Below are 65,326 nucleotides of genomic sequence, written 5' to 3'. Positions count from 1 at the left end.
TTGTGAGAAATGAAGAGGTCATGGTGGTTGTTAATTTATTACAAACAGAGCGTGCATTCAATAGGGCACATTTAAGTTGTTTGGTGTGTGGTGGGAGGATGTGATATTTATGAGGTTAGCACAAGGAACGATTTGAATGATTGGTCGGTCCTAGTAAACCGGGAATGCCCACATCGTATGCCAAATCGTTGTATGTGTATGCACCTTTAGTCCTGTACCTGACTGAATATAACCACTGCTAAATACTTACTCTTGATGAATGAGGAAGAAAATTACTCCATCACACTTTACATTTTAACATAAGTAGTATCATTTAATTTAGAAGGGTATGGGTAATTTGCCATTTACATGTGCTAAAAGTGATTTTGAAAAGCTGGTAGTCATTTATTTTTCTTCTACTGGTACCGTACTTAAGAATTTGACTTTAAGAGTAGCTGTCTTCACATGGCAAGCCAATGTGTCAGAAACAAAACATAAATTGCACTATTCATAGCCTCTAGACGTAACACAGTAGGTGTTCTCATTAACACATGGTGTTACTTCTTCTTACTGAGTGGAGAGTGAACTGCCATATGTTCGGTGTGGCTTCATGGTGCAGTGTCCTATTGATGTCCTCATAAGTGTTACATTTGTGTGATTCAAGGAAGACAAAATAATACAACTTCATTGAATATATCTGAAAGGTGCACTGAGAGTAAGTATGATTTCCTCTGTAAAAATTGTTGTGATATGCTTTCTCTACTATACTTAACAGTTAAAATTACTTTGCTCCAGCAATTTTAGGAAGCTGACAGATAAGGAGATAAAGCTGGGCACAAGACATATTCAGCACATTTATAAACACCAAAGAGGAAGAATTAATTTGCAAAGATGACACTAATTAAAAATAGATTATCTATAATAACCAGGTGCACAGGAATGCTCACAATATGCGACACCTCTGACTTGTGGCCTCAAGAAATGTGACAGTGATGTATCGGCAATCCAAGGCATCCGAGTGTCACATTTTTTACAGCGAATGAGTGACTGCAACTGGAAGACAAGTTTGCTGCTGTACTTTAAAGAGCTTGTTGGGGAGCCTTTAGTTACAGTTTACAAACATAGACTTTTTTCTTTCAAATATTTATTGATTTTAACTATTTAAATGTAAGAAACTTTTTTTTGTACATTCCATATGGACAGAAGTGGTGTCGTTTTTATTTACTAATTAAATGCATTAATTCCTTTTTTATGTACAATTACTGGAAAAGAAAAACCCAAAACATAATATTTGTGTAGAAATATCACTTTTATTTTTGTTGGGGCGTGTTCCAAAGCTGACATCTAAAACGGATGTAGGAACATAATATACTATTAGTCAGGTGAATTTGAACTGTCGTTGGATTTTTGGGGAGAGTAGGAAAACTCAGCGATACCTGTGGCTGTCCCTGTTTTCATTCACATAAGCGCTTTCCACGGGGACTAAGAAATTGCTCACGTTACCACATTTATCTTTGATAGTTAATTTCAAAGTTAGATGCCATTTGCAATTGTAGATTATGCATTATATATTTTATATATTCAGCTCCATTTCCAAATCTGCCAGTAAATGTTAGTTATCACTCTACTACTAATCTTTAATGGGCTCTTGTCTGAGCTACTGTCTCGACAAGTGACGCTTGATAAATTGCCCCCCCCCCATAAATAGAGGATACATACAGATGACCGTTGCCCAGAATAACGATGTCAGCATCCCAAAGTGTGAATTCCAACAGGAGTCATGTAAGTATACTAAACTTCACCTTGCCCCCCTCCCCCCCCCCAGAACCCTTTCTCCTAGCAGCCTAACCCTCCCCCGTATTGCCTAAGCCAAACACCAACACCCCGCCACTTGAACCTTACCGCCCCACTGAGTGCCTTCAACTGTCCCTGGTCTAACGCTAACCCGAGCAGGTTACTCACTGTTCACTTTCCTGGCAGTCGGATTCCAGAGCCAGTCTCCCGGCACGAGTCTGGATTCCGGCGATGGTATAATGAATGCCAGCATCAACACTACTGGGATGCTGAATGCATCCAAAAAATACTTGCCACGATAATAGGATGTAACAGGAAATAATAGTTACTGTAAAAAATAGCACGTAAAAAACAAATCAGTTCCGAGAGATTATTATCTGAAAAAAAAAAAAAAATGGTACACCCATGCCACACTATAAGAAGCACTGGAGATTGTTAGATTGGTCTGTGTATACCTTCATTTAGCCGATGTACACCTTTCAAAAAAGGCGTTGGCGATTGCTCAGTTTTTGCTTTATTTTAGCAGATTTACATATTTTAAGAAGCATTGGAAATTGCTGTATTACTAAGTGAATGCTTTCATTTAGCAGTTATAAGCATAATTGGTTCTACCAGATCAATATGTTCTGGAGTCTTGTAAATGTTGAGTGTGACTGGGAATTTAAAGCTGTGCTAATATCAAATGCAAAATACACCTTTTTTTACAATTAAAATTCAAATTTCATGGTCAATCCCCAAGAAGTGGCAGCTATCCTGACAAGATAGCACATTACCTAGGAAAATTAGACATAATTCAGCATGGATCGCTTATGCCAGCGGTGGCCAACCAGTGGCTTTTGAGCCGCATACGGCTCTTTCCTTGTTGGGTTGTGGCTCCGTTACTACAGCCTGCCTCCTCTAACAGGCGCTCAGCTGTTCAGAGGAGGCTTCACTATCTGTGATGAGCATGATTCACTCTGCTCCATGCGTAACATGATATCATGATGTGGCAGAGCTCAAGGTGTCAACTTGGAGGATGAGATCGTGAATGCAGGCTCAAGGTGAGAACTGTGTGGTGGCGGTGGTGACCTGCCTACAGAGCTGGGGCAGGCTGGAATGACACATGAAGTAGCTGTAGTGTATATGTGATGCTGGCTTTTTCAATGTATTGTGGGAGTTATTCCAGCCATAATCAGTGCTGGGTGATTTAGCAGAGCCCTACGATCAGATAGCCACCGCACAAAGATAAATCCTGCCCTGTGCAAGCCAGCCAATGGCTTGCAGTTAGACTGGAATCTAACTGCAAATCCATTCACAATTCACTTACCATCTAATGATTTTCCCAGTGTGTGCAGTCGGGTATGGGTCATTGAAATAACACCTGAAATAAGTCGACATGGCTAAGGGTTGGAAGGTCAATACTAGCATTAGGTTCACACTCAAAAGGTCGTCATGAGTTTGTCACATTTTTGACGTGAATGTCGACATAGTCGGTATGGACACAGTTTAAGTGTACCACATCCCCATGCATGACTCACCATTATTCTCCCACCATACCATAGGGAATGGCAGGGTAATGGTACCACCTGCTGGCACATGTCAGCTAAAAAAAAAAAACTCATGTCAACCATTTGACTGTCGACCTTGCCATTGTCGACCTATTTCAGGTGTCAACCTAAGCTCTGCCAACCTAGTGACCGTTTTCCATGCAGTCTGTGTGTAACCCAGAACTTACTCTGCCAATGCGATAGAATGAGGTTGATTGAGGCCAGAGCGGACATTAAGAAAATGGCACGGTGACACCATCAAATGTTAATCAACTTGTGAATGGCCACTGATCAGAAAAGACAATGTATTTTTTCACTGAATGGCTATGATCCATATGCATGCATAGTTTCTTGAGAACCGCCCACTGTGTGAATTCACACAGCAGTAATCAGGTCTGAATAACCCCCTTAATGTCGTTCCTAGATTTCAAAAAATATTTTATGTGGATCTCGCTTCTAAAATGTATTTTATGCGGATCTGGATCTTTCAGTGTATTTTTGTTGATCTGGCATGTCTCAGTGTATTATATGTGATGGCACCTGCATGAAAATGAGGCACGGCCTTGTATCAGCTAAGCCATGCCCCATTTTTGCAGCCACACATCAAATTGGCTCTTTAGCTTGACTACAGATATTTTTAGGCTCTTTGCCTCAGACCAGTTGGCCATGCCTAGCTTATGTGCTCTTCTGCACAGTTTCCAGATTGTCGGGAAGCTGTGCATGCGCAGGACCCGCAGAATGGGTCTTGCAATCGTAATTCAAAAATGTGATAGCTTCTAGCTGACAAGCAGATGGGTTTTGGGGAGAGGAACCCCGCCCCCATTTCCTGGGCATGGCAGGGCCAAGGACTGTCACATACGCAGTTTCTTTGGCCTCACAATGTCCCCTGCAACTGTAATGGGGCCTGCAAACGTGTTTTTTTTTTACTATATTCTAAGCTATTCGACTAGATCACTGTGGCCCTTATTCTGGTTGGTGCGGCCGGAGCCGCACACGGTGCTCCGGCCGCACAAACCAAGCCCCGCCCACGAGACGGATCGCCACGGCCGTCCGTACACGGACGGCTGGCGATCCGCATAAAAATGGTGGAGGCGTACGCCTCCACCATGGTGGGAGCTGCCCCCTGCATTCGATGGTCGTCGACCATCGAAGGCAGGTCCGCACGCCGCAGCAGCTCCCGCAAGCTGAGACCACACGGACAATCGTCCGTGTGGTAGCTTGTATGGGGGCTGAGAGCTGACATCCGGCGACGTCAGCTTTCCGCCCCCATGAGTTGCGTCATGCCCTCATTACCATGCATACGCCCCGCGTTTGCATGGGAACGCCCATGAAACGCGGGGCGTACACATAGGGAAATGAGGGTATGAAGCCCCTCACGCCCCTATACGCCCCCTTTGCGGCGGACGAAATCCGTCTGCGGCGAAGGGGGCTGCACATGCGCAGATTGACCTCTGCGCATGTGCAGAATAAAAACATCGGCGGTACGGCCGCACGCGGGCCGTACCGTCCGAATTAGAATAAGGGCCTGTGTGTAGGGACCAAGGTGATGCGCGTCACTATGACCTGACTAGATTTGTACTGCATGCAGTATAAATCTAGTCATCACCCACATTCTCTCTATTGAGAACAGGGGCAGTGACAGATCGCTCAGCACACATCGCTGGAGTAGTGCTGTGTGCTGAGCTTAAAAAGATCACTCAGCACACTACTACCATCGCCCCTTGTGTAAGCCACATTTGTCTGAGGGGATGATTCAGAGTCTGTCATGCCCCTTTCAGACCTTACTAAAAAAAACTGTATTTTGCCGATTTTTAACCGTTTTGAAACTGTAATGTGTGCGGTCTGAAAGGTGCAAAGTTATTTTACCGTTTCCAAAAAAACGGTTTTTGGAAACGGTAAAAAAGCAGGGCCCTACCCATTTCAGACCCTTTTTTTGTGTCAAAATGGGATTCCTCCCCCCCCAGGCAGCGCAGGGAGGGGAATAAACGCACTGGGGGCAGGGGGTCCCTACAGTTTATGTTATATCAGTGGCATGGTCCCTGCAGCTACTAGTTCCCATACACTGCAGGGACCCCACCACTGATATAACATACACTGTAGGGACCCCCTGTGCTGCGCTGCCCAGGTAGGATCCCCCCCCCCGGGGCAGAGACGGAGTGCTGCCTGTCCTGCGGTGAGTGTTGCTGTTCCTGTCCTGCTCCCAGGCTCAAATTCAGTCCTGCTCCCACTGTTACCGGTCCAGGCTGGGGGGGGGGTGTGTGTGTGTGGATTTGGCGCGAGACGCTGCCCACAAAACTGATACATTTATTGGGGGGGGGGGGGCGTTGCGCACGCGTGAGGCTGCCCAGCATTGTTGTACATGGTTGCCATGACGGGCTGGGTAGTGGCGTGGACCAGGATGTTGGGACCGGAGTCCGGCTGTCACTGCTGCCGCCACGCACTCGCTGGGTGTCACTCCTTCTCCCTCTATAGTGCACTCCTCTCCTCCGTTGGCCAGTGCAGGACGGTGCACGAGTCCCCGCCCCCCCCCCCCCCCAATAAATTAATCAGCTTTGTGGGAGGACCCCCCTGGAGCCTGGACCGGCCACAGTGCACAGGAGCCGTTTTTCACGACCGCAAACCTGCTTTAGACCAGGTATTTAGATGAGGTCTTACCCGTTTTAAAAAACGTTTTAAATACCTGGTCTAAAGCAGGTTTTGCGGTCTGAAAGCAGCATCAGTTTATCAATAGACCGTGCCTGCATATGGTATGATGTGCACATGCATGAGGTCCACTGCATCAAAGCCACCGTAACATGCAGACAGGCCTGTCGAGAGGGAGGGACGCTGATCTCCCCATGGCCATCGTCGCAGCGAGTAAGTCTAGCACACGGGGGGTGGGGATATGATCCATTTGATGGTGAGTAAGTTTAAATGGATTTCCCCTTCTTTGCACATGCTGAATTGGGCCCATTGTTTGACATTTTTTATACTGGAGCTTTGGTGTAATAAAGTAAACCTAATGTTTATAGTGTTCATTCTAGCACACATCATCTTTCAAAAACTGTGCAGTTCCTCCTCCCTACCTGGGGTGTCGCTCTCTGCCATGATGCTTCTAGCACAGGTCTGGTCTGCATCTCAGTGCTGAAATACAGACCACATTGTCCAAGAAGCACCACAGCAGAGAGCGACACCCCATGCACAGCAGAGGAACTGCACGGATTTTGGAAAATGTGGGTGCTAGAGTGAACACTAATTTAGCAGGTAAACTGCACATCCTGAAACCTGACGAGTTGCAAGTATTAAATTAATTGTATTCACTTCCTTAACTTTTGTGTGTAATTTTGCAATATTTGTGTTCAATGCAATAAAGCCAGCTTGATCATTACTTTGAGAGGCTTGTGTCCAGACTTTCCATATAAACAGCACCAGTCCTGTCTGATGATCTATTCCGACACCTGTGAAACAATTTATATGTGGTAAATATTTCAATCACGAGTTCCCATAGTCTTGTACATAATACCCTATTTTATATTGAGCTGTGTCCAATCACACCCGCCTTCAGTTTTATTGGGGTTCAAAATAGAGGAATAGAAAACTTAAACCTCTATAAACTTCTGCCCCCATGAAATAGTGGTAAAGATAAATATATAGCTAAAGGGGTACAGCTGCTGTCATGGGAGAAGCTGACACATGGCAGCAAGTGGCTCCTTGAGGTATTATTAATAGACATTCCATGGAAGTGCCTGCCAAGCAGACTCAGTCTGATTCCTAAATATGGAAGACTATGTGAAGTTAAGAAGGAGAAAGCAAACTCCCAAAAACTACAGTGTATACTACGTTGCCCCAAATATACTGTTCATACCCACTCCTCCCAATTATATCATCATCACACAGTAAAGGAAATGGTGAAACATAAGCAGCCCATACACGCTGCTATGAGGGCGTGCTTTCCGTGCTGTACTAGCACAGATCACATTGCATTGCATTGCATGTTCATCCGTTGTGCATGCAATTTGATGCAATTTGATGAAACCTAAGTACAAAAAGTATGTGCAAGCACATACTTTTTGTACTTAGTTTTCATCAAATTGCATCAAATTGCATGCACAACGGATGAACATGCAATGCAATGCAATGTGATCTGTGCTAGTACAGCACGCCCACAAAGCAGCGTGTATGGGCAGCTATACATTAAATTCAGGTGCCACCATACATATGTATACACAGATGAGTTCTCATACACATTGTTTTTCCTACATTTAGTATTTTATTTCAATTATAATCCTGTACAAAAGGGGCCCTTTTCTTATTTCATATTTGCAGCTATATCAAGGATTAGCTGCAAATATTAAGGGCCTCTGGAATGTATGATGGAGGGACCACAGCAGGATTCTACAATACCTGCTGCAATCCCTACTGTCCTGTCCGCAGCCTATATAGGTTTCTATGTGGGTTACGATACTGCCCAAACTACCAATATCCAAAACAAGAAGCATTCCAGAGATCGGGTCCCATCTCACTATTCTGAAATGGCGGTAGCACATTGTAGCCTATGTAACTACAACTCTGGCCGGGCAGCCCTGCGGTGATCACACCTTCAGAACACTTTGCAAGGATGGGCTCTGTCCCTGCCTGTGCTGTAGGACCTAACCACCAATAGGATCACATTTTGCACTGTGATCGTGGGCAGTAAGAACCTGCCCAGATTGCATTGTATATGCAATCCAAAATAAATGGATCCCAGAGGGGCAGATGTATTAAGCCTTAAAAAAGAAAGAAAAAAAAAGCAATAAATGCGAGAGTGATAAACGTCCAGCCAATCAGCCCCTGTCATGTTATAGGCTGTGTTTGAGAAATGACAGTTAAGGGCTTATTACTCTCGCGTTTGTCTCTTCTTTAATGCTTAATACATCTGCCCCAAAGTTTCATAGTATACTGGGCACTTAACAGGGCCAGACTGGCCATCTGGCAAAATGCCAGAAGGGCCGATGGCCATATAGGCTGATTTGTCCATACAGGGCCAACTAGCAGCAACACCTCCCGATTGGTGCACAGAGAGAACCACTGGACTCATGGCAATCGGGTCCAGGAAAGATGGGGGCATAACATACGGCCATGCCTCTTACTCCTGCATGCCAGAAATGCAGTAATTGGCATGCGCTTCAGGGCTCGAGTGCACAAATGCCAGGGCTGATTCAGAGGCCCAGTCCTTCCCTGGTACTTAAGATGATTTTGTTGGTAGTTGCTATAAAGATGCAGATGGAGTCCAATACATAGCAACAAGCATGGATTTGCTCGCTTATATCAGACCTCCATCTTTTGACTTTCGTTACACAGCTTATCACCTCAGCTGGGGGGCGCCAAATCACTGCTTTGCACCGGGTAACAAAAATCCTAGTGTCAGCACTGCCTAAAAGTCACAAGGCATGCGGCACGCCACTGCGCCAGGATCCTGTGCCTAATGTGGCCTGTGTAGTCACAGCGCGGGTGACACGGGAATACGGGCAGCTCCTACACCGTGCCCTCCCGATATCGCTGCCAATATCCTGGATGGCGCAACCGATACAGCGGCAGCAGCAGTGCGTCACCAGTGTCAGTGCCGCGGGCAGGACACAGGGAAACATGTTGCGCAACTGAAACTCATCTGCTGAGACAGCGGGAGGAGGGAGGGTGCGGTGTGACCACTACACAGCCAGGTACCGTCCTGACACAGGCACTCCCTCTGCTCATCATTGTCACCAATCCGACATCCATCACAGGCGGCCACCGCCGTAGTACAGCGAGCGGCGTCCTCTGCTTGCACAGCCCCGGCATGTCCCGCCGGCTCCATCAGCTCCTGGCCGTGGATACCGGAAACGGAAGTTTGGGAAAAGCTCGCTTTCCACGGGGAGTAAGTACGCAGGGCTCGCGGCGGGTGTCATGCCCAAGTCTCTGACTACCGATCTGCGCAGGGCCGGTGTATAGGGGAGATTAGCGTCAGCCGCAGCCCAGAGCGGCGTACGGGGTTGCGGCGCGCACTCTATTAGTGTAGATGCGCATATCATATGTCAGAACAGGAGCGCTGATTGCTCATCTTCGAACTTTTACTAACTCCTTCGATTTATGTTTTCGCTCAGTATATCAGTACCGAGTACAGCGGCCTCATCTCCCGGCCTAGTATATAAAAAATGTATGTAACAGAGGAAAGCAGTGGGAGGGCTCTAACACGGGACAAGTCCATAAACTAGTGGTTCCCAAACTTTTGAATCACAGCACCCTAGGTATCAGAATTTTATTTTCTCCCAAAGCCCAAACATTTCCTTTTGGGAAATGTCATTCCAAGGGACAGGATTTGCGTCTGTTTGTTTGCATATTTTATGATTGGCAGCAACCAGCACTGTTTTTTCTTACTACATTAGCCATAAATTATAACCTATTATAACCTATAACCAGGTTGGCCCAGGACTGGCGCTGGTATGAAATGGTCCAGGTCCAAAATCCTGGGACCAATGTCTTGGGATTCCAACCCTGGCTAGCAGGGTTGCACCCTGGATACAGGGCAGTGTGAAAGGTACTTACCCGGCTGTCCTGGCCGCAGTGCTAGAAGCCAGCACCGCACGCTGTACACAGCTGGGTAAGCCGCCGGTCTCTGCCTCCCTGTAGATGGATGTGCTTGTGTTGCTGCTGCCGCTGATACTAGTGCTGGAGCGCCCCTCCCCACTTGCCCTTATGGTGACCCCATCAGCCTGCTGCATTGCGGAATAGAGGGGGGATCGGAGGAGGCAGCCCAGGGGCCAGATGCATTAAGCTTCAAAAGTGATAAAATGGAGAGTGATAAACAGCCAGCCAATCAGCTCCTACCTGCCATGTCACAGATTGTGTTTGAAAAATGTCAGGCCGGAGTTGATTGGCTGGCTTTTTATCACTCCCATTTTATCACTTTTGAAGCTTAGTACATCTGGCCCAAGGTCTGGCGGGGAGTGCTGTCCTCGAACAGCAGCTATGAATGTCCAGGGGATGTAGTACATCTTCAGCAGTCACAGTGCAGGGACTCCGGCTTCTGGTCACAGCACCCACTACCCCCCCTCACACCAAAAATGCACGGACTAGACTGGTGTGAAACGGGTCAACCCAGGAATGTCACTGCATGATCCCAGGTCTGTATTCACAGGTAAGTCCCTGCATTTTATGGCGTGAAAGGGGTATAATTTTAATTGTTCCTGGACCACCAACCAGTGGGTCCCCTACAAGTGTCATGGGTGCCACATAAAGTTTGGAAACCTCTGCCATATGCAGCACTGTCGCTATGTAGGGTTGTCAACATCTTATACGTCACCATTATTATTTCTAGTCATACAAACTTTACTGCACGTAGGGATGTGTGACCAATGTAATGAAATGTACTCCACAAATGTTGACTATCTTTTTTTTTCTTGAGACTGATCTTCCCTATTAGTAGCATTAATCATCATTTATACACTACGCTGACTGACTACATCCACAGTACTGAGATGACAGGCTTCTGGATTAGTGAGACCTATGCAAGTACACCTTCTCTCTTCATGTGCTGGCAACGGGATTATTAATCCAGAGGAATGCTGTATTGTCACTGCACTCTGCATGTGCCCAGTACTCGCCAGGGTGAAGCAACACCGCCCCTTCCCACAAACTTTTCTTAACAAGGAGGTAATAGGTAATAACAGCAGCGTGAAATTTATCCAGTGACCGTTTTATATGTAAATCTGGAAACCTATATGATATATGGGCCAATATTGTGACCCAAAATAGAAACCATTGTATAGTGTGTGCCCTCCAATTCGTCATCTGTAAAGTCACCTCGTAGCATCGGACACGCAGCATATCAGATTGGATGATACATCGTATAGCAACATTACCCCTGCAATGATATATTGTGTTACTCTATGATGGACCTCAGTATTACCTCCCAACTGTCCTGATTTCTAAGAGACAGTCCACTTTTTGGTGACTGTCCCGGCCACAGGCCACAGTATCCCACAGGTGGTCAGAGACACAGTCACCACCACTCCTCTGCTATATACTATACTATACTATATACTAGAGACATAAGTCCTGATGAATGGTTGCCATGTGCATGGCATCCATTTAGTGCAGGGAGGAGTCTCAGAACAGCTATGCAGCTGCGGGAGTAGGCTTGCCTCCATTGTGACCTGAACATGGGGGATAACATGACCATGTGCCCAAAAGTCATACTTTACGGGGCAAGGCCTGTTGGGAGACGTGTTGGGAGGTTTTATTAGTGTATACATGGTCACAGTATATTATCGGACCATCACTAGATCAATGCAACCCCTTTTTCCCGGGGAATGTCCTACAACTAGTGTTTGTGGAAATTGGCCTTTTTATACAAAATGGGCCTGATTCTAGTTGACTGTAAGCTGCGAAGATCGCAGTTTACAGAGTCCCAAGTGAATAACCACGCCCCTGCCGCAGTGTCCACTCCCATGCATGTGAGGGAATGTGTTATGAAAACAGATCCCCTCGCATGTGCACGCAGCAGGAGAAATCATTCGATGGTCGTCGACTATCGTATGATTTCTCCTGGGCTTGCAAATATAAGTCAGACGAGACTGACATATTTGCAGGCACCGGGATGAGGACAGGGCGGATGGCTGACGTCATGTGACACACTTTGCCCTGTGCATTTGCATGGAAAAGCCCAGCATTATCATGGAAACGCTGGGTGTTCCCATGTCCATCATCACCCTTGTCCAACAGTGTAAATCGCCAAGGCTGTTTGCAGTTGGGGTTAGCACATGCACACACCCCGACCATTGGTGCGAATGAACCAGAATCGGTCCCAATGTTTGTTAGTTTGGAGTCCTCATTTACCATAACATTACTTATTTCACAAATAACTGGCGTTTTTACCCAGCAGTGTGACCAAAATGAACCCTTTGAGTGCCAACATCTCTGAGATACGTTCAAAATATCTGCTGAAAATACCAGCATCACTCACATTTGTTGTATAAATCATGTTATGTAAATAAAAAAATATATTAATATTTATGTTGTATAGGAAATATATATATCAATATAATGAATGATAAAGTTTGCTTGGCAAATTTCACAACTATCTCAAAGGGTTTAAAATGAAGAATGAGTGTTTAGAAATGAGATTGTATAGGGAGCTGTTTATTGCAACCTATTTAGAATATCAGTAGCTCATAGATAAGAGGCACATGCTTAAAGGTGCCCACACACTAGAAAGATCTGCGATCATAAGATGTGCGCATAAATTAGCCTTGAAATCTTTTGTCCGATCTGGACAAAAGATTTCAGGCAAGTGCACATCTTTACCAAAGATTTTTCTTAAGATCCCGTGTGCGTTCCTATGAATCTTTTGTTAAATCTTCTGATCTTTTGTGCAGCACGTAAGATCAGAAGATTTAGCAAAAGATCCACGGGAGCGAGCATCGGCCGATTTTTGACCGATTATCGGTAAATATCGGCCGATTTATCGAAAATCGGCCAATCGGCCCAAAAATCGTTCTAGTGTGTGGGCACCTTTAGAAAGACTGGTCTCCATGTCTATCATTTTTATCTTTTTTATCTTGCCAATTAGAATTTCTGTGTTTTTGCTGCAATACTTGCTATATTGGTAGCAAGTCAGAGTTAATGGATTGCTCTGTAATCCCTCCCTAATGCTGGGTATACACCTACAGATGTATCTGCCCAATCTATCTGGTGGGAACAAAAACCTGGGAATGTATGGGAGCAAAATGACAATCAAAAATTTGCTCCCAAGTAGCCAATGGATAGTCAGACAAATTTGTAAAATCAATCTGATAGACAAAAACAACTGCTTGGAAATTTTTTATATTTCCACTATTTGGGAGCAAATGTTAATTGTCATTTGCTCAAATACATTTCCACATTTTTGTTCCCACCAGACAGATTGGACAGATACATATTTAGAGGAATACCCAGCTTAATTCCCTTTGTCTTCCTTCTCTAAAGGTGCCCACACACTAGAAAGATCTGCGATCATAAGATGTGCGCATAAATTAGCCTTGAAATCTTTTGTCCGATCTGGACAAAAGATTTCAGGCAAGTGCACATCTTTACCAAAGATTTTTCTTAAGATCCCGTGTGCGTTCCTATGGATCTTTTGTTAAATCTTCTGATCTTTTGTGCAGCACGTAAGATCAGAAGATTTAGCAAAAGATCCACGGGAGCGAGCATCGGCCGATTTTCGACCGATTATCGGTAAATATCGACCGATATATCGGCCGATTTATCGAAAATCGGCCCAAAAATCGTTCTAGTGTGTGGGCACCTTAACCCTCTCCTCTTTTTAATAAAAAAAAAAAATCGGTACTTATATATGTTAGTTGAGCTATTTGCTTAGTGGGTTATTCTGCGTAAGGAAATTGCATTGCATCGCATGTGCACTTTTATGCGTGCAATGCGATATTACTAATTAATGTCATTCTTATACCGGCATATTTTTCCCCGCTATTATCGCATCGCATTGTTCAGCACACATTTTTAAAACCTGTAATGTGATGCGATGCAATATTACTAAATAATGTATTCCCTCCTATTGTAGGTACCCCCCCCCCCTATTATCCATGCGACCCCATAGTAACCCACCCAGTATCCACCCCATAGCATTGCAAGTGCAGCGTTGGCCCACTATCGACGTCAACCCAAAGCGTGGCGAGTGGTGGCGGAACGCGTCCTCCCAACCTTTTCATACCCCCACTATCCACGTCAGTGTGGAGTTGATTTTATATCGTGTGGCGAGCGGCCGCGGAAAACATGTAAAGTAATCCTTGTCCGCTCGCCACGCTTCGGGCTCGGTGGCTGGCCACACTATATAAAATCATCTCCACGCCGACATGGATAGTGGGGGTATGAAAAGGTCGGGAGGACACGTTCCGCCGCCACTCGCCACACTTTGGATTGGCATGGATACTGGTGTGGTTTTAGGAACACGTTCACAGCATCCATAGAACACATCTGAGACAGTAATGTGGACACATGTTAACGTTAAACTGTGAATTTAGTAAGAACTGAATAAGATAAGTCATAAGGAATAAATATAACAAGAAAAATATTATTAGCACAATAATCTCAGAAGAACAATAATAGCACAATAAATATCAGAAGAACAATATAATCACAAGAATAATATCATTAGAAAGAACAAGAAAGAAAAAGAAGTGTTAAGTGGGCACTGCAGAGTCCTTAGGCAGGAGGCTCAAGGCGTTAAAATGCACTGAAAAGGCTGGTCTTTTGCCACACTTTTCCTCCACATAAATTCTTCTAAGTAGGAGGTCAAATGATGCCTTGCAGTACCACGTTGTTTTTTGTTGTTTAGCCACTTTGTGGGCCCCCCACATACGCTCTATGTTCTGGGTATGTACACCAGAATCAACGTCCACAAAGTTATATTTATGGTTGACCCTGGCATGCTAAAAGCCGGCGGCTACCGAATCCTCAGCAGTCACTATAAATGACACTCCCAGGAGCAACATATGATGTTATGGCATCTATCAGAGTTGTCTCTGCGGTCCACGGCTTTCATGAAGCAGGTCCCTGTCTCTAGGCAAATGCCACCAAAGACCCACTGCTGTAGCGAAATCCTCCCCACGGAGTACTTGCACTTTGTGTACAGGGTCTCATCTACCTCCACAACAAATCCTGGTCCTCCGACCTGGGGCTGGGAAAGCAGGTCATACGTGCACGCCTCCCTCATTAGTGCGTTGTACTGCACAGTCGTAGCTAGGCAGATCCCAAGCTCTCTTTTGCAGTACGCCACACTGCTCAGTTCACAAACGGGAGACGGCAACCTGGAAACCACAGCCCAGCGCGCACTGTTACCTTTCGGCACCTCCAGTTACCTTATTTTAATGAAAGCCTCATGGGGTGGCCATTCACGCATGTCTGAGTCTGTGACAGCAAATTATGACGCTGCAAAAATGTCAGCGCCTCCCCCTCTGTTGTCGGGAGAGTAAATAATGACATCCCCTGACATTGTGCCATGCTGCTGTCACCACTGAAACCAGAAACACTGGGAGCACTCTGGGCAGCATCCATCACTGGTCCTATTTTACCTCAGAGTGAGGGACCAGGAGCACTTACGCACATTCTGACCGACTACACTATTTACTTAGCTTAAGTTTATTCACAAAACATATTTATGCTACTTTAAATGCATACATCAAGAAATATATGCATTAATATATGAATATAAAGTACTAAGATCGAATCGCATGGCACGCCATTTAAACGGGACACGCGATGCAATTTTCTTCCGCAAACGTACGTATGTAAATTGGGCGCCCAACTAACATATAAAAGTACCATAAAGTCAAAAGTGGCATATATTGAAGTCATCCTTAATATGGTTAACTTTCCTTGAAGTCCATGGGACCCACAGGGCGCCCTCCCTTTAGTTTGTTCCTGAGTTTTCCCTATTAGTGATATGTTACACTGTACTTCACATAGACCAATATCTTGTCCCTATGCTTTCGTGTGTATGGGTACTTGGACATATGTATCTTTCCTGTCCTCTTCTCTCCTCCACTTCCTGCTTATGGCTTGTTACAAAAAAACTGGTTACATGAGCCTGGAGGCGGGGTTGTGGGGGAGAGGGCCATGGGCATCCTGGGAAATCTTCAAAGCTTCGCTGATTGGTGCCTCGGACCCCCTGGATCCGCCCACAACCCCGATGTCCCCTGTGGGACCCATGGACCCTGACAAGGAAATATATATATATAATATCTCAGTATACCTCCTATCACATAAGCTGTGCAGCAGAGCAGATGATGCTTTATGTTACAGGGTGACCCATTTATCACCTGTGGGGATGATTCTGGTTTGTTTGCAAAAGCAAACTCCTTGTTTAATTGACAAAACCATGTGCACTGCAGATAGGGCTGATAACATGCGCAGAGAGAGTTAATTTGGTTGAGGTGTGTTCAAACTGAAATCTAAATTGCATTGTAAGAATAAAACAGCCAGTATTTACCTTGCACAGAAACAAAATAACTCACCCAAATGTAACTCTCTGCACGTTATATCAGCGCATGGTTTTGTCCATTAAAGAAAGGAGTTTGCTTTTGCAAATCAACCAGAATCGCCCCCTGTATGTACAGGCAACCTGCTAACTGGCCCATATGCTGGCTACAGGAACCGCCTGCATTGATGTCACTACTGGTTCCTGTGGCTGGGCATATTGGGCAGGTGATTGGTAAATGTGTATACACAAGAGTTTTTGTACATAAACCATAGCAATTTGATGGATCAGTTGGACAAATGTGTAACCAGTCTTACATGCTTTTTGTTATTCTCTCTGTCTTTTACATACCCAGTACTATTTATGTGTCTCGCTGTAGATTATGTTCAATTTCATTTTTGTTTAACATTTCTTATGTCAGTGTAAAACAAAAAAGTACTGTTGCCTTATAAAGCTGGATAATGTCAACATCACTTTAGTTGGGCATTTATTTAAATAATTTTAGTTGGACTAATTATTCCCTTGCAATTTCCCAACAGATGGCTTCCAGATTTCTGAAGCGCCTTCGTCCCTCTACACTGAAAGAGCAAAGAGGTCCTGGTCCCCCTGAAGAACCCCCGGAGACTGCAGACTTGGTGGATGACCCTGAAGGACTATCTGTGCGTCTGAGCGGCACCCTCAGTTTGAGTGAAGACAGTCTGGGTTCTGACGAGAGTGATGGAACTGGTACTAAATAAATGGACTCTAATGGGTAGGGTAATGGGGAACTATACAGAAGTAAGCGGATGATAGTGGCTACATGGCAGTGGCTGAAGTTTTAGTTGAAATCTGTATAACACTTCTGCCGCATAAGTCCAATAGTATTTAAAAAAAACACTTTTCCTGCTGTACTATTTTAAGCACACACAAATGTATCCTAGTTACATGCTTATTTAGGCATCCACTGGCTTTCTTTTCCTTGTCTTCCCCATCAATTTCCATATCACACCTCCTTTATAATTTCTGATTCAACTGCAACTAAACTCCAGATCATTCTCCAAACTCCTCCCACATGCATCACCAACCATTATCACCTATCAATATGGGTTAATTCTACACTCTCTTCCCTTCCACTAATTTAGGCATGTTTTATGATTTGTTTGTTTTTCATGTGTTACACATTAATTTGCGTCAAAAATAAAGATATAAAAAAAAAAAGTCTTCCAGACTTACACTGAGACACTGATAAGAACTTTGTTTTCTGCAGGAGTTAAATCCACAGAAGAGCTGAATACCAGCCCCCTTCTGACTAAGCAACAGCGAGAGACGTGGGCAAGTACACATGGTCACCCTGTGCCCATCAGGCTGACATTTGAGGTGACAGAAGCAAATGTGGTGCGGGATGTCCATGCCAAATATGTGGTAAGTACTAGAGGAAGGATGCAAAAGCAACAAGTGGTCAACCAGAGTGTCTTACTATATTTGTGAGTGAAAAGAGTTAACACAATCTTTGCAGGATGCAAAACTAAAACATGTGATTTTGTAAAATGCACAATTTTTAATAATAAGATTAAAGAAAAAAATACAAAACCGTGCATCTGCAAAGATTGGGCACTCTCTTAGCCAATACTCGGCGTCACATACTTTGGTTGACATCATTTATACCCTTGTAGCCAGTCTTTTTGTTTTTACATCAGAAAATCTATCCACACTCTTGTGGCTATGAAATATTCTAAACTCTTCTTGCATACACTACATGTACTGTACTAAAGCTGATATATTCAGTTCTTTGAAGTACTTCATGGTTGATTGAGTTTTGTATCATTGTTTTGTTGAGATTCAAAAAATTCATGGATTGATTTCATTTCTGGCATTCGTTGAACCATCACTTATACTTTTATCCAGTGTAATAGGAATTAGTATATATATATCAGAGATCCAGCTGAATATTTATGTTACCATGGTCAAAAAGTAATTATTTTTTTAAGCCCACAATACTTCGCACAGTGTGTATCCAGCTTTAGTATTCTTTTCTATACTTCAGTCATTGTGGGGATCAGTTTGGCAAATGCTACAGGGCATTGCGCATATTAGTCACAGACAGTAATGCTGACAACGCAACTTGCAATGCCAGTAGGAAGTGATATGCTGTTCCATAATGGTACATTATGTCAAAGTCGGTAATTTTATTTCCCTCTCTGACTTTGATGAGGTTTTAGGAAAGATTTCCTTCTGACAACTCTTCATGGAGATAAGTGTTGGGTTGTCATCACCCTGGTGTCTGTTTTAAGACTTCTTCTACAGGTCGTTGGCTTTGTCAATAACAGAGGAAATTCAAGATGGAAGTGTTTTTTAAATATATTTTTTCCCTTTTTATGATTTGGTTCTTTCTATCCTACACTCACCTCTTTCACCAGCACTCTTCTCCCCCCCCCCCCACCCCCCATCTAATGAAGGACTTTATTACATAGCGCATCCTAAATGCCAATACACACTGGGCGATTTTGAGCTGAAAGCCGCTCACAATTGGTGTTTTGATCAGCCTTCAGCATGAAAGCCGCCCAGTGTGTATGGCCCGATAGTGAGCGGCGATGCGCGCTCCCACATCTTTGTCGGGAAAGCTGTTAATCTGCTGGTATTACTTGCTACCACCAAAAAAGGTTTTATTTACACAAAAGGGGGATAGTTTATATAACTTAATAATGAGACATGGTGTCATGGTGTGTGGGGGGGGGGGGGGTTTGCATCAGTCAGCTGGTTAGAGTAACCAATAATTATTAGGAGTAGACTCAGTATCATGAGAAGGTAGGTTTACTGTGATTATTGAACCTGGAATTCTCATAACCTGATTTATTACAAGCCTAGCACGTTAATCCTGTTTGAAGGCCTTTTAGACTGCAGGGGAAATGACACCTGAGCATATACCATCTTCATTGCATATTCAGTTATTGTCTTTAACATGCAGTCCTTTAAAGGCTTCTGGGTACTTGTGTATTACAACGGCACCCGATTTCATGTAAATCGCATCCGATTTGCGGCCGATTTTCTGCCGATTTGATCTGCGATGCGATTTTGCGTCCGATTTTCGGCCATTTCCTGCTGATTTGCATGTTATTCCATCCTTGCACACCCCCAGGTACTATGCGATGGTATGCGATGTGATTTTCGGGAAAATGCCCCTGATTGTACAATTAAATATCGCATAGCAACGCATGCCAGCAAGTGGCATGCGATGCGATGTGATTTGCAATGTTAAATGCACCCCCATTTTTAACGCCACCCCGAAGCATGGCGAGCCCGTGGCGGTACGCGTTCTCCGACCTTTTCATACCCCCACTATCCACGTTGGCGTGGAGTTAATTTTAGATAGTGTGGCGAGCGCAGCGAGCCACCAAGCCCGAAGCGTGGCGAGCGGCGGCGGTACGCGTCCTCCGACCTTTTCATACCCCCACTATCCACGTCGGCGTGGAGTTGATTTTAGATAGTGTGGCGAGCGCAGCGAGGCGAGCATGCACTCGCCACACTATCTAAAATCAACTCCACGCCGACGTGGATAGTGGGGGTATGAAAAGGTCGGAGGACGCGTACCGCTACGCTCGCCACGCTTCGGGTTGGCGTTGATAGTGGGGGTGGCGTTAACAATGACGGTGCATTTAACATTGTAAGCACCCATCAGAGTGATTGTACAATTACAAATCGAATCGCTTCACATGCATCGCATGGCATGCATCACATGCACTACGATGGAAATCGGGGGTGTGCAATGATGGAACAGCATGCAAATCGGCCAGGAAAAAGTGAGAAATCGGTCGAAAATCGGCCGGAAATCGGCCGCAAAATCGCATCCGATTTTTCCATGCGATTTGCGGCCGATTTCGTGGGCGCCGTCAAAATACACATGTACCGGCTTCTGTAGGTCCAAATTAATGAAAATGGGAGTTCTAATGAAGATAGGATGTTACCCCTAGCAACCAATCAGATTCTTCTTAACTTATTTAGCACCATTTCAAATAAAAAATATAGATTTTGATTGGTTGTTATGGGCAACATCTCATTTTCAATACAACTCCTATTTTATTATATTTACCCCTAGCGTGGATGCCAGGTGAGGTAACTTGAATTCAAAATGAGGATGATCATATGGTCTGACCATTGATTTTGCAAGTTAAAAGAATAATCTAAATGGCTTTTCAGCTCATTACTAATGTTGTACCCCTGGAAAAGGAAGCTATCCAGTTAGTAAAAACTATGGCCGGTTCAATAGAAAATGCAATGCTCAGGAAAGACCTAAATATAAAAAAATTGCCATGCAAATCCAGGAGATAGCAAGTGTGCTTTTCAGTTGCATTTGAAAAATTATTTGCTATAATTTTATTTTACATTTAGAAAATTGTTATCTAAGATTTCCTTCTCTCTCCCTCCTAGATGTACACCATTTACCTTCTACAGTCAGGGCGGTTTGACCCCTCGCCTGCCTATATCACCTGTCGGTACTCTGATCTGGAACGCCTGAGAAGAAGCCTGAGGTCTCGCTACCCTGATGAAATGAGCACCGTCTCATTTCCTCACAAACGCCTGCACAAGAACTTCACAGCAGAGACCATAGCAAAGCGCAGTCGTGCCTTTGAGCAATTCCTCTGCCACGTATCCTCACTGCCTGTTTTGCGACAATCACCGCAGTTCCTGGGGTTCTTCTATTTACGCGACATGCAGCGGGCGCAGCAGTTTATGCGCACAGTGTTGTACAGTTTAGCATTGCCCATATGGACAAACTGCTGGCACCTTCAGGAAAAGCTTTGTCCTCCAGGTCCTTCTACTCACCAATTGCTTGTGCTGGCGGGCCTAGTGGTTTGTCACCAAGAAATGGATATGCTGGCAGATGCACAAACATACAGTGAACGGGCTGTCGCACTTTTGCAAGTAGCACAGGAGCAAAATGTGCCTTTGCTTATTCCTTTCCTGCAGGCACACATCCAGCTATCTTGGAGAGTGGGGATAGATAAGAGGGACTCTGAAGCTGCAATGCTAAAGCTGCAGGAGAATGGGCACAATACTCACAACACTCCCACTCTGAAAGAGATTATTATTCAAGAAACTATAAGTTGAGTGAATAATTCAAAAGCGGCTAACACATTATATGCACTATCCCGCTTTGTTATATGTTCAGGGAAATGTTTTACCACTTTGCCAATCTCTGCTCATGATGCGCGTGATAAAGCATATGGAAGACAAAATAAAAGACACTGTGTGTCAGTAATGTAAACAAATCACTCCTCAAAAGTGAGCGAGAATAGTGTGTGACATAGCTTTTATATAAAAAGCTAACTCTTTCCTCTCCTCTATGAGGGGAATTCAAGTGCTGTGCGTGCAGATGGCCACTAGTTCACACCAGATGGAGCAATTCAAGTGTTCCGTCATTTTGAAGGATTGGTAACTAGTAGACTAGAATGGCATTAGAGGCTTTTAGGCAGGAAGAGTAGGCTAGTACATACCCCAACAATACAATTTTAAAACCCAGTCAAAATATTTAAATAGCCTTTTATTTGTTCTAATTATTTACAATTAAAAGTCCTGTTCCATGTAAGCAATGGCATTAGAAATGATAAAGCTGCATGAGAGATAACAGGTCTGGAATGAAATGCCAAATCATCAATTAGGAATTATTAATTGGTCTGCTCTGTAAGTAGTCACAGCTTACTGGTGGTAGGACCTTGCCTCACACGGAAAACACCTTCCTGCGCACATGTAACTGCAAGGACCCCGTCGCGCCTCCATAAACGCCCATGTACGAGTCCTCGGGAGTTGCCTATGTGGGGAAAAAACAAAAATGAATAATCTGTTACCTGGAATAAAGCAGCTTTATAAAAAGTATTTCAATGAACACTGTATTGGGAAGTATTTTGTACATATATCCATCATGGAGCCCATACATGCCCTTGTCCTAACATATTGCAGAATGCACTTACTACTCTTACCTGACCAGTGGCTTTCACACTCATAGAGCATCCACTCGTCAGCCCTGAAGGAAGCATGGAACCACATGGAATGGTCAAGGGAAGCCATGAATTTCATGCTGTACTGAAGATGAGGCAGCATTGCGGTTCCCAAGAAGGAATAATCTGAAATATAGGCTGCTACACAACAGTGCAATCTCATGTCACCGGGACCTAAGGAACATGGGAAGAGCTTTCAAGACAAGGAACGGGAAAAAAAACTATATTTACCAGTTACATTTATATTTTCATAAATCTTTTTTTTTTTACATCAACTAATTCAATAACATTTAGTTTTTTTAAATAAATGTATGACCAAGCTGTGTAATAAAACCTATTTTAAAATATTTTCAATTAAAACATTAATAATGTTACATATCTTGTATAGACTGGTGACCTGTCTAACAAACGGAGGTGTTGCCAACACAAATCAGATTCTATCATTTTCTAGGAGTAAGGATAGCTAGAATCTAGTTGCTGCGGGTAACACCTCTACTTTTCACGTTTAGAAACTTTAGTAACTGTACCCCATGGTCATTTTTTTTTTTTTAATCGTTGAACAAATAAAAAGTTTAAGTGAAATACTATTTTTTTTACTTGCTGGAGTCAGGCAAACATCACGTTGACACTCCCTGGTGTATAACCGATCACAATTGCGCTCCTGTGATTTTCTAGCCCTAACTGCATGAATTTCATGGAGCTGGGACACCGACAACATGCTAGCACAGGGGTGTCAAATTCATCGGGGGCCACATCAGCAGTTTGGTCACCCTCAAAGGGCCGGTCCCCCAAAAAGTACAAATGACAGAAAACTTGTACAAGGTGTACTTTAAAGCAGTATGAAACAGGACATGCATATAACAATAATGCGATAACAAAAATGGTGGGCCATCAAACATAGAGCTATGCTGCAAAAATTTAATTCCACATCCAGTACTAATTATATTGAGGTGCAGGGTTCAGTGGTAGACAGGGACAGAAGGTACAGAGCTGCCTTAGGGATGCTAGAGGAGGTGACACCATTTTGGGAAAGACATTTTAATGTGGGCTAGCAAGATAGACACGCAGTGACTAGAGGAGAGCATGGCCTGGTGTGTAAATGTCACCCTCAGTGACAGAGATCCCCACGTACAGCGACCAGCCCGAGCTAAACACCACTAACCTATTTCAGTCAGCCGCCTCGCACACACGGTTACCGCTACTACCAGCAGTCCAGCACGGATCGCCAGCTGCGTGACGTCCCAGTCCCAGCAACCAACCCCGCAGCTCCGGCGAGCGAGCGAGTGCTCACAGGGTGGGGGGTGGGTGAGAGGAGGTGGCCTAGGAAGGAGCTGGGACACTTTGCCCCTGCGTGCTATCTTCTCGCGCGGGCCTTGTGTTTGACACCCGTGTGCTAGCAGGAGAGCCTGCATTGGCAGGGAAATGGAGACACGTTCCACCTATCGGGTCTCCATATATTCCATCCCCAGGTATAAAATACTGAATACAGTTTTACTACTGAAATCCACTTATAGCTTAACATTTCCACATATTTTGCTTTTTTTTTCCCCTCCATCTCATTCAGCTATTGTCAAAATTGAACTTTTCCTTAATCTTTAAGGTCCCAATACATGCTGCAATAACAGCGTGCAATGCGTTGCGTTATCGGGCGGATCGCAACGCATGCAACTTGTGTGTGATCCGCAGGAAGTACAAAAATTATGTGCAGCATACTGTGCGATGCCCCTGGGAGCGTGCATCGCACGCTGCTATCGCAGCGTGTATGGGGACCTTTAGTTACAATTAAGCACTCTTTAACTGCCATTTTTTGAAAGCTTTGCAGCAAGGGGATGCTGCATTTATTCTTTTTGATTCTGAATAAGGGGGGGGGGGGAGAGGACAGGGAGGGTATAGGAGAAGTCTGCACACTCTTTGTTGTGGCCTCTTATTTATGGGCCTATTGCCCCCTTATTATATTGTTTAATTCACGGGGGTGCTATCCAGGGCAACTGTATCTAACTACACAGATGAAAGGCGAGGAGAAATGCACAGTAGTAGTAGTGGCAGAAGTTGAATGCACACCTTATTTTTACTGTTTATTATTGGAAACAAGATTTAACTTTTAATACATTTCTTATTAAGGATACCCTTTCGTGTTATTTTCTTTATTGTGACAAGAGGGAAGGAATTTATCTAGGTGAAGTAAGAGGTTAAAATCACAAACAGTGCTCAAACATACATAAAGAATGGAAATAGTGAAAATAGTATTAAAATTTACAGAGCTGGTCTTCTGCTACAATATATTTAAAAGTATATTTCTGAGAGACTTGATGGGTTGTTTCTTATGTAATTAGTTTGTGGCCATTCATTGGCATTCAGCCCAGTCTGGTCTCTCTTGGGAGATGTGTATATGAATTGTATTTCTTTCATTAATACTAGACTCTTTGGGCCAAATGTAATAGGGTGAGAGTTCCAGAAACTGAGATATTTTGGGAGAGTTTTCCCATTTTTTTTAAAGCAGCAATCAATTACATGGCAAAATCAACCTGGTTTTGCAGTATAATTGATTGCGGCTTTAAAAAAAATAATGGGAAAACTGTCCCAAAATCTCTCAGTTTCTGAAACTCTCACCCTATTGCATTTGGCTCAAAGAGTCTAGTATTAATGAAAGAAAGAAATGCAATTCATATACACATCTCCCAAGAGAGACTAGATTTGGCTGAATGTCAACAAATAAACTATAATATAATATAACCCATCTCAAGCTTTCACATTGCCTAAACGTTTGAGACCTGGTATTTTTAAATTGTATTTAAACCGGTATATTATCGTTGTAAACCCCTTTCACACTGCACATAAATACCTGGTCTCAAGCAGGTTTGCAGTGTGAAAGCAGGACAGACAGTAGCTATAAGACAGCATAGTGCATATGTAACGAGCCGCTCATTATATTTGCGCATATGTAATGAGTGGTGAGCTCTGTAAATTGTAATATATGTTTGAGCACTATGTATGTCATACCCCTTTCCCACTGCAGCTCTGGGTGCCAGTAGATGCTGCTATTTGCAATTCAGAATCAGGCTAACAGAATTTAAAGCAATATGAGCCCATGGTCTAATGTTGGGCATGCACAAAGCGATGTGTGTACCCAGCAATACCACAGCGAGAGGGACCCGGATTCGGCAAGTGCATGAATACTTCTTGATGCTGGGGCCATGCTGCATTCCGGGAGCAAGTAGCAACCACGACCTGGCGTGTACACACTGGATGATATGAAGATTTTGTCTTTCCAATCTGGCAGAATCAGCAAAATTGTTCATATTATGGTCTAGTGTGTAACAAGCTTTGGGGTATGACCTTTCCCTGGTAAGATTTGTTTTCCATTTTTATATGGTGATCTTTGCTCTCAGTATACACTACACGATACTCTCTGAGCAGTGAGAGGTGAAGGCATTTCGCTGCATTCGGATGCCAACATTATATATCTAAACTAGAACTGTTATTTAAAAAGATAATGTTAAGTAATTAATGTGAATCTTTGACCTAATCTCCTTTCCAGCTGATTACACAAGTCCTGTAAGCCTAGTTAAAATTGTGATTGAGGACAGAGCAAATGATGGATACAATGCTCCATGAAATACAATCATTCGGTCACATAACACACCTTGCCTGTAAGTCAAAGGTCTGCCAGGTGCCTCATCAATGTTTAACTTATCTAATTTTCTACCAGTCAGTGGATGAGTCCATAGATCAATAGCAACAATTACCTAACCCATACAAAAAGAAATATTGTAAAAAGTAGTACAGATGTAGCCACGGTCAACGTTGCCGCAACAATCGCCACGTGCAACATTCAGGGCGATTGGCGCTTGTGCTGTTTTGCTCCGGCAGCTCATAGAATCCCATTGAGCAGCGATGACAGGTGCAACATAGGTGAAACAAGCATGAGCAGCCGTGGTGCAGCAACAATGAGCTGTATCTGTATTTCTCCTTCATCCTCTGGGGACACTGAAGTACTACGCTGGGGATAGTGTGGTGTTATGGAGGAGTTGGCACTTTAAGAACTTGAAGTGTGGTGTGGCTCCTCCCCCTCTATCCCCCCCTCAGACTCCAGTCTTAGTTTAGTGCCCGGAGGAGTAGGATCCCTGGGCAAGAGGCTCCCGCAGGGGTCTCTGGTTGTCCGTTTTTTGTTTTATATAGAAGTGTGCAGGCAGCCTGAGTGTTAGACTGGCTGCCTGCAGTGTGTATAAAGCTCTCTGGGAGGTCAGAGCGGCACTGCGTGCGGTGCACGCTGCTGACCTCAGCCGCCTGCACTCTAGGTGTGGGGAAGCAGCCACAGCCGCTCGCGGCTTGTGTTACTGCTCCGTTGGCTAGTCACCCGCCGGAGAGATCAGGACTGGGGCGCTGGGCGCCGGGTGACTGCTGGATCAGAGTCACGCGCTGGTCCAGCTGAGGGGCAGTCTGTGTCTCAGAGCCGCTGTCCTCAGCGCGCGCTGGGACGGAGGAAGGAGGAGGCGTGTCATGGGCGTCTCCTCCAGGTTAAAAATCCTCAGTGCAGCAAACGCTGCCTTCCTAAAGCCCACGCTGCCTTCCTCTGTTTGTTGTGCCTCTTCAGAGCCCTTCTGCTTCAGGACAGCAAAGCGTTTTTCATCCCAGACTGGACAGACTGTGTCACTGCGCTGGGTGAGTGAAGGGGTTCTCCTTTTTAGGAGTCCCCGCTTGGAGTATTCAGGTGGGCTAATTCGGGGAAGGTGAGCTCCTCTCCCCCTATTGTATTTCCTTCTTTTACACTGCTGGGTTTACACTGCTATCTGTGTGGCTGTGTTAGAGTGTGCTGAGTGAAGGAAGTGTTTGTATTGGATTGCATTATGGCAACAAAAGCTTCTGGCTCTAAGGCTTCTCAGAAGCTGTTCACCTGCACTCAGTGTAATCAGCAATTTACACAACATGTGAAAGGTGTGTCACTGTGTAAGGATTGCTATAGAGGAGGGGCTGTTCAACAGCAAGCTGCTCTCCTTAATGCTGAAGGGGTTACAAGTGTGTTAGCTACCTTAGCTTCTGAGCTGGCAGCATCTCGTAGGGACAGGCAGATTTTACATTCTCATCTGTCTACTATGTCTTCTGCTGAGCCTTCATGGGCCAGAGAGTTGATTAGGTCAGTGGATTCGCTGGTACAATCCACCGTTATGCCTACACAGTCCAGCGCCCCCCCTCCACCTAAAAAAAGGGGTGCTCCTTTGGTTTTGAGGATTGATACCTCTGATGAGGAGGAAGTTAACCCTCTAGAGGAGGGGGAGTGTCAGGTGTTGGATGATACCTTTGCACCTGTGGATGAAGAGCAGGGTGTTCAGGATGAGGCTCAAGGTTTAGAGGCCTTGATTCAGGCTATTAAGGTGACTCTTAATGTTGCTGAGCAAGAACCTCCTGCTCCGGTTTCTATTTTTGGCTGTCCTGTTAAAGCTGCGGTAACTTTTCCTGAGTCCATAGAGTTGGAGAAGCCTCTGTTGGACATTTGGAAAGTGCCTGAGAAAAAGTTTCAGTTATCCAGGCGCTTTAAGGCGTCTTACCCTTTTGCCCCGGAAGCCAGGGCGAAATGGGAGAACCCGCCGTTAGCGGACGCTTCCGTCTCTAAGCTTTCAAAGAAGGCAGCGCTTCCCATTCCGGGAGCGGTGGCCCTGAAGGAGGCGCCAGATAGGCGTTTGGAGGCGGGGCTTAAGCACATCTTTTCTACGGCTGGGGTCTCTTTGCGTCCTATTTTTGTTATCTCCTGGGTCAGCAGGGCCATGGAGAAATGGGCAGAGGATTTGTCCAGGGGCTTGGAGGAGCAGAGGCCTCCTGAGGAGTTAGCTCAGTTGGCTGATCAAATGCGGGAATCCGCGGCATATATTGGAGAGGCGGCCAGGGATTCGGCTTCACTGGTGGCAAGGATCTCGGCTCTGTCTATTACAGCCAGACGGTCTTTGTGGCTTAAGTCTTGGCAGGCGGAGGCGGATATAAAAAAAGCAGTGGAAGCTCTTCCCTTTACGGGGGATGTTCTTTTTGGCCCAGAGCTGGATAGATTAATTGCTCAGGCGACAGGGGGTAAATCTACCTTCCTCCCTTCCTCAGCGCCTCCTCCGAAAAAACCTTACCAGGGTCCGGCTTTTCGCTCCTTTCGAGGGGCCCCGAAATTTAGAGGTAAGTCCAGAGGTTCCTTTACCTCGGGCCGTGGTAGAGGTAGAGGCTTTGGTGCCGCCACCTCCGCCGCGAACCCTGGCTCCCGGCGTGCAGACGCCAAGCAGCCAGAAAAGCCAGCGGCATGACGCCCTCCCCTCCTACCTGGGGGATCCCAGAGTAGGAGCGCGGCTTCTGGATTTCCGGCAGGTCTGGGAAGAATCCTGCAAGGACAAGTGGGTTCTCTCAGTCGTGTCTCGGGGATACAAACTAGAGTTTGCCGGTTCTCCTCCTCAACAGTTTTTTACGATGGGTCTTCCGCATGCGGAAAAAGACTCCCAGTTACTACTCCAAGCAGTTCAGCGGTTGTTATCAGCCGGCGTGGTAATGCATGTCCCAACCGTTCAACGCAAAGAGGGGTTTTATTCTCCTCTTTTCCTGGTTCCAAAACCAGACGGGTCAGTAAGGCCGATCTTAAATTTAAAGAAGCTGAACGAGTACATTATGTACCACAGATTCAAAATGGAGTCGCTTCGCTCGGTGGTGGCAGGTCTGGAACCGGGGGAATATTTGGCATCCTTGGACGTCAAGGATGCCTATCTACATATTCCCATTTACGACTTACACCAGAGGTTCCTTCGGTTCGCAATCAAGGACCAACATTTTCAATTTCGGGCTCTGCCCTTTGGCCTGTCATCGGCGCCTCGCCTTTTCACCAAGGTAATGGCAGTCATGGTTGCCTTTCTCCACACACTAGGAGTCAAGATTGTTCCGTATCTGGACGATTTGTTGATAAAAGCCGGATCCAGGAGTCAGCTGGAACAGGCTCTTCACGTGACTTGTCAGACCTTGATTCGGCATGGCTGGATTCTAAACTATGGCAAATCCCAGATGGTACCTTCCCAAAGGATTTTGTTTCTTGGACTGATTCTGGACACAGAAGTACAGCGGGTCTTCCTTCCCTTGGAGAAAATTGCCTCAATTCAGGACTTGGTGAAGCAGGTGCTTCGTCCTCGGAGGGTGTCGGTGCACCTTTGCATTCGGTTGCTTGGCAAGATGGTCGCCTCCTTCGAGGCTCTGCCTTTCGGCCGTTTCCACTCCAGGACTTTTCAACTCGATCTGTTGAGACAGTGGTCGGGTTCGCATGTCCACATGCACAGGACGGTAATTCTTTCACCCTGCAGTCGGCTGTCCCTTCACTGGTGGCTTCACACGCCCAATCTGTTGGAGGGGCGTCGGTTCGGAGTCTGGGAGTGGACTATCATCACGACGGATGCCAGCCTGAGGGGCTGGGGGGCGGTTGTGATGGGACGTCACTTTCAGGGCCGTTGGTCTCCGCAGGAATCAAGGCTGCCGATAAATATTCTGGAGATTCGGGCTATCCGTCTGGCTCTTCTCAAGGCGGACCTGTTTATCAGAGGGAAGCCGATCCGAATTCAGTCGGACAATGCCACGGCTGTGGCATATATCAACAGACAGGGGGGAACGCGCAGTCGGGCAGCTATGCAGGAGGTACGCCCGATCCTTCAATGGGCGGAGAGGAATTCTCTGGCCTTCTCGGCGGTGTTCATTCCAGGGGTGGACAATTGGGAAGCGGACTACTTAAGTCGCCAGGATGTGCACCCAGGGGAGTGGGCACTGCATCCGGAGGTGTTTGGCCAGATTGTCAATCGTTGGGGGTTACCTCAGATAGACATGATGGCATCCAAACGGAATTGCAAGGTGGCTCAGTATTGTTCCAGGTCACGAGATCCGGAGGCAGTGGCGACGGATGCTCTGACTGCAGAGTGGAATTACCATCTAATCTATGTGTTCCCTCCGTTACCCTTGATTCAGTTAGTACTCAAACGGATCAAGCGCGAGAAGGCAACTGTGATTTTCATAGCTCCAAATTGGCCTCGTCGGCCTTGGTTTGCCGATCTTCAGGGGCTCCTGATAGATCAACCCTGGCTACTGCCTCAAAGAGAGGATCTATTGCAACAGGGACCATTCGTCTACCAAGAATTAAGGCAGCTGCGTTTGACGGCGTGGCTGTTGAGGCCGAGCTGCTGAGTAGGCGTGGGGTACCTAAAGAGGTCATTCCCACAATGATGAGAGCCAGGAAGGAGGTTACTTCCCGGCATTATTACAGGATTTGGAAGGCTTATGTGTCGTGGTGTGAACGACACAAGTGCCCTACAGCTGTTTTTTCTTTGTCCCGATTGTTGAGGTTTCTGCAATCAGGGTTTGAGGCGGGCCTTCGTTTAGGGTCCCTTAAGGTCCAGGTGTCCGCCTTGTCGGTTTTCTTTCATAGGCGATTAGCCTTGATGCCGGAAATACAAACATTTTTGAATGGGGTTCTAAGGCTGCAGCCTCCGGTGGGACCTCCGGAAGAACCTTGGGATCTTCCTTTGGTGCTGGACTATCTCAAGTCGGAGGTGTTTGAGCCTTTAGAATCTATTGATTTACGTTTACTTACCTGGAAGACGGTGATCTTACTGGCTTTGGCATCGGCTAGACGAGTGTCTGACCTCAGTGCTCTCTCATGTCGTTCTCCGTATTTGGTGTTCCACTCAGATAGGGCGGAACTCCGGACTAGATTGGATTACTTGCCAAAGGTGGTGACGGCTTATCATCTTAATCAGCCAATCGTGGTTCCGGCCTTGACAGGAGAGTTCGCTTCACTGGATGTGGTCAGAACTTTGCAGGTTTATGTGGACAGAACCAAGGATCTCAGGAAGTCGGATTCTCTGTTTGTCCTATACTGTTCCGCAAAACGTGGTTGGCCGGCTACCAAGCAAACTTTGGCCAGGTGGATTTGTCTAACCATTAAACAAGCTTATGTTCAGGCCTCCCGGCCTCCGCCTACTAGAGTTTCGGCTCATTCCACCCGTTCGGTGGGACCTTCTTGGGCGGCGGCCAGGTGGGTTTCTCTTTCTCAGGTATGTAGGGCAGCCACTTGGTCTGGGCCCAATACCTTTATTAAGTTTTATAGGTTTGACACCTTCGCGGCATCCTCTACTAGGTTTGGCCGCGCGGTGCTTCAGGATGCCCAGCGCCTTCCCGCCCGTGGGGATGGCTTTGGGACGTCCCCAGCGTAGTACTTCAGTGTCCCCAGAGGATGAAGGAGAAAATAGGAATTTGGTACTCACCGATAATTCCCTTTCTCCGAATCCGAAGGGGACACTGAGCGCCCTCCCGGCACTGGTCTTCTGGTAAGGGAGGGGTTTTTACAGGTCGCATGTGGCCAGGTTGTGTTGCATGCGATGGTCTGTATGTAAGTTCTTTTGACTTATTTTTGTTTCGGTGTCTTGTTTTCATTCTCTCTCTCTCTCTCTCTGAGGTTTCCTGGTCTCTTTTCTCCTCTCGGGCACAGTAACTAAGACTGGAGTCTGAGGGGGGGATAGAGGGGGAGGAGCCACACCACACTTCAAGTTCTTAAAGTGCCAACTCCTCCATAACACCACACTATCCCCAGCGTAGTACTTCAGTGTCCCCTTCGGATTCGGAGAAAGGGAATTATCGGTGAGTACCAAATTCCTATTATTTCAAGGGTCCTCAAACTATTTTGCTCTGGGACCCCATTAGACAATAAAAATAATGACAGGACCCCAGCAAGTTACTGCAGAAGGTCATCACATCACACGTGTAGTCAGCAGACAGCACATACATGGCAGCATTGTGGAGGCACAAAATTATGTGAAGAGTCTAACATGACAGGCAATTCAACAGATTTTTCAGACTCCTTGAATCACTGACAGATTAAAAAAGTAATCAGCTTGATGGTCAGTAACATGGAGTCGCGACCCCACGATGAGACGTTCGAGACCCACTTTGGGGTCAGGACCCACAGTTTGAGAACCAATGGTATATTTCATCAAACTAATCTTACATGATGCTCTGATTCTTTTTAATGTGAACTGTAGCAAGAGATTGTCATTTAAAAACACATGCGTTATATAGGTATATTATAATAAAGTAATTTATTGTAATAATGAAAAAAAATACACTACACAAAGCAGAGGCATAAGTATTTATATAGCACTAGAATACACTGTAGTTCTTTACAACACAAATGAGATTGCACAGAATCATTGTACACTCAATTTAACCTGCAGATGACAGTTGTATTGTCAACCATGGTAGTTATGTCCATTGAGCTGCACTATTTTATTGTTATTGTGAGGAGAGTGTTGCAATTAATAAATTAAAACACATTGCCATTACCTATAAGTCCTTTGGCTCGAACCCAGAACATCTGCCGTGGTTCCTGTGGCACACGATGGAACATGTCTGGTGGGTTAATAGGTTTTATCTCAATGGGAACATCTTGTGCCAAGATTTTATTCAGGCCTAGTCTGTGCTTATCCACCAGCGCAGGGTCCCTAGGTGAAGAAGAGATTATGCCTGATTTTTTCTATACCGCTTTCTCTTAATTCGTTTTTCCTTAATTGTCCGCTAAAACGGTCTACCCCCAGTTTCAGAGTATGTCCTCTTGCTCTAATACTTATCTTCTTGTGAAAAAAGTTTTCCTCCTGTACTTTGTTAATACACTTGGTAAATTAAAATATTTATATCATGACCCCCTTTCCCTTCTCTGCTCCAAACAATACATGTTAAGTTCATTTACTCTTTCTGGGCAAGTTTCACCATCAAATTCAAATTTCCCTTCTTTGTATAATCTTGAATGTATTTATAGCTTTCTGGAGATTTGGGGCCATATGTATAAGCTTGAAAAGTGATAAAATGGAGAGTGATAAACCACCAGCCAATCAGCTCCTACCTGCCATGTCACAGACTGTGTTTGAAAAATGTCAAGCAGATGATTGGCTGCTGGTTTATCACTTGTCTAACTTAGTACATCTAGTCCACGGTCTCCACCTTGAATACTCCTGCTCTACACTATACTGCAGATTATCCTCCTGCAAACAAAAGTGCAAGAAACTAACCGGGGAAAAATTATAGTGCATTGGGTGTCTGGGCATCTGGATTCTTCCTTTAAATGCACATGAGCAGACTTCCTTATTACTGAGCCATCTTACATTCAATATACAACATAAAAACACACTTACTTTAAATATTTGTATATAAGCTCCTCCCGGGTGAGCAGCTCCTCTGGTGGGGGCACAGTTGGCATGGTGTACTGATGCTTCATTGGGCTTTCTTGGGAGCGATGGAAGGAAGCCTGACAGGTTAGGATTGGCACCCCATTCTGTATGGCCTTCACAGAACGCACACTAAAACTTCTCCCATCCCGTGTTCTTTCCACTTGGTACAACACTGGAACTTTGGGGTCCCCTTGTGGTGGACATGACAAGTAGAACAACAAAATGTCAGCTATCACCTAATTCACATAACAGACTTTCTATTGCTGCGGGGTCCAACCAGAGAGTAGCTGTGTACACATATTATTGAACCTTCAATGGTAAGCTAACATGTCCATGCCAACATTAGCACATTTGTGTGTGAATACTTTACTGGGACTTATGTTGAGTACACACTAGGCGATTCCAGGGACGGAACTATATCGGCAGTTTCGCTGAAGGTACAATATAGTACATATGGCCGATATTTGTAACAATAACCATCAGTGACGTCACCCGCCCTGTACATGTAGTCATTGACTAGATAGTCCAGACTGAGCTGCATGTACAAATTTTAAGGGGGGGGGGGGGGTAAGAGTCGCTAACAATGCACTGGAGCACGCATTGTTAATGATAATTAGCATACATATTAGCCCATATGCACACAATATCAACGATAACTATCATCAATATCGTTAGAAAAATATCATCCAGTGTGTACCCACCATTGGTATTGCAGGGGAAGGAATGTTATCTCACTGCTCCAGGATGGAAATGATGCATAAAGAAATCCTGCAATCTAATACTTATTTGTTGTCTGCTTTGGAAGGGCTGCTAGATGAATTTAAAATAGTTTCTTACGTTTTAATTAGTGCAACAATTCCCATGCTATATTACCGAACTGGCTCAGAGAAATATAGAAGAACCTCTCATATGATGGTATTCAAGTTACCTGCTCGCACAAAATAGCAGTGTAAGGAGTGGACATGCTCTTCATCGATCACAGAGCTAGCTGCTGCAACTAATGCTTGTCCCACGATCTGACCACCGAACAGTCTCTGCGTAGTGGGTACCCAGTGATGAGAGCCTCTGTAACAGAGAACAGTGGAAACAAGGTCTAGGTCAGGGGTTCCCAAACTCTGTTCTTAAGGCACAGTAAGAGACAAAATGGTGACCAACAAAGTAATTCAAATGTTGCTCTGTCCAGGTGTGCACAGCTGCAGGTGTTGACATTACTGTTATGTTACTAGAAAAGGAAGAAAAAAGACTCTCTCTTTGTTGGGGCACTCTTGGATTGTTAAGATTTTGACAGAGATAAGAATATCACATATCTAGAAATAGGGATGAACCTCACAGACCACTTGCCTATGTGTGGCCCAGAAATAAGAAAAGTAACCGGCTGAAAAATACTAGATAACAAGGTTCAGGAGAACAGAGCTACAGTCCCTATGAACGGGGCTGTCTCCGAGTCCTGTTTATGAAAATGTTACAAATATTAAAATGTAGCTTTTAATGTAAACTCTTTAAAATATACTAGACAAACATATAGACAAAACAAAAACACATATACGAATACACAAACCTGTGCAGCAGGTTATTGCAATGCAGCACAGTCTGAAACCGCTACTGATAACCATACACAATAGGGCTCTTGTGTTGTAACTTAGTACAGGAGTTGTTGCAACAAGGTTGCTGTATATCCTAAAAGTTAGGTGGGTGAAAATACACCCGTCACGTTTACACACAGGAATTGTTCCTTTGCCTGAGTGTGGGGTTGGTGCCACAGAGGCCTGTTGTTGCACGCTAAAAGGTTTTAAGTATCAATTATTTGGACATATAGGCATCAATTATTTAGACATTTAGGCAGTCAGACGATGATTAGGTAGGTTATTGCAATCTACCCACCGTCCTGTCGGCATTCACACAAATGTTGGCAATGAAGATTGTTCTGAATAGCTGCAATTGGTACAGATGTACAGGTAAATGTATTGATTTTGATCTGAGCTAAAGCAAACTCTTGTTGGTTATATTCTGTCGACCGCTGTCGTGTCAACATGTAGCGCCTGTCGTCAGCAATGCATTTGTCGGTGAACCGACACCAGAGTGTTTCTCATGCACTGCAATCAGGTAATAATTTGATACTTAACTTGCGCATACAGTGTTGTTACCAAGATACTGTCACAATCTGCCCGCCACTGTGTCAGCAGTTACACAAATGTTGGCATTTAAGAATCAATATATATAGTAGTGGTTAGCACAAATATACAGACAAATATATCAACCTGCTGTTGGTTATACTCATCCGACCGCTCTCGTGTCGACAAGACAGATTATGCTATGCTGTCTTTTCTCATGCACTGCAATCAGGTAATAATTGGATACTTAACTAGCGCATACAGTGTTACCAAGATACTAACACAATCTGCCCGCCACTGTGTCAGCAGTTACACAAATGTTGGCGTTTAAGAATAATGTATATAGTAGTGGTTAGCACAAATATACAGACAAATATATAGCAACCTACTGTAGGTTATACTCAGCCGACCGCTCTCGTGTCGACAAAACCGATTATGCTATCTGTCTTTTCAGAGTATGTCTTAAACAGTCCAACCATAGTATGCGTTGTATCAGGTAGGTTTTTCAGATAACAAATTTTAACAGTGACTATAATATCAAAATAGAACCACCAGCAGCTCGAGTGCTGTATTTATGTTCAAATATCTGAGTCACACATCGTCTAGAAATAATATAGACGTTCCCGCTAGGTGGTTGGATAGGGATTGGGAATGTTGGGGTGGAGGATTGGGAAAGGGGTTTTGGTACACACAGGGAAAGGGGGAGAGGGGGATAATAACCAGAAGGAAGAACAGTAAGTTGGAAAAAATGAAAGTAGAAACCAGATAGAGCTAAGAGTCTGACTGTATCCACAGGGTATGAGTGATCCCACCGACTTTATATACCCTTGACAAAGGTGGGGTAGTCTGGTTGGAGGATTGGAAAGTCTCCTTTTCCCCTCTGGCAGGCTGCCCACATCCAAATGTCAGCTGCCACCTGATAGTTGTGGGCTTTTATGAGTATTGTGGGGGAAGAACTCTGCCCTGAGTGGAGTCAGAAGAATGAAGATAGGTGCTACCCTTATAGTGTGAAAGCGGCTGCTGCCCACCTAATATACCTGTCACTAGGGGTGGAATACTGTATGTAACTTGGAGAGGTCTCCCTTCTCCTGTTATACCTTCATACGCCCCAAGTAAGCTGCCATCTGTGGTTAGATGGGCTCTTTAAGGTATGGTGGGTGAGCGGGCTTGTAGTTACACCAGGGGGATTTATTACACCTATTAGAAAAAAAGTTGGTGAAAAGAGAGTTAGAGGGAAGACGGAGGGTAACGGATAAAGGGTGAGGGAAAGAGCCAGGGGGGAGAGGAGGTTATGGGAACGCGGGTGAACGAATACCTGTGAGTGCACACACTGCGCTAGACAGCTCTGTGACTGACCCGACAGGTATGCTGTAGCTGTTGTGTCAGACGACTGTCTCCACGGAAATCTCGTGGAGAGGACTGCAAGAGCTGGGGCTGGTTTGGAGCTGCTGAAACGGTACTTTTTGCTGCTGTTATGGCAGGTGAAGCAGAACTGTGCTATAAGTGTCCAAAGCGCTGGATTAGCGCTGGGTCGGTCCACAGCGCGGCTGCTTCTGCTGCGATTGGATCTGTGTTGGAAGCGCTGTGCTGGCGCTGAGGCCAGTCTGTGATACGATTGCTGCTGCTATTGCTGGTAGGGCAGAGCTGGACTGCAGATGTCCAAAGCGCTGGAGTAGCGCTCAGTCGATCAGCAGCGCGGCTGCTGCTGCTGCGGCTTGTGAAGCAATATTCAGGAGGCGCTCAATGACTGCGTCACTCCCACTAGAAACCAACGATCGTTTCACCTGAGGTCAGGCTTCTTCAGGGTCAATGTATGGTGAGGTGAGGCGTGTATCCGCCTTTTAACTAGTCTGCATGTTGTAAATTGACGTTAATTGGATCGTGTTGGTTACTGGCGTTGTGGCTTACATGCACAATTAACTGGTTTCTAAAGCCCTCTGTGCATTGGAGGGTATGGATCCAATTAATCAAAGTTCACATATTAGGCTGTTGCAAGAATTGGAAAGGAATGGGAAGATACTAATAAGGGGAATATGTGTGTGGGTGTCGATAATATAACACCTCTATAGAGAGGGCGTTATATATAGAATCAGGCATGAGGTTAAAGTAAAAACGGGGGGTAGCATGACAAATGCTGTATTGTACCCATGTTAGCATATATTTGAAGGGTCTTTATTATGTCATGTCGTGGTCACCCTGGGTGCGAGAATTGTTGGGGTTGCCGACTGTGATGTTCGTGGTGAAATATTTTATATGTCAGACTACGATTTAGGCAGTTTAAAAATAAAAGTTAAGAAAGCTAAAAAGACAAAACATATATAGGAAATCCATGTATAAAGATTCCATATATATAGAAAGGAGAAGAAACCCTCACGGGGTAATGAGCTAGCTCCTGTGGTGGCTGGGGGGAAGGGGGAAGGGAAGTGGGAATACACGGGAAAATGAGACGAGAGGAAAATGAAATGACAAGAAGGGGGGGATTTTGTTATTATGGCAGGGGGGTGGGTCACGTGTATATATAGACATTATACCCACCGACCGACTATGGTGAATCCGTGTGTAATCATTTGTTATGTCGGCGTGTTGTTATTTTCAGTCTGAGGGGTCAGGGTCTAGTGCGAGTATGAAACTGACTTAGAAGATAATAGAGTGACTAATTAAAGTCCTCTAACGTACTGGGGCGGGCTTTTATGTTGTCCATAACATGTCATTGCTCCCATATAGGTGGGTGCATGGTTATTGGGTGAAGCCCATCCAACTCTGGTGCGTGGTTGAAGTATATCGTAACGTCCGACATGTCGTGCCGGATCTTTTGGTCTTGTAAATCCATACCGTCTTGGTAAAGTGTCAGAATTTAAGGACTATAGGTCCATTCAGAGCCGTACAAGTGTGAATGTTTGGACTGGAAGGGGGATGACATTCCAGTAAAAGTGAAGAGGTGTTTGGGGTGTTTGGAGGCTGGCTTGATTGTGAGCCCCTAGTGCCTAAGGTGACTAATGTGCCTATATGATCAGCTGTGTACTGAGTAGGAAAAATAAAAAATAATAAGAACAAAGTGTCGGTGCTATGAAACCAAAAACAAGAAGGTGAGAAAGAGTGATACTCAGTAAGAGTTTAGGTGATACCTAAGTATATGGTGGTGCAAGAGGCCTCTTATGTGAGGTCCAAAGTTATCCCTTGTGTGTGTATCGTGAGTAAGAGTGGACCAAGAGGGGTACTCCTGGGGATGTGCAGGTGCTGTGTGCAGGTTTGAAGTAGTGATGGTGGATATTTTCAGTGATAAGATAGTATATTATCTTCGGTGGGGACAGGGATCCCTGTGATCAGAGACCTGGGAGGGTCTAAAAGGTATATGAAGGCGAGGCCACTGGAGGGCACGATAAAGGTGGGATATGGCAGTGATATAACCATGAAGGTAAAGGGGAAAATAAATAAAAATAAAAAATGAAAAAAAATGAAAAAAAGGTGAAAAAAAGGGGGGGGGGGGGAAAGGATAGGAACGGGGGGGGGGGGAAGGAGGGCAGGTGGTGGGGGGGGGGGGGTTTGTAGGGGAAAAGACGGGGGAAAAAAGAAGAAAAAAGAAGAAAGAAGAAAGAAAAGAAAAAGGAAGAAAAAGGGAAAGAAAAAGAAAAAGAAAGAAAAAGAAAAAGAAAAAGAAGGGGGGGCGCCACCCGGAGGGGGTATGGAGTTGTGTTATGAAGAAGGGAGGGCAGGTAGTTGGAAAGGCCTGGATATTGCTTTACAGAAAGGATCCAAAGCTATTATTCTCGTTCAGGCCGTGTGGGTTAACAGAGTTGAGGTAGAAGATCCATTTGCTTTCTGCTCGTTGTAACTCTTTACTAAGATCTCCTCCTCTGATCCCCAAACGGATGTTTTCTAAACCAAAAGCCTTGAGTTCTTGGGGTGATCCTCTATGTCTCGTCAAGAAATGTCTGGCCACTGAGGTTAATTTTTTGAATTTTCTGGTGTCTGCCTCTGCATTGCGGATGTTGCTGGCGTGTTCTAGCAGGCGGAGTTTGGGTGGGCAGCAGCCGCTTTCACACTATAAGGGTAGCACCTATCTTCATTCTTCTGACTCCACTCAGGGCAGAGTTCTTCCCCCACAATACTCATAAAAGCCCACAACTATCAGGTGGCAGCTGACATTTGGATGTGGGCAGCCTGCCAGAGGGGAAAAGGAGACTTTCCAATCCTCCAACCAGACTACCCCACCTTTGTCAAGGGTATATAAAGTCGGTGGGATCACTCATACCCTGTGGATACAGTCAGACTCTTAGCTCTATCTGGTTTCTACTTTCATTTTTTCCAACTTACTGTTCTTCCTTCTGGTTATTATCCGCCTCTCCCCCTTTCCCTGTGTGTACCAAAACCCCTTTCCCAATCCTCCACCCCAACATTCCCAATCCCTATCCAACCACCTAGCGGGAACGTCTATATTATTTCTAGACGATGTGTGACTCAGATATTTGAACATAAATACAGCACTCGAGCTGCTGGTGGTTCTATTTTGATATTATAGTCACTGTTAAAATTTGTTATCTGAAAAACCTACCTGATACAACGCATACTATGGTTGGACTGTTTAAGACATACTCTGAAAAGACAGATAGCATAATCGGTTTTGTCGACACGAGAGCGGTCGGCTGAGTATAACCTACAGTAGGTTGCTATATATTTGTCTGTATATTTGTGCTAACCACTACTATATACATTATTCTTAAACGCCAACATTTGTGTAACTGCTGACACAGTGGCGGGCAGATTGTGTTAGTATCTTGGTAACACTGTATGCGCTAGTTAAGTATCCAATTATTACCTGATTGCAGTGCATGAGAAAAGACAGCATAGCATAATCTGTCTTGTCGACACGAGAGCGGTCGGATGAGTATAACCAACAGCAGGTTGATATATTTGTCTGTATATTTGTGCTAACCACTACTATATATATTGATTCTTAAATGCCAACATTTGTGTAACTGCTGACACAGTGGCGGGCAGATTGTGACAGTATCTTGGTAACAACACTGTATGCGCAAGTTAAGTATCAAATTATTACCTGATTGCAGTGCATGAGAAACACTCTGGTGTCGGTTCACCGACAAATGCATTGCTGACGACAGGCGCTACATGTTGACACGACAGCGGTCGGCAGAATATAACCAACAAGAGTTTGCTTTAGCTCAGATCAAAATCAATACATTTACCTGTACATCTGTACCAATTGCAGCTATTCAGAACAATCTTCATTGCCAACATTTGTGTGAATGCCGACAGGACGGTGGGTAGATTGCAATAACCTACCTAATCATCGTCTGACTGCCTAAATGTCTAAATAATTGATGCCTATATGTCCAAATAATTGATACTTAAAACCTTTTAGCGTGCAACAACAGGCCTCTGTGGCACCAACCCCACACTCAGGCAAAGGAACAATTCCTGTGTGTAAACGTGACGGGTGTATTTTCACCCACCTAACTTTTAGGATATACAGCAACCTTGTTGCAACAACTCCTGTACTAAGTTACAACACAAGAGCCCTATTGTGTATGGTTATCAGTAGCGGTTTCAGACTGTGCTGCATTGCAATAACCTGCTGCACAGGTTTGTGTATTCGTATATGTGTTTTTGTTTTGTCTATATGTTTGTCTAGTATATTTTAAAGAGTTTACATTAAAAGCTACATTTTAATATTTGTAACATTTTCATAAACAGGACTCGGAGACAGCCCCGTTCATAGGGACTGTAGCTCTGTTCTCCTGAACCTTGTTATCTAGTATTTTTCAGCCGGTTACTTTTCTTATTTCTGGGCCACACATAGGCAAGTGGTCTGTGAGGTTCATCCCTATTTCTAGATATGTGATATTCTTATCTCTGTCAAAATCTTAACAATCCAAGAGTGCCCCAACAAAGAGAGAGTCTTTTTTCTTCCTTTTCTAGTAACCCATTTACTCTCCAGGGCGCACCTCCACCCGAATAATTGTCAAAAACAGGGAGACTAACTATCCCCTTTAATTATTATCGACTGTGGACCTTCTCATTTCCTCTCATAAATAAATAAATAAATTGTTATCTCCTGTGCACCGGTCACCCTCCCCCTTCCCTTTTCCCTTCAAGTATTACTGTTATGTTGTTCTATCACTTTTACAAGCTGGTGACTAGTAGGTAATAAATGTCCTAGTCATTTTTCCAGCAGTGAGCAAGACTCTTAAAGAAAAGAAAAAAAGAAGTGACGTTTCTCCAAACAGAGCATCACAATGGGAAAGCCCATGCATTACAAAAGCAAGTATTTCCTCTAGATCTAGGAAGGCAGTTATGATTAATGGTGAAGGACAGCTATGGCTTCCTGGTTCATGTTACCCGACTCTGCCCTCTGTCATCCCCCCTCATTCTAACCATACCACACTATTGGCAGCTGCACAGAAATTCCTGTTGCCAATGACAACTTTATTAGAAAGTGCGGCTGCCTTACAGTAATCACATATGGGAAAGTTTGCAGAATTCTTGCCATTTTTTTCCCATTAAATTCAAACAATTTTGGTATTTCCTCATCTTTGCGGGCAGCGCTTATGCCATTTACGTTAGCCGCTTTCAGAATAGCCTCATCGTCCCCTCGCAGGCTCGTTTCGTCCACCACAATTTTACTAAAGGTAATAGATGGTGGCGTGGACACAGGAGGGTGTTGTGGAACGCAAAGATTCCTACGCAAATTCTTCAAGGTAAGCGGTGGCTGCAAAGATTAGGAAGTACCACAATGTTGTATGGTTATAGAATAAAAAATTATGTATATAGTGTACTCAGATTTACAGGTAATTCAATATCCACAAATGTGAAGATGTGGATTGTATAGACTATAGTACCCCCCTATTTCCAAATAAGGCATCAAGTGTTCTATTAAAAAAAATATTATTTATTACATTATATAAATAGAATTGGATTTCAAGTAAAACATTTTGAACTTCTGATAAAACTGAAAAACATCACGACAAACGTGATAATTAAAAATTTAAAATATGAAAATAGAAATAAAAGTATGGGCAAGTGAATTGTAACAAAGGGACCTTAGAAACAAAGAATGTGACAGCAGATAAGAACCATTTGGCCCATCTAGTCTGTCCTTTTTTTTAACCATATTTTTACCTTAACGCCTATTTGATCCTTATATTAATGTAAGGATATCCTTAGGTCCATTCCCATGCATGTTTAAATTGTTCCTACCTCCCCAGCTTCTTCTTTTGCCAAGTTGGGACAAATGCATGTGCCCAAAATGAGGGGGCATTGCCTTCCGACCAGGGGGTGTGCCCTCATGACAAGGTGCATGGCTTACAACTTGGGGCGCTTTAGGAGCAGCTGGCCATGCCCCCATCCCATACTTCAGTGAATAGACACTGTGCACAAGCACACAGCTTCTATTCACAGCTGTGGCAGGAGGGAATTCTGACTGCCCCCACCCCCCTCTATGGGACACTACCAGCCCTGGGTGGAACGCGGGACAGGCACAATAAATAGTGTCCCGCAGTAATCAAGACAATTCAGAGGTATTATTTACAGTTTATTATAGGTATGAGTATGAATTATTCTAATGTCTTAGACCAGGACTTGACAATTTTTTTTAAATCTAGGAGCCAGGATGAAAGTGTAGGAGCTACAGGTGCCCATGCACACCATGCGTTTTTATTTAGATCGCATCTAGTTCAAAATGTTTGTGATGTGCTACAGCAGCGTGCATTATGCACTAGATGCGATGAGATCTAGTTCAATCCACATACTTTTTGTAACGTGCGATGCATGGGAGCACGCAACACGGTACAAAATGTACCATGTATGTGTATGAGCATCATGACTCACACACAAATAAAAGCAAGAGGGGGGGGGGGGGGATTGGCCACCGCCATTACAGGTCCTGCACTGCTGAGAGGGTTTGAGGTGATTGGGCAACAGAAGAGAGAAACAGGGGTCAGGTGGAAGAGGAGGGGGGGGGGGGGATGAAGGCAACCTTTTTACCAGTGGGCCAAAACTTGCAAAAATCCTCAAACTGAGCAAGAAGAGCAGTGGGTTGGGCACAGCTTCCCACTCTGCCGCTGGTCCGTTAGGAAACAGGGGTAGGCTGTCTGCCTCTGACTTCCTGCAGGAGGGGGAGGTCAGGCACCACTGCCCGCGCTGCCACCGACTTCCAGCAGGAGGGAGAGAGGTGGAGGGGTCGGGCGACTTCCAGCAGGAAGGGGGGGGGGGGGGGTGTCAGTAAACGTTGCCCGCGGTGCCACTGGTGCATAAGAAGGGGGCAACGGAGGTTGAACACCACTGCCCGTGCTGCCGCTGGCCTGCCCACGACCAGATTCTACTTCTGGGAGACCTGCCCATTATTTGTCGAGCACTGACTTAAGGTGGCCATACACACGCAGATTTATCTTCAGATCTGGCTGGTTGGAACAAAAACCTGGTTATGGATGAGAGCAAATGACAGTTGACCATTCGCTTAGAAAACTGACAAACTGTGACTCATCCATAACCATGTTTTTGTTCCAACCAGCCAGATCTGAAGATAAATCTTACTAGTGTATGGGCACCATTAGACTGTATCATTCCTGATGAGAGGCTATATTCCACTTGTCCACTCCCCTTTCTGTGAAGTAATTTTTTCTCCGATTTTATATTAACCCACCTCCCTCGAGTTTCAGTGCATGTCCTCGTGCTCTAATATTTTTCTTTATTTAGTTCTAGAACAGTGAGCTTAGAGCACGTTTCACAGGTCACAGTCTGCTTCCTCAGGGAAGGAGATGTGGAATGCGATCTGAGAGGTTTATTTAGGAGATGCAGGGTGAGTTAATGATTAATCACAATGTGGTTGTACTAAAATAAAGGAAATAGTAGTTCAATATACTGTAATAATGTCTAAAGAAAAGTGAAGGGAAAATATGTAAATAAATTAGTGTATCAATTGTTAAAATGTGAATAGATCAGGTATCTAAACCTATCATCATCCGATTCTGGCGGAAGTAATGTGTACAGGTCAGTTTCAGAGGTGACTGGGCCAGAAGTGATATGTGCTGGTAAGGAACGTTCCACAGTGGTGTTTAGGAACAGCACTGACACTAGTTTAATTTCCCAAAATAAGCTGTAATCAGCCCCTATACAGTTTTTAATTTTTAGGAACTACTAGAAACTTGTAAGTCTAAAATTTACATGCAACTGTATATTGTATAACTATATTGTTATTCTCTATGTTCTGTTTTTAGTATATAGGAGCACTAGTAATATTTTGTTCTACAGGTATATAAACCCTTCTGATCTGATGTCTGCAGGTTAGAATAGGTGTCCACAGGGTGCTGGGTGAGTTCAGTACAAGAGAATGTCTGTATAACAAAGTGAACCCAGCCGGCTGAGTTCACCGATTTTATCCCATTGTATTCCTTTTATCCACCAAGATCCACACAAATGGAATTCCAGAAATTATTGCTGAACACTGAGCATTGAAGAAGCTTTAAAAACATTTGGGCCCGTTTTGCAGAGAATGGCCATGGATTGTCAAGATCACGGCCGTTTCCGCAGACACGCCCCCTTTTCATCGTCCAGCGGGCGGAACATTGAATCCCACCTGCCAAATACCAGGCGAGCCGTGGTACCCATACAACACCTTACAAATTTAACAGTTTCAGAAGGGTTAGAACTGATTATACATGCTGAGATCACTATCAACTTTCACACAGTCTATACAGCAGACTCAAAGAGTTGGCGGGGCAGAGGATAGTTCTTAAATTGGGGGAACTACAGACATATGGGTAAGGTAAAGTGTCACTGTGAAATCTCTATTTGCATGGGGGGGGGGGGGGGGGCAGGGCCGGTGCAAGGCATCCTGGGGGGGGGCTGTTTCTGGGCGCAGGGGGGGTGGTGCTGCTGCCTTTATCCAGCTTCAGGGGACGTGCTATCCACTGCCTTTATCCAGCTTCAGGGGACGTGCTATCCACTGCCACCACTAACCTGCGCCATTGGGGGGGGGGGGGGGTAATAGCGGCTGCTACAAACGCTAATCTGTGAAGGGAAGGGGGGGGGGGGGAGTTCAAGCCGCGGAGGGGGTGCAAGTAGTGTGAGGGAGCTTACCCTGGCCTTCACCGTCCGACTGGGATGGAAAATGGTCAGGCGGGCGGCTACGTCCTTCATGCGCCTCATAGTGGGCGGCAGCTTCAATCCTGCAGCATGCAGCACTGCCCTCCAGTGGCCATTGCTCATAGGCAAATGCCTAAAGCTGCCTAGTGGTGGGGTTCCGGTCCTGGGGGGACTACAATCGGAACATTTATCCACAGGGGTGATTATAACCTCTGAATGATTAGGTGGTAAATGTATTTGTGTGATTTTTGCAGTCTTATTCTGCAGAAATACACTGCATGGATCCATATGACTGGAGCATTTTATGGACCAAAGCAATTCTGAAAGGAGTATCCTGGTTCTGGAGATTATTTACAACTATGGCTCCACAAGTTACATGATTTGTAGAATACTCCCTCAGGTAATATTCATCCAGCCATCAGCACACATAGGAGAAACCAGTTGGCCACTACACATTTACACTTTGCTTAAACAATAAACAAAAATAATTTTATGCACTTATAAATAAAAACAAAGTTTATTAATCCTATTTGTTGTGTTAAGTTAACCTTGATCACAAATTGTATTAACCTATTTGGCCTGATTCTGACCTATTAGCAAGGTTGCTATTTTTGCAGATGGATACATCCATGGTGCGCTGGGTATGGGTCATTGGGTTGACCACTGTAGATCGACATGCCTTAGGTCAACACATGAAGAAGGTAGACATGGCTTTAGGTCAACAGGGTCATTAGGTCTACGCAAGCATTAGGTCAACAGTCAAAAGTTCAACATGGGTTTTTCCCATTTTTGACCTGAATGTCAACACAGTCCACAGACACAGGAAAAGTGCCCTGCTGCGCTCACCATGCTTCAGACACACTATGCTATTCTTCCTTCATGCCTAATGGATGTCGGCACAATTTAGATTTATATTTCAGTTTAAACACGCTCCACCCAAATCTAACTCTCTGCACTTGTTACATTTACCTAATCTAGAGTGGCAAGCCCGCAAGGGGACAATGGTGGTACGTAAATTCTGTGCGTAAACGGTGGCCGCAAAGATGAGGATGTACCAATGTTTTTTCCATCTGCAAAAAATTGCAACGTTGCGGACATACACATGGCAGGTGACATGTCTAAAATAAGCCAATTATTCTTTGTCATGATTAAAATGTCCCTAGATTCAATGTGATAGAGCAGTGGTTCTCAACCTCGGTCCTCAGTACTAGTGTTCCCGCTAGGCTGTTTTAGCGGGGCGCTGCGCCATGCCCAATTTTTAAAGGGCAAAATGCTCCCTGCCCTAGTAAAACAGCCTGGTATCTGCCCTGACGGTGTGCACGGGGAAACCTAGCGCCACCATAGACAGCGTTGCCTGGCACTTCCCCGGCAGCACAGCAAGTCAGCAACTTCGGCGACGGCCAGCCCGCCCCCTTTAGTGACGGCCGGGCCCGCCCCTTTAATGATGTTGGTGGCCCGGTCACACCCCTTTTGTGACGTCAAGGCCCGAGACCGCACATAACTGTGATGTCGGTGAACCCGGTCCACCCGCTGGCGCCCTGCCCGCACAAAATCCTAGTGTGAACACTAAGTACCCCCCACACAGTGCATGTTTTCCATGTCACGCAGAATCGCAAGAGAAACAATTATCGCCGCCTGTGGATCTTTTAAAATGTGTCAGCAAGTTATGAGTGCACCTATACACATGCTGGGAGACCTAGAAAACATGAACTGTGTGGGGGTCTTGAGGACAGAGGTTGAGAACCACTGTGATAGAGATAGCTGGCTGTAAGGCACAGCAACCCTTTTGTACTATTAACCTACATATGCTGGATAGTTATAAGTAATTCTGACAGAGGCCCTTATTCAGATCTGATTGTAGTACAAATTTGTTTGGAAAATGGGCAAAACCATGTGCACTGCAGGTGGGGCAGATGTAACATGTGCAGAGAGTTAAATTTGGGTGTCGTGTGTTGAAACTGAAATCTAAATTGCAGTATAAAAATAATGCAGCCAGTATTTAACCCGCACAGAAATAAAATACTCACACAAATCTAACTCTCTCTGCACATGTTACATCTGTCCCACCTGCAGTGCACATGGTTTCGCCCATTTTCCAAAACAAATTTGTACTGCGATCAGCTCTGAATAAAGGCCTATGTTCTTTTCAAAGTAATTTAGACTTGCACCCACATTGAAAGACAGATAAGCATGAAGTAGCCTTCAGAAGACAGGAATGTGGTACAGCCAGGTGCCTGGGTTGGGGAGTGTGCGGGAGCAAGACAGCTATTTTAGGGATTCAGCCTTTCCCATGTATTTCCTTATCTAAGTGACATACTGTATAGAACCTAAATGAACAAGCTGTTTTCTTGGATACTTGTGTAGTTTGCACGGTATTCTCCTGGTTCACCTCATACCTCTCCGATCGCTTCTTCTCCGTCTCCACTCCGAGCTCCTCCTCTCCTACTACCCCGCAGCCAGTCGGTGTTCCCCAAGGGTCTGTCCTTGGCCCTCTCCTCTTCTCTCTCTACACCACCTCTCTGGGCACCCTCATCAGCTCCTATGGTTTTCATTACCACCTTTATGCTGATGATACCCTAATCTATCTCTCTTCCCCCGACCTATCCCCATCACTTCTGTCCAAGGTCTCCGAATGCCTCACGGCCATCTCAGCCTGGATGACCCAACGCTTCCTGAAGCTAAACATGGCTTAAACTGAACTTCTAATCTTCCATCCCCCGAACATCCCCTCTTCTCCCACTATCTCCATCAGTATTGGTGAAACCGAGATCACCTCCACCGACCAAACACGCTGCCTCGGTGTCATCATTGACTCCTCCCTCACTTTCACCCCCCACATTCGTGCTCTCTCACAGTCTTGTCGCTTTCACCTACGCAACATCTCACGCATCAGACCATTCCTCTCCACTGACGCGACCAAAATTCTCATTCATTCTCTTGTCATCTCCCGCCTTGACTACTGCAACATCCTTCTCTCTGGGCTACCTCTCACCCGCCTCGCACCTCTCCAATCCATTCTTAACGCTGCTGCTAGGCTCATCTTCCTCTCCCGCCGCTCTACCTCCGCCTCCCCCCTCTGTCTATCTCTTCACTGGCTCCCCATTCCTTTCCGAGTTCTCTTTAAACTCCTCACCACCACCTACAAGGCTCTCTCCTCCTCCACCGCTCCTTACCTCTCTTCACTGATCTCTATCCACACTCCCTCCCGTCCTCTTCGCTCCATCACTGACCGCCGACTGACCTCTCACCTAATCACCTCCTCCCACTCCCGTGTCCAAGACTTCTCTCGCGCTGCCCCCCTGCACTGGAACAACCTCCCGCCACCCATCAGGCTTTCTGATTCCCTTACCTCCTTCAAGCGCTCCCTCAAAACCCACTTTTTTCGACTAGCCTATCCCTCCTCCTAACCTCTTTTGATCCTCCTATCCTGCCTCCGTTCCCCTCCGTTCCTACTTATCCTATTGTTTTTCGTTCGGCCACCCACCTATTTTTAGTATGTTAACTCTTATGAGTAGGGCCCTCCTTTCTCACGTACTCACCCTACCTCTTTACCTCACCTGTGCTCCTGTCCTGTTCTTCCCTTCCTCTACTTCATCTTCAGTCTCCTCGACAATTTTGACACCTACTTCTGAACTGATGCTGATTTTAGTTCTACCAGCTATACCCCTATTTATACTGTATTCTTCAACACACCCTGTACGTTACCTCGTAATTTTTTTGTTTGCTATGTACGGCGCTGCGGACACTTTGCGGCGCCTTATAAATTAACGTACTACTACTACTACTAGTTTCACAGCGGCAGGCTACACTACATTTTCAGTGTAGGCTAAGCTACGTTATCAGTGTAGCCCAACGGCTGCCTAGCCTAGTCAGTGTAGTGTCCCCGCGGCAGCCCTGCATAGTCAGTGTAGTCACCGTACTGTCCCCGCGAGCTGCAGCTCTGTCCCCGGCAAGCCTAGTGAGCGCCTCTCACACAGAGCCGGTAACCGCCAGATCCCCTGCACTGGCGGATGCCGGTAGAGAGGCGCTCCATCTGCCTGAGACGCGAGCGAGCTTGTGCATCTCAGTAATTCTTGAGGCAGGGTACAGCAACCCTGCCCATGTCCACTTCAGGGAGACTGGGTTAGGTAGCACATGTGTCTTGTGCACAAAGCAGGGTGCGGGCGCAAGTGCATCTCATGCACAATAAAGGATGCATTTACCAGTGCTCCATGTTACATACTGGCAAATGCCTGCTTTTCAAACCACCACTGTCCACACTAGCCTGAAGCATGGCGAGCATAGCGAGCCCCGGGAGGGGGCACGTTACGCATCCTCCCGACCTGTTCTTACTACACTTTCCAAGTTGGCGTGGCGTTGATTTTGGTACTTGTGTATTATTAGGGCGCCCACTAAGCAAATAGCTTAGTGCCCTATTCTGCGTAGTGAGATCGCATCGCATGAAATGCGATCGTACTAGTACATTTTTCACTGCACCCCAGGCCGCTGATCACATCGCGCCCGATGCAATTTAGCTCACCCCCACTATCCACGTCACCCTGAAGCGTGGCGAGCCCCACAAGGGGACGCGGATCGCGTCCTCCAGACCTTTTCATACCCCCACTTATCCATGTCGGCGTGGAGTTGATTATATAAAGCGCAGTGAGCTCCCCGAGGGGATGTGGATTACTTTACATGTATTCCGCTTCAGCTCGCCACACTTTATAAAATCAACTCCACGCCGATGTGGATATTGGGGGGGGGGGGGGTATGAAAAAGGTCGGGATGACGCGTTCCGCATCCTCTCGCCATGCTTTGGGGTGACCTGGATAGTGAGGGTGTGCTAAATCGCATTGCATCGATGTGGATAGTGGGGGTGTGCTAAATCGCATCGCATGCGATGCAATCCGCAGCCAGGGGTGCCGTGAAATTTAACAAGTACCATTGCATCGCATGCGATCTGTACGCAAATTGGACGCCCCGATAATACACAATACCTTGATTTTATGAACAGGGACACGGAATACACGTCATGCGCTCGCAATGCTTCAGGCTCCGTGGCTCACTGCGCTTGCCACACTTTACAAAATCAACTCCACGCTAACGTGGATAGTGGGGGTATGAACAGGTCGGGAGGACACCTAACGCATGCGCTCACCACACTTCAGGCTGACGTGGATAGTGAGGGTGTTTAACTAAGCTAACTACGTAAATTCCAGCTAGCCGTGAGCGTACGGACTACACTGGCTGCGGGAACACGATGCTGATTCTGACAGGGACGCTGCGCTGACTACGTAACTGACGTTGCGAAACTACACAAGTACCTTTTCTTGTTATAAAAACATATACCAAAAAGGCGTTCAGTTCAATTTGCTCTAGGCACAAACTGGTGTTAGTGTCATCACTGAACTCCCAGTCGACTGGAAAGGATTTTTATCGGACAACTGAAGGAGTTATTTAAGGTAATCATATCTCCATCAAATTGTGGTGCGTGAAGAAGAAATTTTCTTTATGCTGCTCAGCTGGCACTGCAGTACAATGTACATAAAGTAATGGTTCCATCAGTTGGCACAGACTTCTGTCACCTTAAGAACCTTACCCCCACATTACATTGGGACTGGTGATCGCGAACAAGCATGGAATAAATTGAGCCTTAATTTTATGAAGCATTGCTTTTCAAAATTTCTTGTCACATAATTTATACTTGGTTTATATAACAAATAATGAGCAAAACTTGCATAACCCCTTCAAGTGTGGTGTGGTCTATATGCATGGACCGCAACATTATACTTTATTATTATTATTCTACACCATGTTCGGTATTTTCACTTTATATGACAAATGTAGACATTTTAAAGATAAACTTCATCCCCATTCCCGGCCTATCCACTAGTTAAATCAAATATCGGTCTGTTGGCATGCTGGGTAATATAGTCCCACATCAGCTCCGGAGACACAGGCTGTGCAAGACTGGAACGAGGGCATGATTCCCAGTTACTCCCTTGATTTGCACCCTAGCTCTGTGGGCCCCGGCACCTGAAAAGGTCTTTGTCCAGCGGTTCCAGATTCAGGACACTAGTTACCAGCACGCTCCTCAGATCCTGCGGATTCTGATCTTCTGGTTCCGGCAGGTCCTCCGGTTGCAAGGAAGCCGCCATCTTCCCTGTCACGTGATTTAGGTGAAGTCACATGACGACCTTTGGCCGCCAACAAACAGCGCCAGCGAAGGGAAACTTAAAACCAATGGAGCGCTTAACCCCCTCCCACAACCGAGCGACGTACATAGGCAGGAAGTGACGCACTGACAACGCCGCGCTTGTCACGATGTGATTGGCTGTACAGCGTTGCCGCTCCTGTCAATCTATTGCCTTGGCCGCCGCAGTTTTATATCCCTAGTGTTTCTGGGCGGGAATTAAAGTCTGATCTCGGATTGGTCCATGTTACTGTTGTGTATTGCGAGTAGAAGGCCACCGATTGGTTAAATTTGTTCCTTCCTTCTCAAATATGTAATTGATTGGTCAAATATTGGTGGGTGTGATGTACCTGCGTGTATAAGTAGTGTGTGAGCAAAGTGCCATTATTGTCTTGTGACCGGGTGTTGGGTAATTCGTGTGCCTTTAGATCCTATACAGCAATGCATCAGTCCTCTAGATAGGGTAAATATTGGTTTGTTCTTCCCAGAGCCACAGGTTCGTCCCAGGGGGGGTGCATATAACAGACTGACTGGTTCTTACAGAGAAGAAAGACCCGAGCAGGAGAGGCCATCCCAGAGGATATAAAGAGGTCATTCATAATGGCCATGCCAGAAGATAAAAACCAAATAGCTGCAGAGAGTTCCATATAAGGGACATATCTGATCTCATTACTATAAGCCAGGGACTCTCCAGGTGCACACTGCCAGAGCAAAGAGAAATACAAGTAATGGCTTGGAAAACTGCATAACATTGCTTAGCTACAAAAAAAATTACCAGGTTGATCCACTTGAGTAGAAACTGCCGTAACTTAGGTGCCAAACACATGGTAACCTACCTAAGTAATATATGTCTCACAGCGGAAATTTCATATCACCTTTATCCGGTATATAACAACTTTTATTTCGTGGTGTTTTGCGGATGATTTTACTTGTGAGTTTTGTGGAGCAAGAGAAATCGCACACAGAGCCTGCTAACAGAGATCCTTTTTAAGAAGGCAAGAGTTGAATAACCATGCAGTGTGGCACCTGCTTTATCAACTATGAGGATTTTAAGGAGTGCTTTAGAACCTACAAAAAGGAAACCAAATCAAGCTACAGCATTGAAAACAGCACTACTGTAGAGTACTACAACAGCAGGTGTTGCACCAATATCCGCGAGGACATAATGTAAGGATCTGCAATTTATAAGTTATATGCCTAGACTGATATAAGGCTATCTGTCCTGATTTAAAAAAAGTGTATGTGTTGGGGCATTATAGGTAAAGAAATGGCTTCCTAGTAGTTAAAATGAGAAAATTAGTTTTTAGCCTGCTGTTTATATAAGTTACGTAAAAGTTCTCAATATTACTGTATGTATGTGTGTATGAATACATAATTATCACATGTATGAAAAAAGACTAGAACATTAGGGCCGGATGTAGTGATGTCTGAGTTGGCTGGAGGTGCGGATTTCCAGCCGAACTCGGTCGGGTTTTCTTTTTTTGTTTTATTGTTTTCAAGGGGCAATAAGTTTTAAGACATGGTTTTACATTGTAAATGGTAGCCTCTTAAAAACACAAACATCAGTGTTTGGCTGGGATGCCACACCTCCAGCTAACATTTGCGTCATTACATCCGGCCCATAGAATTTGTCAAATCTCATCAGTAATGATACATGAGACCCCTTTCAGACATAACAGCAAATTACCAGGTGAAGCAGTTCTACCTGGTAATTTGTATAGTGTGAAAGGGTCATCTGGGGTCTTAAATCCTGGGTCACGACCCTGCTCTTTACCAGGGTCATCTACCTGGGATTCGTGACCCAGGTAGCCCCTTTCACACTAACCAAATTACTTGTGTTTTCAGCAAATTAGTGGGTTGACTGTTTATAACCCGGTAATTTGCTGCTATAAGCAGTATTCAATGCCGGCCGGCAAGGGGGTCTGTACGTAAAGGATGGCTTTTCCTCGCGGAAACAAGCCACCCTCACCATCAAACCCCGTCGCCGTATTTAACGTAAGGTGGAAATCCTCGCCATGGCTCCCCTTAAACAGCGAGGTTCGCGGCAAATGCAGGGAGTCCGCTGTATTCTGTGGTGAGCCCCACCTTTTTAATGGCAATACCCACCGTTCCACCTCGTGAAGGGGAAGGGGAGGTAGTTGAATACTCTGATGGCGAGCTATCGGCACTGCTCACCGTCAGAGCATTGAATACCCCTCTGTGGGAAGGGGGTCAGCCTGCACCTGGCAAAATGACCAGCACTCAAAATGCCAGGTAATTGCCGGGTTGCACACCTGGTCTGAAAGGGGTATTAATGAACATTTGCATATTGCTGTCATGATATTACATAGCTCTCCAATAAATTAACTTATATTTCCTTACTTTAAATGTGTTTATTTTCAGTGTAAAGTATGAATTCATTTTTATCATGATTGCTTTATAAATTCTTTTTGTACTGCTTTTTTACAACTAGAAACTTCCTCAATAGTTAATTTCCTTCTCAAAGTGAGAAAATTGTAACCCACGCTGACAAACATGCTGTCATGGAAACGGCCTGTGCTTATGTAGTGTTCATTCTAGCACCCGCTATCTTTAAAACCCCATGCAGTTTCTCTTCCCTGCCTGAGGTGTCGCTGTCTGCTGTAGTGCTTCTGGCACAATGTGGTCTGTATATCAGCACTTATATGCAAACTAGTGCTAGAAACGCCACAGCAGACAGTGACACCCCAGGCAGGGAAGAAGAACTGCATGGGTTTTCAAAGATGACGAGTGCTAGAATGAACACTACTTATATAGCTACCGCCAAAAATATTCTCCTACCTTTATATTCTCTGTCTATACCCTGCTTTGCTTTCATATATGAAGTTGCACTTAATGGTTTCTAATTTCTGCTTTCCAGCTTCACTCGGGTAAAGTTTTGTTGTTCCAAGCTACAAGGAAATAATGGCAAAAGAAAGACTCAGGAGAACATCTGCCCAGCCTACTTCCTTCTGCAGTATGATTTGAAACTTGATCGACTAGTGGTTAAAGAAGAATGCACCACCCACATCCACTCTGAAAAGGAACAGTCTTCACTCACTGCTCCACCTGTAAACACTGTTTCCAATAACTTTGATGTCCCATCAAAAAAGATTTGTGAAGAAAGACCTTCTCCATCCCCAGAAAAAGATGATCAGGGAAATTTGTATCAAGATTCCCCGTGTCCTTCAAAGATGGGCTTGACTTTGTATGTGCAAGATACTGCTGAAAATCCAAGCCACGATAAGTCTCCCGCTTCTACAAACACGATTGCGCAGGACCTACCCGTAGAAGCAGTTGCACGACTGGGAAATTTGATTATAGACTTTCAGACCAGAGATGTTGGCTCAAAATCATCTTTAATTATTAACTGTCAACAAAAACTGGATCAGCTATGCTTTCAAACCGGTAAAATGGGTAGCTTATTTGTGAAGTTCCCAGAGAGCCTTTTAATACACAAGGTTGCCTGCAAACATGGCTACATTCTGTATTATTTCCTAGTGGAAAACAAAGAGCGGATAGGCAAAGTAGTCAACTTTTCTTTTGTCAAGGAAGATAATGAAAGGAACATATCTAAATTGTTTGAAATGTTTAAAGACTACAACCCAGATTGGGCAAAAGTGAAAATCATCTATATTGATATATCTTTTAGACATGTAGATATCCTAAAAGAGGCATTTCCGTCAGCCCAGACCTTATTATCAGTGTATCACACAGTGCGTCTTATTGAAAAAAAAACGAAGGGCACCTCCGGCTTCAAGGCATGGCTCCATAAATGGATAGATGATGCAATTTACCAGACAACTCCTGCGAAGCTGAACTTTTTGGCAGAAAAACTGCAGCACAAGTTGGACAAAGAGTTGTATGCCAAGTTGTCTACGAACTGGTTCTCATGTGAGCTGCTGTGGTACATGCATGTGAAAAAAGGCTTGCATGCTTGTAACACTTACATGGATAGTTTGGGATTAGTGACTGATACAATCTCGAGCCTCCTTTCAAAGCAGAGCTCCATGGAAACAACAATCCAACAGTTTATTGAATATGCAGACTGTTTCGACAGCAAAGGTCTAGAGAACCAGAAAGATGGCTCTTTAGGATTTTCAAGGCATACACCTAAAGTCCCACGCAAGAAAAACAAAGGAAAGCCAAAGCAAATTTTACCTGTGTGTTTACCTATTTCACAAATGGGCAAATTTAAAATTGTCAAGGCTAAAGACACATGGAAGCCATGTCAATCATTGGAAAGTTCACCAGCAAGTCTAGATAAGGCCAGAAATACACTGACTTTCAACCATAAGGTTCCTAGCAGACCCCTAAAACAATCCGATATGTTACTCTCTCTGAGAGAGCATTGCAATGACCTTGGGTTCCAGCTCTGTTTAAAAGAATGGGAAGTGGTTCAGAAATCCACTCATCTCATAAATGTGCAGACTCATTTCATAGCAGTCCAGATTTTGGAAGAGTCCCATGAGGTCTCTTTTAACGGTCAATCTTGTACTTGCTATTTCAACCTATTGTATAAGCTGCCGTGTCGACACATATTAAGTATGCTTTATGCGTACAAAATGCCAGTCAAAGAGGACATGGTCTGTCTAAGCTGGCTAAAGAGATACATACAACCCATATCCGATGCCAAGGTTAGCAACACTGTACTGTTCTGTAGTCAAAGTGAGGATGAAGCCACGCAAAGGGTGAGCATGATAAAGAGTTTGGCTAAAGAACTAAGTAATCTGCTCATGCAGTGCGATGAAGCAGAACTGCAGGACAGGAGCACTACATTGCAGATGATAATGGATATGTGGCGTAATGATTCAATCCATATTAAAGATGATCTAGTGCACAAAGAACCTAATGAGCTGCCTTACCAGTGGATAAAGAAGGAGCCACTGGAAGGGGCAGACAATTCTGGGTGTTATGAGCTGTGCAGGCTGGACACTTACAGCCATGAATTGAAAGACACTTGACCTGTCTAAAATAAGATTTGTAAAGATTTGTAATAGATTTATTATTTCAGGACCTAACGCCTCGGAAAATGATTATTTATTGATTAAGAAATGTAAATTTTTGTTACAAATTAAATTTCTTTTTCTGTAATGCTGAAAATACTTGAAATAAAGTTCAGTGACTAGACTACAGGAAAGCTGTCACAATGGTCTGCCCATCCATATAATACGCATCCTCCCGACCTGTACGTACCCCCACTATCCACGTTGGCGTGGCGTTGATTTTATAAAGTGTGGCGAGCGCAGCGGATTACTTGACGTGTATTCCACATCCCTTCGCCATGCTTCGGGTTTGGTGGCTTGCTGCGATCGTCACAATTTATAAAATCAACTCTGCGCTGAAGTGGATAGTGGGGGTATGAACAGGTCGGGAGGACGCGTACCGCGTCCCCTCGCAGGGCACGCTACACTCACCACGCTTCGGGCAGACGTGGATAGTGGGGGTGTTTCAGGAACACATTCACACCTGTCATGTCAGGCAGGTTAAAATGGTCAATGGTTCCCACACAATGTAATAAGCGCTGACTGACTACGCTAACTGCGTAACGCTGACTGACTATGATAACTACGTAAGCTCCGGCTAGCCGCGAATGGACGGGAACACTATGCTGATACTGACAGGGACGCTGGCTGCGGGAACACTACACTGATTCTGACAGAGACGCTACGCTGACTACGTAACTGCCGCCGTGATACTACACAAGTACCTAAACATTTCTACTTTGATGTTACTTATTGTCCGGGCCGCCGACAGGGGGTACTATGGGTACAACTGTCCCAAGCCTATCCGCTCTGACAGAGTGTAGGGCCCAGGCAGCAGCCCGCCAACACCCCCAGCCACCCCTTGCCCACGGGTCAGCCGGCTGCCATCCCCCACTTCACAGCGACGGGCCGTGGGTCCTCCACAACCCGCTTCACATACACAGCAGTCCCCAGGCCCGGGGACATACACAGGCAGTGCAGCGGGCAGCAGGAATACTGGGCGCCCGCAGTGTAAGTCACGCGTGGTGTGATGTCATTATGTGGCTTACAGTGCGGGGGGGGGGGGGCTTGGGATTTTGTCAGACAGCAACACTAAAGGAGAATAATATATTTACTTTTTCCGTAATGTTTTATCACCAATACTGATAGTGCTCGGGGTTTGAAAACTGGGTGTGTCCGTTTCTTTAGTATGTGTCCTGAAGCCAGGGTCTCCATCTTTGGTTCATGCTGCTTTTGCACAGCTTCTACGGAGGATATTCTGACCTGATCGCACTACTGCGAATACGCATGTGTGAGGCCATTTCTACGATAAAATCCTGCTCATTTTTTTTTTTTTTTTTATCATTGGCCATAAGCAAGGTGATTGATGACCACCATTTTCTGGGAGTGTCAGGGAAAGCGCAGGGGTGCCAAGTCATTTGAGGGGAAGGTGTGTGACATTAGCTCATGGCCCGATCCATCTATTTCTGTCGCAGCCGCCGAGTAAGTCCTGGGCTACACAGTAGAAGAAATCATTTGATGGTAAATGAATTTGGGTACTTGTGGACAATCACGGCTCCCACGATGTGCATCCTATGGTAAAAAATCGCATGCAATTTGATCGCATGCGATTTTTAACAGAAATGCATTGAAATTTGTATCAAACATGTTCAATGGCCCCCAAATGTCATTTTTCAGGCTGTACCACCCCCACTATCAACGCGAACCCGAAGCGTGGCGAGCGCAGCGGTACGCGTCCTACGACCTTTTCATACCCCCACTATCCACGTCGGCGTGGAGTTGAGAATAGAAAGCGTGGCGAGCGCAGCGAGCCACCGAGCCCGAAGCGTGGCGAGCGGACACGGATACCTTCACAGGTATACGCGTCCCCTCGCGGGCTTAACAGGTGTCCGCATCCCCTCGCTGCGCTCGCCACACTTTCTATTCTCGACGTGGATAGTGGGGGAATGAAAAGGTCGTAGGACGTGTACCGCCGCCCCTCGCTGCGCTCGACACGCTTCGGGTTTGCGTTGATAGTGGGGGTGGTACAGCCTGAAAAATGACATTTGGGGGCCATTGAACATGTTTGATACAAATGTCAATGCATTTGGATGCATTTCTCTTAAAGATCGCTTGCGATGCGATTGCATGCGATTTTTGAAAAAGTGCCTAAAAACGGCAAAAATCGTATCCAATCGCATGCCACTACATATGGCATGCGATGGGAGCCGTGATAATCCACAAGTACCTAAATTTGCAGCTAATTTACAGACTTTATTATGTGAATGTATTTTTCCTTTTTTTTTTTTTATTATGCTATAAGGCCCCATTGTCTGCTTTTCTTTATACCTGCTGTTTTTGTGATGGATAAGTTTGTCACCTTACCAGTAGCTGCTAAGATGCAGAGAGCAAAAGCGGAAAGAATACAATGAAGTAATTAAGATGATTTCAAAAGCTATGTAACCTGTAATAAGTCAGAAAGCAGAAAGGTATTTCTGCCATCCTGGAATGTTATACCACGTTCAGACTGATAAGCCTAAACGAGCTGGCCTTTACCTGGCATTTAAAGTCAGGGTCATTTTTTGCTGAAAAAAAATTCGAACTATTCCAAAAAAACACGATTTTCGGAACATCCCTAATAATGAGCCTCAGTAGGGTTTTTGTTTTTATTTAGTCATATTTCACATGAATACCTCAAACTATTTTTATGCAATAGATTGTTACAGAAAAATTCAAATACATATATTAAATATTTCTCAAATACATATAGAACACCATTTGTTCTTAAGTACAGATTAATTCGTTTTCTCAGTCACACTACCATAGATGTGTCCCAGGTGACCGTGTGATATATTTAGACACACGGCTCCCTGACTCACATATGGGCGGGAGAGAGCAACCGAAAAATCGGGCGTAAAGCAAATCCAGCTGTTTCAAAAATTAGGATGAATGGGGACCTGATGGATAAATTACTTGTGGAGAAGATAGGCAAATAAATTAATAAAGAAAGAATTACTAGATAGAAATGGATATGGTTAGTGGTACAAGTTACATAACAATAATGGGAAACATATCTATACTGACACAAGTCCCATACAGAAACAAATGGTCACCAAAACTTGCTCTTATATGTATCAACCAAGATTTTTAAAGGACCACATTTAATTCTAGGGATTCATTTAACCCAGTAGGAAATAGGGAACCAAGCTTAAAAATCCAATCTATTTCCTCCTCTTTTCGAGGTTTTGACATGTTCTAATCCAGGCATGTCCAAGGTCAGGCCCGGGGGCAATTGCGGCCTGTGCTATCATTTCAAGCGGCCCGCAGCCTCCAGCTGGAAGCGGGCAGAGCATCAGATGTGGGAAGCACAGCACAGGACACTAAAGCACAGGACACTAAAGGTGGGGCCCCGGCGAGCGCGCCTTTACCTCGCTGTCTGCTGCAGTGAGAAGGTGCCGGCCGCCACAGTCAGGTGTGTTTGGCATCCTACCCCTGCTGCTGCAATCGTATATCACCCTATTCCACAATCAGAGTGACAGCAGTGTTTGGGGAGGGGGGCAGCAAGGGGGAAGCTCCTGTCCTTGCAGTGCCTGCTTTACCTCTCCTTCCTCTGGTTCACACAAGGGGCTGGGAAACATACAGAGAAGGGAGGGCGCAGAGTGGGGGACATGGATTCGGTATGTAATCCCGGCAGTCGGAATCCCAGCGCTCAAAATTCCGACGCTGGAATCCCGACCGCCGAAATTCCGACAAGGGGGTGGACGTGGAGCGCCCCCCCTTGCGGGCTCGCTGCGCTTGCCACGCAGCGGGCCCGGTGCCTCGCTACGCTCGCCACACTAATTTATTCTCTGTCGTGAACACCCACGGAGGCAGAAAGTTTCGGGAATTTGGTGGTCGGGATTCTGGATGCCAGGATTCCGACCGCCGGGAAATTGACTGCATCCCGGGGACATACAGTGAAGGAGGGTCAGGCTGGGGGACATACAGTGAATGGAGGCAGTGATGGCCATTCAGAGAAGGGGGGCAGGGGCAGGCTGGGGGACATACAGTGAATGGGGGTCATACAGTGCAATGAATGGAGGCGGATCCGATACGTAATCCCGGCGGTTGGAATCCTGACACTGGAATCCCGACCGCCGAAATCCCGACATGGGGGGGACGTGGATCGCCCCCCCTTGCGGGCTCGCTGCACTCACCACGCTTCGGGCAGACGTGGATAGTGGGGGTGTTTCAGGAACACATTCACACCTGTCATGTCAGGCAGGTTAAAATGGTCAATGGTTCCCACACAATGTAATAAGCGCTGACTGACTACGCTAACTGCGTAACGCTGACTGACTATGATAACTACGTAAGCTCCGGCTAGCCGCGAATGGACGGGAACACTATGCTGATACTGACAGGGACGCTGGCTGCGGGAACACTACACTGATTCTGACAGAGACGCTACGCTGACTACGTAACTGCCGCCGTGATACTACACAAGTACCTAAACATTTCTACTTTGATGTTACTTATTGTCCGGGCCGCCGACAGGGGGTACTATGGGTACAACTGTCCCAAGCCTATCCGCTCTGACAGAGTGTAGGGCCCAGGCAGCAGCCCGCCAACACCCCCAGCCACCGCTTGCACACGGGTCAGCCGGCTGCCATCCCCCACTTCACAGCGACGGGCCGTGGGTCCTCCACAACCCGCTTCACATACACAGCAGTCCCCAGGCCCGGGGACATACACAGGCAGTGCAGCGGGCAGCAGGAATACTGGGCGCCCGCAGTGTAAGTCACGCGTGGTGTGATGTCATTATGTGGCTTACAGTGCGGGGGGGGGGGGGGGGGGCTTGGGATTTTGTCAGACAGCAACACTAAAGGAGAATAATATATTTACTTTTTCCGTAATGTTTTATCACCAATACTGATAGTGCTCGGGGTTTGAAAACTGGGTGTGTCCGTTTCTTTAGTATGTGTCCTGAAGCCAGGGTCTCCATCTTTGGTTCATGCTGCTTTTGCACAGCTTCTACGGAGGATATTCTGACCTGATCGCACTACTGCGAATACGCATGTGTGAGGCCATTTCTACGATAAAATCCTGCTCATTTTTTTTTTTTTTTTTTTATCATTGGCCATAAGCAAGGTGATTGATGACCACCATTTTCTGGGAGTGTCAGGGAAAGTGCAGGGGTGCCAAGTCATTTGAGGGGAAGGTGTGTGACATTAGCTCATGGCCCGATCCATCTATTTCTGTCGCAGCCGCCGAGTAAGTCCTGGGCTACACAGTAGAAGAAATCATTTGATGGTAAATGAATTTGGGTACTTGTGGACAATCACGGCTCCCACGATGTGCATCCTATGGTAAAAAATCGCATGCAATTTGATCGCATGCGATTTTTAACAGAAATGCATTGAAATTTGTATCAAACATGTTCAATGGCCCCCAAATGTCATTTTTCAGGCTGTACCACCCCCACTATCAACGCGAACCCGAAGCGTGGCGAGCGCAGCGGTACGCGTCCTACGACCTTTTCATACCCCCACTATCCACGTCGGCGTGGAGTTGAGAATAGAAAGCGTGGCGAGCGCAGCGAGCCACCGAGCCCAAAGCGTGGCGAGCGGACACGGATACCTTCACAGGTATACGCGTCCCCTCGCGGGCTTAACAGGTGTCCGCATCCCCTCGCTGCGCTCGCCACACTTTCTATTCTCGACGTGGATAGTGGGGGAATGAAAAGGTCGTAGGACGTGTACTGCCGCCCCTCGCTGCGCTCGACACGCTTCGGGTTTGCGTTGATAGTGGGGGTGGTACAGCCTGAAAAATGACATTTGGGGGCCATTGAACATGTTTGATACAAATGTCAATGCATTTGGATGCATTTCTCTTAAAGATCGCTTGCGATGCGATTGCATGCGATTTTTGAAAAAGTGCCTAAAAACGGCAAAAATCGTATCCAATCGCATGCCACTACATATGGCATGCGATTGGAGCCGTGATAATCCACAAGTACCTAAATTTGCAGCTAATTTACAGACTTTATTATGTGAATGTATTTTTCCTTTTTTTTTTTTTTTATTATGCTATAAGGCCCCATTGTCTGCTTTTCTTTATACCTGCTGTTTTTGTGATGGATAAGTTTGTCACCTTACCAGTAGCTGCTAAGATGCAGAGAGCAAAAGCGGAAAGAATACAATGAAGTAATTAAGATGATTTCAAAAGCTATGTAACCTGTAATAAGTCAGAAAGCAGAAAGGTATTTCTGCCATCCTGGAATGTTATACCACGTTCAGACTGATAAGCCTAAACGAGCTGGCCTTTACCTGGCATTTAAAGTCAGGGTCATTTTTTGCTGAAAAAAAATTCGAACTATTCCAAAAAAACACGATTTTCGGAACATCCCTAATAATGAGCCTCAGTAGGGTTTTTGTTTTTATTTAGTCATATTTCACATGAATACCTCAAACTATTTTTATGCAATAGATTGTTACAGAAAAATTCAAATACATATATTAAATATTTCTCAAATACATATAGAACACCATTTGTTCTTAAGTACAGATTAATTCGTTTTCTCAGTCACACTACCATAGATGTGTCCCAGGTGACCGTGTGATATATTTAGACACACGGCTCCCTGACTCACATATGGGCGGGAGAGAGCAACCGAAAAATCGGGCGTAAAGCAAATCCAGCTGTTTCAAAAATTAGGATGAATGGGGACCTGATGGATAAATTACTTGTGGAGAAGATAGGCAAATAAATTAATAAAGAAAGAATTACTACATAGAAATGGATATGGTTAGTGGTACAAGTTACATAACAATAATGGGAAACATATCTATACTGACACAAGTCCCATACAGAAACAAATGGTCACCAAAACTTGCTCTTATATGTATCAACCAAGATTTTTAAAGGACCACATTTAATTCTAGGGATTCATTTAACCCAGTAGGAAATAGGGAACCAAGCTTAAAAATCCAATCTATTTCCTCCTCTTTTCGAGGTTTTGACATGTTCTAATCCAGGCATGTCCAAGGTCAGGCCCGGGGGCAATTGCGGCCTGTGCTATCATTTCAAGCGGCCCGCAGCCTCCAGCTGGAAGCGGGCAGAGCATCAGATGTGGGAAGCACAGCACAGGACACTAAAGCACAGGACACTAAAGGTGGGGCCCCGGCGAGCGCGCCTTTACCTCGCTGTCTGCTGCAGTGAGAAGGTGCCGGCCGCCACAGTCAGATGTGTTTGGCATCCTACCCCTGCTGCTGCAATCGTATATCACCCTATTCCACAATCAGAGTGACAGCAGTGTTTGGGGAGGGGGGCAGCAAGGGGGAAGCTCCTGTCCTTGCAGTGCCTGCTTTACCTCTCCTTCCTCTGGTTCACACAAGGGGCTGGGAAACATACAGAGAAGGGAGGGCGCAGAGTGGGGGACATGGATTCGGTATGTAATCCCGGCAGTCGGAATCCCAGCGCTCAAAATTCCGACGCTGGAATCCCGACCGCCGAAATTCCGACAAGGGGGTGGACGTGGAGCGCCCCCCCCTTGCGGGCTCGCTGCGCTTGCCACGCAGCGGGCCCGGTGCCTCGCTACGCTCGCCACACTAATTTATTCTCTGTCGTGAACACCCACGGAGGCAGAAAGTTTCGGGAATTTGGTGGTCGGGATTCTGGATGCCAGGATTCCGACCGCCGGGAAATTGACTGCATCCCGGGGACATACAGTGAAGGAGGGTCAGGCTGGGGGACATACAGTGAATGGAGGCAGTGATGGCCATTCAGAGAAGGGGGGCAGGGGCAGGCTGGGGGACATACAGTGAATGGGGGTCATACAGTGCAATGAATGGAGGCGGATCCGATACGTAATCCCGGCGGTTGGAATCCCGACACTGGAATCCCGACCGCCGAAATCCCGACATGGGGGGGACGTGGATTGCCCCCCCTTGCGGGCTCGCTGCGCTCGCCACGCAGCGGGTCCGGTGCCTCGCTACGCTCGGCACTCTATTTTATTCTCCCTCTATGGGTGTCGTGGACACCCACGGAGGGAGAAAGTTTTGGGATTTCGGCGGTCGGGATTCCAGTGTCGGGATTCTGAACGCTGGGATCCCGACCACCGGCAAATTGACCGCATCCCATGGAGGCACTGATGGACATTAAGAGAAGGGGTGCAGAATGGGGGACATACAGTGAAAAAGTTTGGACACCCCTGTTCTAATCCAATGAGACTTACTGGGTTGCCACTGTGTACTTCACTATAATGTCGAACTCTATGTAACAAGTTTTTATTGAGAATGTTAAGCAGCCCATACACGCTGCTATGAGGGCGTGCTTTCCATGCTGTACTAACACGGATCACATTGCATTGCATGTGCATCCGTTGTGCATGCAATGCAATTTGATGAAACCTAAGTACAAAAAGTATGTGCTTGCACATACTTTTAGTACTTAGGTTTCATCACATTGCATCGCATTGCATGCACAACGGATGCACATGCAATGCAATGCGATCCGTGCTAGTACAGCACGCCCACAAAGCAGC

At 45.5% G+C, this 65,326-nt stretch overlaps 3 protein-coding genes across 6 annotated transcripts; 2 read left to right on the top strand and 1 right to left on the bottom strand.

Moving 5' to 3' along the window:
- Positions 1–8,575: 8,575 nt before the first annotated feature.
- SNX21 (sorting nexin family member 21) lies at positions 8,576–22,799 on the top strand. 4 transcript variants are annotated; one of them, XM_083147907.1, is made up of 4 exons: positions 8,576–8,977; positions 16,806–16,992; positions 17,513–17,667; positions 20,671–22,799. In XM_083147907.1, exons 2-4 carry the CDS (start codon positions 16,806–16,808, stop codon positions 21,349–21,351), a joined length of 1,023 nt encoding a protein of 340 aa, XP_083004033.1. In that variant the 5' UTR covers positions 8,576–8,977; the 3' UTR covers positions 21,352–22,799. The 4 variants fall into 4 exon arrangements, with proteins under 4 accessions (XP_083004033.1, XP_083004031.1, XP_083004034.1 ...); XM_083147905.1 differs by having other exon boundaries at positions 8,578–9,171; positions 20,671–22,797; XM_083147908.1 differs by lacking the exon at positions 8,576–8,977 and adding an exon at positions 9,216–9,541.
- ACOT8 (acyl-CoA thioesterase 8) lies at positions 21,767–51,937 on the bottom strand. Its single transcript, XM_083147909.1, has 6 exons — positions 51,685–51,937; positions 34,386–34,522; positions 33,422–33,647; positions 32,577–32,734; positions 22,221–22,412; positions 21,767–22,051 (listed from the first exon to the last, which is right to left on the bottom strand). Exons 1-6 carry the CDS (start codon positions 51,804–51,806, stop codon positions 21,933–21,935), a joined length of 954 nt encoding a protein of 317 aa, XP_083004035.1. The 5' UTR covers positions 51,807–51,937; the 3' UTR covers positions 21,767–21,932.
- A 73-nt stretch (positions 51,938–52,010) lies between these two features.
- On the top strand, positions 52,011–56,968 carry ZSWIM3 (zinc finger SWIM-type containing 3). The gene is made up of 2 exons (XM_083147903.1): positions 52,011–53,008; positions 54,720–56,968. Exons 1-2 carry the CDS (start codon positions 52,854–52,856, stop codon positions 56,800–56,802), a joined length of 2,238 nt encoding a protein of 745 aa, XP_083004029.1. The 5' UTR covers positions 52,011–52,853; the 3' UTR covers positions 56,803–56,968.
- Positions 56,969–65,326: the final 8,358 nt, after the last annotated feature.

This window comes from Crinia signifera, chromosome 6, assembly GCF_055691185.1.
Source record: "Crinia signifera chromosome 6, ASM5569118v1, whole genome shotgun sequence".
NCBI lineage: Eukaryota > Metazoa > Chordata > Amphibia > Anura > Myobatrachidae > Crinia > Crinia signifera.
Note: the sequence above shows the minus strand (reverse complement) of the source record. Positions and strands in the feature narration are given on the sequence as shown.

Coding starts and splice junctions, on each gene's coding strand:
- SNX21 (XM_083147905.1), top strand. CDS start 9,094: ATGTCCCGCCGGCTCCATCAGCTCCTGGCCGTGGATACCGGAAACGGA. Junction 16,993..17,512: donor TGACGAGAGTGATGGAACTG/GTACTAAATAAA, acceptor TGTTTTCTGCAG/GAGTTAAATCCACAGAAGAG. Junction 17,668..20,670: donor ATGTCCATGCCAAATATGTG/GTAAGTACTAGA, acceptor TCTCCCTCCTAG/ATGTACACCATTTACCTTCT.
- ACOT8 (XM_083147909.1), bottom strand. CDS start 51,806: ATGGCGGCTTCCTTGCAACCGGAGGACCTGCCGGAACCAGAAGATCAG. Junction 34,523..51,684: donor CTGGACAAAGACCTTTTCAG/GTGCCGGGGCCC, acceptor TCTCTGTTACAG/AGGCTCTCATCACTGGGTAC. Junction 32,735..33,421: donor CTTATATACAAATATTTAAA/GTAAGTGTGTTT, acceptor TTCTTCACCTAG/GGACCCTGCGCTGGTGGATA.
- ZSWIM3 (XM_083147903.1), top strand. CDS start 52,854: ATGCAGTGTGGCACCTGCTTTATCAACTATGAGGATTTTAAGGAGTGC. Junction 53,009..54,719: donor AATATCCGCGAGGACATAAT/GTAAGGATCTGC, acceptor TCTGCTTTCCAG/CTTCACTCGGGTAAAGTTTT.